This window comes from Leptodactylus fuscus, chromosome 5 (assembly GCF_031893055.1).
Source record: "Leptodactylus fuscus isolate aLepFus1 chromosome 5, aLepFus1.hap2, whole genome shotgun sequence".
Classification (NCBI taxonomy): domain Eukaryota; kingdom Metazoa; phylum Chordata; class Amphibia; order Anura; family Leptodactylidae; genus Leptodactylus; species Leptodactylus fuscus.
The window spans coordinates 161,976,320-162,041,468 of record NC_134269.1 but is presented as its reverse complement, the minus strand read 5'-3'; the positions used below and the strand labels follow the sequence as shown (position 1 = coordinate 162,041,468).

The 65,149-nt window shown below is 43.0% G+C and overlaps 1 protein-coding gene across 1 annotated transcript; it reads left to right on the top strand.

The window, feature by feature from the left end:
- Window positions 1-21,070: 21,070 nt before the first annotated feature.
- Window positions 21,071-64,321, top strand: GPRIN1 (G protein regulated inducer of neurite outgrowth 1). Its single transcript, XM_075274673.1, has 2 exons — window positions 21,071-21,270; window positions 61,425-64,321. The coding sequence occupies exon 2, from the start codon at window positions 61,476-61,478 to the stop codon at window positions 63,897-63,899; it is 2,424 nt and encodes an 807-aa protein (XP_075130774.1). The 5' UTR covers window positions 21,071-21,270; window positions 61,425-61,475; the 3' UTR covers window positions 63,900-64,321.
- The last annotated feature ends 828 nt before the right edge of the window (window positions 64,322-65,149 follow it).

Here is a 65,149-nt window from a genome sequence, read left to right as displayed (position 1 = left end):
CAGACCCAGGGATGTACAAAGCACAGAAAATGAAACAAAAAAATGCAGGGTGTGGTGCTAAAAGTAGAAGTTTTGCCAATTTTTGAGCATTTGGGCGTGTTTTAATACAACGTCAAGGAAGAAAGACATCAGCAATGATCTTTTAAAACAGGGGGGTAGTTTAATATAACATTTAAGGTGCCTGAATAGCCTTTTTAAAGGCTATTCACGCATATGTGGGGCTCTAACAGCATGATTTTGAAAACTAAACTACCCCCCGTTTTAAAATAATACCCTAAAAAAGAATGTTATCTACTTACGGATCGTGCACGCTGGGCGGGCATTCAGGGTGTGTCTTCTTCTTCCTCCACGCCTCTTCTTCCTCCGATGTCCTCCGGTCCCGTCTTCCTCCGGCGCTCGCGAGTAGACACTGATATTAAAAAATGGCCTGGGCGCATGCGCAGTAGCATGCGGCTTCTACTACAGCTACTGCGCATGCGCCCAGGCCATTTTTTTTTTATCAGTGTCAGTTCGTGAGCGCCGGAGGAGGACAGACCGGAGGACATCGGAGGAAGAAGAGGCGTGAATGAAGAAGACGGCGCACCCTGAATGCCCGCCCAGCGTTCACGATGCGTAAGTAGATCATATTCTTTTTTAGGGTTTTATTTTAAAACGGGGGGGGGGGGGTGTAGTTTAATATAACTTTTACAGTGGCTGAATAGCCTTTTTAAAGGCTATTCACGCATATGTGGGACTCTATCACCATGATTTTGCTGATAGAGCCTCTTTAACTAAGCAATTGTTATTGATGATCAATCTGGGAAGCATTATACGCTATTTCTCTTCCCAACAATTAGAACTCTATTATTCTACAGTGAGAAAGACTATTCACTATTTAGTAGAAAACACTCAAGACAGTTCACAATCTTTCCAAGAGTCGATGTCCCAGCCAATTCACCCCAAAATCAAACCATGCAATACTAAGGCTGCGTTCACACAGAGTTTTTTTGGTCAGGTATTTGGTCAGGAAACTGACTCAAATTCCTCCTCCAAAAAATGCCTCACCATAACAGTCCTTTTAGGAGGAGGAATTTGAGTCAGTTTCCTGACCAAATTCCTGACCAAAAAACTCTGTGAACGCAGCCTAAGGGTGCATTCACACTACTGATACGCTGCCTGATTCTGAACGTTAAAACACGTTCAGAATCAGCACGTATAAAGAAGATGAAATGAATGGGCTGCTTTTTTCACTATGAGGGCTCCTATTGAAGTGAATGGGAAGTGCTCGCTTGTACGGTTCAGAATGAGCAGAGCTAGCCGTACACGCGAGCACTTCCCATTCACTTCAATGGGAGCGCTCGTAGTGAAAAAAGCAGCCCATTCATTTCAATGGGGAGTGCTCGTATGCCGGCTCCCATTGAAATGAATGGGATCTGCTTTATACGCGCTGATTCTGAACGTGTTTTAACGTTCAGAATCAGGCAGCGTATCAGTAGTGTGAATGCACCCAAAGGGTCCATTCACACGGAGTAAACACACGCTCATTTGGCAAAATACACGTGTAAAGAATACACATGTAAAAATAAGACTCCCATTGACTTCAATGACATTTTACACGTGTATTTTGATGTGTTTTTTGATGCGTTTTTTGACGTGTATTTTGACGTGTTTTTTTACACGTGTATTTTGCCAAAATAAGCGCGCGTTTACTCCGTGTGAATGGACCCTTAAGAGAGATCGCACAAAAACAAAGAGCTACATGTGAGCATAGTAAATGTTAAACTTCATAACAGTATTGTTATGTGAAAGACTGAACAAGAAAGAAAGGCCAGATTAAAGAGGCTATGCCCTTAAGAGGGAGCCCACATTGCAGGGCTGACAGGAGGAGACGGGGTGGTATTGAAAGGGTTAACAGCGACCGTTAGCTAATATGAGACGGGAGAGCAGGACTATGAGAGAGGGGGGAGAAAAGGGGGGATATATAAGCTGTGAGAGGGAATGGTTCACACCAGTCAGGAGAGGAGAACGGACAGTTAGAAGCCCCACCCACCCGCCCTTTATTTGGTTTATTGGGGAGGCTATTGTCACAGTAGCCAGGCAGGGGGGTCCTCGAAGCTGGAAAGTTATAAAATGGTTGTGGTTGGGAGGGCCTTGCGGTAGAGGTTGGACTCCTCAAGGCCATTTGGTAGTTTGGGATGGGTTTGTTTGTTGATATATAGAGGGGATAGCGAGCACCAGGAAATTTAAGAAGTTGGTGCCACTGAGCTGGTGGTTTACGGATGGGGGTAATCAGGGCCGCCGATAGGCCAGTACTACTGGTACTGGCGTCAGGGGCCCGGCAAAATTGAAAAATGGAGGGGGCCCGGTTTTGGCCCGCCACCGTGTGCCGGCCCCCTTGCGCCCGTAGCAGTCATTCATGGCCGGCGTCAGCGCAGGGCATAGTCGGGCAAGTGCCGGGGTCCACAGAGCCTCTGGGGGCCCCCCGGCACTTTCCCGCCCCAGCACTTGCCAGTCCCGATTTCAGCTCATCGGCGTCCGTCTGACGCCGATGAGCTTAATACATACGCAATTAAACCAGGAGCTGTGACAGCTCAGCTCCTGCTTTAAACGCTGCTTCCCGGCTTCAGCGTGTGTAGGCACGATGACGTCATCACATCGCGCCTATAATTATGTCAGTGGAGTGAGCAGAGAGAGGAGCGTCGGGGGAGCGATGGAAGAGGTAAATGTAAGTGTTTGTTTTGTGTTTAACATTAAGATGGAACATAATGAAGGGGCCCATGAAACTGGGGGGCAAATGAAGGGGAGGGGGGGAAACGGCATGACACTGTGGAAGATGAAGGGGGTGGGGAGAGAATGGCATGACACTGGGGCAGATGAAGGGGGTGGGGAGAGAACGGCATGACACTGGGGCAGATGAAGGGGGGGAGAATAGCATGACACTGGGGCAGATGAAGGGGGGGAGAATGGCATGACACTGGGGCAGATGAAGGGGGGGGAGAATGGCATGACACTGGGGCAGATGAAGGGGGGGAGAATGGCATGACACTGGGGCAGATGAAGGGGATGGGGAGAGAACGGCATGACAATGGGGCAGAGACGGGGGGACATGAAACTGTGTGCAGTTGAAAGAGGGAGAACAGCATGAAACTGGGGACAGAGATGGAGGGGGGAACATGAAACTGGGGGCAGAGGGAGGGTGTATATGAAACTGGGGGAGAGATGGAGGGGAGGCATATAATTTACGGGTGACTGTAGGAGGATTATACTGTGTGGGAGCACATGAAAAATGAATGAGAATGGGTGGAGTCAACAGAAAAGTAGGCGGGGCTAAATTTTCTGCACATTTTCTCCCTCTTTCTCCTCTTCAAAAGTTGGGAGGTAATACATAATTGGTATGTCACAAAATAAAGTAGTTTGAAAATGGCGGGGGGGGGGGGAGCAGAGACTTGGGCTGTATGGGGCCCCAAAATACCTGATGGCGGCCCTGGGGGTAATACTCCTGGTGCAAAATTGGGATGCATATATATATGTATAAATATACATAAGTATATGAAATGGTTTTAATGGGTTTTGGGGCTTCGAGGACCTCCTTTGTCAAAGCATTATTATAGGTAGAATACAGGTAAGAAGGGAATACTTGTTGGATCTATGGAATTTACATGGTTAATGTGGTTGGCACTTTATACTAAATATGACTATTTATGTTATGTTTGTTATTTAATAAAAACGGCAGCTGTGGCCACTTCAATCCAACACTGTCTCTTGGTCTTTATTATTAATATGAAATGACTTGGCAAATGCCCTTGTCATAGCTTGTATAGAAGGGTGGTCAGAAGCAAGCCTGTTCTTGGTGTGATGCCATCTATCTGACAGCTAAAGCTTGGCCGAAACTGGGTCATGAAATAGGAAAACGACACCAAGAACACTAGCAAATCTACAACAGAATGACCGAAATAGAAAAATATTACGGTATCGCCATGGCCCAGTCAACATCCAGATCTCAACCCAACTCAAATGCTACAAAGGGACTTTAAGGAAGTTGTGCTTGAATGACTAGCGGAATCACTTGAAGATTGTTGTTCATCTGAGGTTGTATTTACCTCATTTAGACCATCTTATTACCAAATGTTTTATGTTATGCCCGATACATAAAACCATATCATTGAAGGAGGGGACTAGAGGTTCTAAGGACCCAAGTACCACTGTACAAAGGCCAACTGTATGACATAACAGCAGGTATGCTTCCCTAATCTATACCTGCCCAGCATTTGCAAAAGAACACTCTTTTGGCATTTTTCAGGTCTATAGGGGACCACCAAATATTTTGCGAACATAGCCTAATATGTATAATCATATCACATTATAGATAAGTATCCAAATACAATTACATTAATAGATTTACTATTACAGTACCTCAACAAATGGCAGACTGATAGTTCTACTTCTTGGAGACTTGCTCCTTTAAAGTATATCTTCCTGTTTACAGACCTGGGAATAAAAATGATTTTGCACATCTTGAAGTTGTAGACCCTTATTCATACACTTCGCATACCCACAGGACATATTATTCTAAACTAAGTAACACCAATCATTCTGTGTTTAAGAAAAAGAGAATATATTAGTCATTGTCAATTAGCACGTAGACTACATGTGATATCATCCCTTGTTAACACACTGATGTGGCACGTCATGTACAGTAAATGTGGTTGTATCCAGTTGTTCCTATCTAAAGATAATAATGTACTGTATATATATTTATACACACTCCTTTTAAATATAATGCCCCTTGCACATGACCTTGTGCTAGGTCAGTGTGATATCTGGGTTTTCCTTGGATAGCACGCTGACCCATTCATTTCTGTGGACCCATATACATGACCGTGAATTACAGTGCAGCTGTGTTTCTGCGGCTGTTATTCATTGAATGACATCTGTGTGCATCCCGTACACCGGCTGTGCCACTCATTCATGGCCAGTGACTAAGACACAGTCGTGTGTAACCTGCCTTACTGATACATTGGTTCTGTTCACTCACACCAAGTGACAGGCAACGTGCTGGAGCCCTGCTATATCAGGCCCAGGTTTTTGACATATATTTGGTCCAGGGCAGGTCTGGAATAGGCCTGAGCCTCAGGTGTGGGTCCTGGGATCATTACTGTGCCATAAAAGCCTAAAGAACCTGCATTTCAGGGCAGATCCAGGAAGTGACAGGAGGCGTCTGGATCTGTCCTGTTACTCTGAGACTGTATCATGCTTATTGGTTTGTTCGTGTGGCTGCTAGTAAGCCACACGTATAGTTAGTTTATGATTACTGTTTAGTTAAGAGCTCGGACAAGCAGGATTTAGTTTCACATCATTTTGCCTGAAGTTAAGGCTGTATTTTATTTTGCTCATTTTGTGCCTGAAGTGAACGTTTATTTATTTCCTTGTGTTTTTAAAAATAAACCCGTTTGCTGCATATTTTGTGTCCCTGTTTGACTGGTTGGATCTGCACCATAATGCTGAGCGGTGAGGAACGCCTCCCCAGTACTCGTCTATGGACAATAACTATCAGGAATAGGAAAGTTTCTCACCGCTCTCACGGTACAGTGCAATAGACACTACTGTGAGAAAGGAACATCCTTCTGACACTGAAGAGCTACAGTAGCGGCACCAATAGCTCTTCAGCGGAGGCACAGAACGGGAAAGCTGATAGTGTGCTGAATTCAGCGCACTGTGGGCCTTCTAGTGGTGTATCACACCGCATGTGCCCAGAGGACATGAAAGGTCCTCTTTAAAGCGTAACTAAACTTTCAGACAACTTCTGATTTTCTGGCAGCGTTTGTGCCATTAATGCATTTTACTTCATATTATACGTCATACTTCTATTTGATATGACAGATACGCAGTTCTCCCTATATTATTACCAGAGATATAACTGCTTGAAGAGCCATGTTTTCAATATTTATTATGCAGCTGAACTGTATTTTCAATCTCCCCTTTCATAGGACACAAGAAGCAAGTTTCTACATTTTATAATGACCGAAATATAACTAAGGCTAGTACACAGGTTAAGGGATAATATACAGATCTGTGGGGGATCCAATAGCCCCTCCAATCACAAGAATGGGGTGTTTTGCTCCCCAGCCTGAATATTCGAAAATACATTCCCCAGCTCCATTCATTTAATTTGTACTGCTCATGATAGCTGAGTACTGGAGTTCTGCAATCTGTGGTGGTCCCATTCTTCTGATCAGTGGGAATCCCAGCAGTTGGACCCCCACCAACTTGCTACTTATCCCCTATTCCCTTAGACTGAATCTCCATGGTGCGAAAATGCTACATATTGCAGAAAAAATCTGCAGCGGAAAAGCTGTGATTGTAAAAATGCTTGCATGTTGCATGCTGATGTTTTACGTATAGGTATAATAAGAACATAAAGTCAGCAGAGGAAGAATCAATGGAAAATGCTGTGCAAAAAATGACACTTCTTTTTTTTTTGCTTCGTTTCACCATGTAGGGCCTTACCCTTAAGGACAAACAAGAAAAGCACGCTGAATACAATTTGGCGATCACAGTGTCAAACACTGCAGTGAGATCCAGACGTATTAACAAAGAGGAGTTGCCATTACACTTAGCTGTCTAGAGATGATTTGAGACTTTTGTCCGGGCAGTTGCTGTAGAGTATAAAGTGTGGAAACCAGATTGTAAGCGGTCAAGAAGCGAATTAGCGGAGACGTAGCTTATTACATGAAGCAGGAGGACCAGATGTTTCAGCAGTTCAGAGATGAAAGTAAGATCAGAGAGCGGCAGTAGTTAGCGGCACAGGAAGGGTCAAGCAATGGTTTTTTCAGTAATGGGATTATAAAAGCATGTTTAAAGGAGAAAGTATGGGTATAGAAAGACAGAGAGCGAGGTTAAATATGTTAGTTATGTGAATAGTGACAGAGGAGGAAAGAGACGAGAAGAGATACTGGCAAATACTGTCTCTATGTAATAACATAAACTAAGCTGTAAATGAATATTTGGTGTTCTACAGGGTCTAGACATGCTCTGTGCAGCGAGAGGGAATAGATGTGGTGTGACATCATCTATTGTACATGGATGCAGTGGTGTTATTTACGGAAGAGTTAAAATGAGGTGACTGCTGCGAGAGGAAAAAAACGTACAGAATTGTCAGACTTGACCTTTTATTATGCTCAGAGCCAGAACGAAAACTGCAGGATCCAACCAATTAGTGACCGAAGTATAGACTTTCTATGCTGGTCATTAATTGTCCTTATTCCAACGTAATTGTCTTTCTACGTCACTTGTGGCAGACTAATGTGGGTTCTCCTGCGCGCTAAGGCAGAAATGTCATGACAAAACCGCTGCATTTTGCATTACATTCAGACTAATTTCATCCACATATTGCAGAAAAAAATACAAAAATGCATAAGTTCTTGTAAATCGCAGTAGGTCAATTATACCTAAGGATACGGTGGTGTTTTTCATATAGGTATAATAGAGGCAGACAGTCTGCAGAGGAAAACTCTGTGGAAAAAAAATGTGATGTTTTCACTGCAGTTTTATCTGCAGTGTTTTTTGGCTGCGGCTCACTACACAGTTCCTTAGCCTTAAAAATCACAATAAGGGTGCATGCACACTAAGTATATGCTGAGCTGATTCTGAACGTAAAACACGTTCAGAATCAGCGCATACAAAGCAGATCCCATTCATTTCAATGGGAGTCGGCATACGAGCACTCCCCATTGAAATGAATGGGCTGCTTTTTTCCCTATTGGTTTCAATGTGATACGCGTGTATCACATTGAAACCAATAGGGAAAAAAGCCTCCATTCATTTCAATGGGGAGCGCTCGTATGCCGGCTCCCATTGAAATGAATGGGATCTGCTTTGTACGCGCTGATTCTGAACGTGTTTTAATGTTCAGAATCAGTCAGCGTATACTCATTGTGAATGCACCCTAATGCATTAATTTTCCTGAGCAAATCAATTGTAATATTATTTTACTCATATGCTGAACGGTGTAAAAAAAAAAGTCCCAGGTTACCATGGTAGGTAGGTAGGTTACCGTGCTCAGCTGAGAAGTTTCTGCAATGCTGGTCTTGTGCACTTACCAGCTGAGGAGCCATATTTAGGGTCAGTGCACACGGAGTTTTTTGGCCCTGATATTGATGCGGAATCCACCTCAAAATCAGCCTCCAAAAAAAGCCGCCCAATAGAGTTCTACTACTGTCAATCAAATAAATACCTTTGACAGAAAAAACTATACAAATTTGGTATCAATTTAACCCTATGGACCCGGTGAATACATTTATCAGGTTATTTAAGCTGTACAGTGAATAGCACAAAAATCATAACATAAAAAGGCAATGGCAAAATTACTGGGAATTTTTCTATTCCTTCGCAGAAAGAATAAAAGATAATTAGTGATGAGCGAGTAGTATTCGATCAAATACCTCACCGGCATAGGAATGCGTGTAATCGGCGAACACCAAGGGGTTAAACACATCAAATATTCGAAGCGTTTAACCCCTTGGTGTTCGGCTGATTACACACATTCCTATGCCGGCGAGGTATTCGATCGAATACTACTCATAGATCACTAATAATCATGAAGTATATCAACCGCAAAATAGCACTGGTACACATTACCTCTCGTCCTGCAAAGAAAAAAGCCAGTTACATTACAATACAATTACATTAATTGGAAAACAAAAAATCCCTCAAGAGACTCATGTCTATGAGAGGGATGTTAGGAGTAGGGCAGAAACCTCGGGAGTGGCATGCAAGGGTTGCTGGCCTTCTTCTGACACGGTCCGAGACCCATCTACTTCCAGGGCGGGGGTAATGTTGGGCCTGTTGGAGACTATTTCTTCACCACTTCCACTCCCGCTCGCCACCAGTTACTCGGTCTGTACTAGAAGTTAGCTTTCCTCTCCTGTATCCCATGTGTCCCTGGTTGATTTCTTGGTTCCATTCCTGACTCTGCTACGACCTCAGCTTGCCTACAGACTCCTGCTTCCTGATCAGTGTTTGGTACTGCTCTGTTCTCCTGTTGCTGACCTGGCTTGCTTGACCTATCTCCTGGATTACCCCTCTGTACTTTGCTAAACTCACATTGACGACTTGGATTGGACGACTACTTTATTGGTGTTCTGCTGCTACCTTCTGGCCACCACCATCTTCTGCTTTCTGCCTCTTCAGACATTCATCCCATCTCTGGAAGTGTTCCAGTAAGTGAATTCAGTTTCTGGATCTGCTGAGACTAGTGGTGTGCTGTGCGTCTGGTGCTCTCTGACCTAGAATCACGCTGCCCAACAGTAGCTTCCAAGGCCATTCCCACTATCAGGGGTTCTGCGGGCCTTCAGCTATAGGAGCATTGCTTTTGTGACCCTAATAGGATGGGTGATGTCATAGCAGTGAAAGGATCAACTCTCACTGCATAGATTAGCACAGGCAGGAGATGGCAGGGGTCTGAATGGCAGGAGCAATGCGGAAGGCCCACCTCCAGTGCACCAACTGCCTCATTTGCTTAAGACTTCAAAGTTGATTTTGTCCAAATTTATGACCGGTCTAGTCTTTTAAAAATGAATTGTTCTTTTTGTCACTTTTTTTTTTTTTTTTATAACAATATGCACCTATTGCGGTAGACCCAGACTCATTGTATATCATGTAAATCACACAATGTCTCTCTTTGATACCTTTTAAACTATGCACATGTTTTAACAGTGACATTGGCAGCCGGTATTATTTCCCATAATGTAACAATATCCACGTTCTCTTTTTTATTAACTGATCTCTTACTATAATTTATGAATCAAGCTGAGAACATTTCTTTGTATTTAACATTTCATAAAGAGTCGCTTATTTAGTTCTACTTGGATTTATTATGGAAGAGAATATATACATAAGGAGAAACCTAATGAGATTATGTTTAGGCTTTGTGATATCCTATTTTACATACTGTATATACAGAATATCATCTATTTATTATCAGAAGTATCTGAATTAATGATAGGATAGAGAAAAGGGTCACTGAGGTCATGTCATGAACACGGTCAGTGTTTGACTGAGAGTCTGTCTTCCCAATTACATCATGGAAGTTAGACTTTATTATTATTATTATTATTATTTATTTATTTATTTATTTATATAGCACCATTAATTCCATGGTGCTTTACATTTGGGGGTTACACACAATACACAGAATATACAGGTGGATATAATACTAACAATGACCGGCTGGCACAGTGGGGTAGAGGGCCCTGCCCGCGAGGGCTTACAATCTATTGCACATTCTCAGTCAGCGCCCTCTATTCGTGTACACACTTGAGGCACTGACATCCTAATTACATCATGGAAGTCAGATTTGAATATTATTCCCATGTTCCTTTGCAGTGGAGCGCTCATGGCTTAATAAAACTCCACACACCTAAATGGTGGTCTCTCCCTATACTCAGTACATCTATGACAGTTTTCTGGTGCAGAGGAATAATATTGTAGTACGCATTTGACGCAAGACCCTTTCTTGCACCAGGCCGCTACATAAATCTGTAATGCCCTGAGCCAGTCTGGATCTTTATTACAAATAGCGTATGAAAAGCCGTTCTTAATAAATCTGCCCCAATGTCTATAGCGTTTAACTCTGAAATATGTTTAAAACAAGGCTAAGCCAAGGGGGAGAGACATGTCTGAGGTGCTGCTAAGCAGAAGTGGAAGGTGTGATTCATTACTTCTATTAGATGCCAGGACTCCTACTCCAGAAATGCAGATCTACTTTCTATTTATGACGAATCCAATACCCTCAGTGCAGGGCCTTATGTACTTGTATGAAGGTTTAGGTGCTACTGTTGTAGTGACTATAGAGCATTATAGATAATGCTGTGTGATAGACCCAACATTTTGAGTTTTTTCCAACAATATATTGCCTATTTTATGGGCAGACTATTAAGGAAAAACTATCAGGTTGCACCACTTGGGTGGTGTGGAGGAGGGGAGGGGTCTAACAGGACTTTTGATTGGAACATCCAAGAAAACCAGGAACACTTTGGAACTACACAATGGAGCACATCATTGTCATGAGGCTAGCATTAAAGACGTGGGCCGTTTAATACACATAGGTGATAGGGTAAAGACACCACAACACATTTCCTGTGATATGCTGCCATTGTAAAAGCAACGATAGTGAATAGATCTATTCACAAGTCCATTACTTTCATGAATCAATTTAAACGTCCATGAAAAAAACAGACATGCTCTTTTGTTGTCCATTTTGAAGGATACAGAAAGAGACATGTGAGTATACCCATAGATTTCCATCACGTGGGCATTTTCACCGCCATGTGTATAAAGCCAAATCCATAAGATTAATGAAAAACTGAACTGTTGTGTGTATAATGCCTAATAGTCTAAAATATTTAGAACAGAGCAGTGGTTTAACTAAAGTCTTGTGGGCCCCTCATCCCTACAGCGAATTCCTAATAGTGGTGGTTATGAGTGCTAAGGCTTAGTGTGGTTAGGGTAATCTGTGGGTCTCCTTGGTTTATGGGCTAGATGGAAGCTGCAGTCTCAATACTGATGCCAGTGCTGATGCCAGCCCCCTAAGGCTCCTGGGCCCTGATGCGACTGCATCCTCTGCACCCCATCTAGTTACGCCCCTGGTACAGAGTCAGTGTTATAGAGCTTGTCATATATGATCTATGAGCCATAGCTTCCTCTTTAATTCATTGCTGTACCTGTTATTTTTTGCACAAGTACTAAATCTATCTTCCAATGAACTATCAAGATGCCAAGGTGTATTATTTTCACAAGTGCTAATCTTAAAAGACCTGTCACCTTGTCTCTGTAGAATGTTGTTCCCACAAATACAATGTGATCAAGTTTATTGTGTACAAATATAAAATGTTTATTGATATCTAAAGACACTACAAAATATTTTCATGGCAAACACTTGAATTCCCACTAAAATACAAATAATATGTAAAAAAAAAACAAAAAAAAAACTCGTGCAAACTTTCTTAACACTATTCTGCCAACCTGACCACCAGAAAAGACTGCCATTATCACGCTTGGGTCTCCTTTCTTTCTGCAGACTTTCAGTGTCGCATAAAACTCTGGTTTACAGTGTCTCCTACATTATACAGACATGTACTCCGTCTCCTACATTATACAGACGTTTACAGAGTCTTTTACATTGTACAGACATGTACGGAGTCTCCTACATTGTACAGACATGTACGGAGTCTAATATAATGTACAGACATTTATGGAGTCTCCTACATTGTACAGACATGTATGGAGTCTAATATATTGTACAGACATGTACGGCGTCTATTGTATTGTACAGACATGTACTCAGTCTCCGAAATTATACAGACGTTTACAGAGTCTTTTACATTGTACAGACATGTACGGAGTCTCCTACATTGTACAGACATGTACGGAGTCTAATATAATGTACAGACATTTATGGAGTCTCCTACATTGTACAGACATGTATGGAGTCTAATATATTGTACAGACATGTACGGCGTCTATTGTATTGTACAGACATGTACTCAGTCTCCGAAATTATACAGACGTTTACAGAGTCTTTTACATTGTACAGATATGTACGGAGTCTCTTACATTGTACAGACATGTACAGAGTTTAATATATTGTACAGACATGTACAGAGTCTAATATATTGTACAGACATGTACAGAGTCTAATATATTGTACAGACATGTACGGAGTCTCCTACATTGTACAGACATGTACGGAGTCTCCTACATTGTACAGACATGTATGGAGTCTCCTACATTGTACAGACATGTATGGAGTCTAATATATTGTACAGACATGTACGGCGTCTATTATATTGTACAGACATGTACTCAGTCTCCGAAAGTATACAGACGTTTACAGAGTCTTTTACATTGTACAGATATGTACGGAGTCTCTTACATTGTACAGACATGTACGGAGTCTCCTACATTGTACAGACATGTACAGAGTCTAATATATTGTACAGACATGTACAGAGTCTAATATACTGTACAGACATATACAGAGTCTCCTACATTGTACAGACATGTACAGAGTCTCCTACATTGTACAGACATGTACGGCATCTAATATATTGTACAGACATGTATGGAGTCTCCTACATTGTACAGACATGTACGGAGTCTAATATATTGTACAGACATGTACGGAGTCTCCTACATTATACAGACATGTACTGAGTCTCCTACATTGTACAGTCATGTACGGAGTCTCCTACATTGTACAGACATGTACGGAGTCTCCTACATTGTACAGACATGTACGGAGTCTCCTACATTGTACAGACATGTACGGAGTCTCCTACATTGTACAGACATGTACGGAGTCTCCTACATTGTACAGACATGTACGGAGTCTCCTACATTGTACAAACATGTATGGAGTCTCCTACATTGTACAGACGTGTACAAAGTCTCTTTGCCACATATCTCAGTAAGTATGGATGCACAAACAACATTTCATAGTATTTTTCACAGCATTTTGGTCGTGGCCAGATGATTTTCAGTCTTTAGTAAATCAGTTAAAATTCTGTGTAGAGAACAATTTTGGTTTCGGTATTTGTAGCGTTGCAGCGTTTAAACAGCTTTTTCTAACAAATTTGACATAATGGAACCTGTCACCATGAAAATGCTGTGTAATCTGCAGACAGCATGTTATAGAGCGGGAGGAGCTGAGAGCTGAGCAGATTGAGATATAGTTTAGTAGGAAAAGATCCATTATCCATTTTTTTTGTATTCTTTCTATGCTTAGAGTTAGAGATGGTGAACCTCTCAGAAGTTGTTTTGTGTCGGGTTCAGGTGGCTGGAATCCAAAATTAGTTTTGATTCAAACACATTAGATATGAGTCACATCTTACATTGGCTTATAACATAGTGTATGACACTGTCAGGGCTCCTAGAAACCCATCTGTCCCATTTCTGGCTCTCTAAGGCAAACACAGCCAAAGTTATGTCAAAGTGAAATTCTCTGAAGAGACCCCAGAGTATAATAGGTGATGGCCCAGGGGAGGTGTAAAAAATAAAAAAAAATTATACTCACCTTACCTTACCCATTTCGCCCAAAAATGAATCTCTATTTGTTCAATTTTGTCAAAATCAGTTTGCCCATCTGTACTTAAAATGAGCAATTGAGTCCAGTGGGCGGTTTTATCAGTGATTCACAGCTATCTGTCCTATTGTTAGGACCACCCACTGGACTCCATCACTCTTTTTATGCAGAGAAAGGACAAAAATAAATAAATGACAATACTGAATCGAAGACCACAAAGCGATATAAATCTCCTGTACATGATGCCTGTAGTTTAGTTGAATTTTCATGGTTCCCTTTAAACATGTATTGTGCATTATGAAATGCAACACAGATTTTTTTGGGGGGAGAGAAAAATCATTTCTAGCGTTGCATTTGGACTCTTTAACACTTTGCGCTCTTTATTTTAAAATGCTAATTGCTGGAGGGATAACTTTTTTTTTGCCTTTTCCCAATAGACTTCTCTATAGTACTTGAAAAATGCCACAAAATGCCTAAAGTTTTATAATACAAAATTATTGTTAACGCATTTCCGCATGTTAATAAACATTCTGCATTTTTTAAAACATGGCATTTCTAGAATTTTTTTGTGCAGTGTGTGGATGAGATTAAATTAAATCTTATTCACTTTGCTAGAACTGTAAAAACGCTAATTTTTTTTCCACTGCGTTTCTATAACAAGGTGGAACAATAACAAGTGGTTTTTTTTGGCATTCTTAATTTTTTCTTTTTTTGCAGTAAGATATTATGAAGGACATTATAAATGTGTCATTTTATTAATAAGAGGGGCTTTTTTTTTTTTTTTTTTTACTTTTCATAGCTTTATTTTCCATTTTGACAATTTTTTTTCCCAAATGCAACATGCTTGTTTGAGTTTGCCATTTTTTTCAAATGTTTTCATAAAAACACAAAGCAATACAGGCATCTATTATGGTTATTTTGTTTTCAATTAAAAAAAAAAAAAAAACATCATGGAAAAGCTATATGTGATGAAAGCTTAAAGGGGTTCTCCCATCTCAGTCTTTCAGCCAGGATGCATTCAGTGTCTGCATCACACTTCCTGAATTTCTCCTCCCTCCCTCCCTCCCCCTACTGAACGGGACACACAACACTTAAGCAGGTCAGATAATATGCAGATGCTTGTACAGAATGGACTCTGTGTTATCTGTGTGTTTACACAGAGAGGTAACAGATTCAGCTTTATCAGCTAAGTGCAATTAGCTGAACGGATTGTCCTGGCAGCATTGAGTAAGTGACATCACTTGTCCTATCTCCCAGGCTTGTGATTATAGCAATGCAGTGTAAACAATGGGAGGAATAAGTTCATATAGCAGGCAAACAAAGCAGCATTTCTAAAGCAATATATTTAGGAAAAGTTTTCAATTTACATAAGCTACCAGTATAGATAGGATCCTTGAGATGGGACTACCCCTTTAAAGCTAAAGCCACACATGACGAAAAACAGCTAAAAAATGCAGCCAAAATGCTGTGAAAAACAATCCCAAAAACATTTGCATTATTTGAAAATACATCATTTTCTGCTGTGTTTTTTTTTTCAGATTAAATGAAATCTCATTCTCTTTTCAGTGACTGAGAAACACAGTGTTTTTCCTTTGTGTTTCTGTAATGACCAATGTGTTGACATAAGACATGGCCTTAGCCTAAAGCTACCGATACACATTAGCTCATAGTCTGCTACAGTGACAGGTTTCCAACTTTTGGCTGATTCATTCATACATAAACTTATGAAAGTTCATTCCATACAACCCGCCATCAACTAAAGTTAGTCACAACCCAAGTGTGTTTATGGGATTTTTTCGGCCGTCTACCTCCCAGAATCTGTTGTGTGTAGGCTAGACTGACAGACCCGTGGGCGATATTTGTATTGTGAGCATGTGTTTGCACTAACACCCACAAAGTATACATCATTTCCTGTTTTCAGCACTTCATAAGCTTCTTGTCGAAAACAATGGGAGATTCTGGCCAGTTTTTAAAGAGGATTTGCAGACAGAAGACCATCTCAAATCCCCTTCCAAATTCTGAATGTACTCCATATCCCTATGTACACACTATGGTCCTTGCTAGAGATGAGCGAACACTAAAATGTTCGAGGTTCGAAATTCGATTCGAACAGCCGCTCACTGTTCGAGTGTTCGAATGGGTTTCGAACCCCATTATAGTCTATGGGGAACATAAACTCGTTAAGGGGGAAACCCAAATTCGTGTCTGGAGGGTCACCAAGTCCACTATGACACCCCAGGAAATGATACCAACACCCTGGAATGACACTGGGACAGCAGGGGAAGCATGTCTGGGGGCATAAAAGTCACTTTATTTCATGGAAATCCCTGTCAGTTTGCGATTTTCGCAAGCTAACTTTTCCCCATAGAAATGCATTGGCCAGTGCTGATTGGCCAGAGTACGGAACTCGACCAATCAGCGCTGGCTCTGCTGGAGGAGGCGGAGTCTAAGATAGCTCCACACCAGTCTCCATTCAGGTCCGACCTTAGACTCCGCCTCCTCCGGCAGAGCCAGCGCTGATTGGCCGAAGGCTGGCCAATGCATTCCTATGCGAATGCAGACTTAGCAGTGCTGAGTCAGTTTTGCTCAACTACACATCTGATGCACACTCGGCACTGCTACATCAGATGTAGCAATCTGATGTAGCAGAGCCGAGGGTGCACTAGAACCCCTGTGCAAACTCAGTTCACGCTAATAGAATGCATTGGCCAGCGCTGATTGGCCAATGCATTCTATTAGCCCGATGAAGTAGAGCTGAATGTGTGTGCTAAGCACACACATTCAGCACTGCTTCATCAAGCCAATACAATGCATTAGCCAGTGCTGATTGGCCAGAGTACGGAATTCGGCCAATCAGCGCTGGCCAATGCATTCTATTAGCCCGATGAAGTAGAGCTGAATGTGTGTGCTAAGCACACACATTCAGCACTGCTTCATCAAGCCAATACAATGCATTAGCCAGTGCTGATTGGCCAGAGTACGGAATTCGGCCAATCAGCGCTGGCTCTGCTGGAGGAGGCGGAGTCTAAGGTCGCTCCACACCAGTCTCCATTCAGGTCCGACCTTAGACTCCGCCTCCTCCGGCAGAGCCAGCGCTGATTGGCCGAAGGCTGGCCAATGCATTCCTATGCGAATGCAGACTTAGCAGTGCTGAGTCAGTTTTGCTCAACTACACATCTGATGCACACTCGGCACTGCTACATCAGATGTAGCAATCTGATGTAGCAGAGCCGAGGGTGCACTAGAACCCCTGTGCAAACTCAGTTCACGCTAATAGAATGCATTGGCCAGCGCTGATTGGCCAATGCATTCTATTAGCCCGATGAAGTAGAGCTGAATGTGTGTGCTAAGCACACACATTCAGCACTGCTTCATCAAGCCAATACAATGCATTAGCCAGTGCTGATTGGCCAGAGTACGGAATTCGGCCAATCAGCGCTGGCCAATGCATTCTATTAGCCCGATGAAGTAGAGCTGAATGTGTGTGCTAAGCACACACATTCAGCACTGCTTCATCAAGCCAATACAATGCATTAGCCAGTGCTGATTGGCCAGAGTACGGAATTCGGCCAATCAGCGCTGGCTCTGCTGGAGGAGGCGGAGTCTAAGGTCGCTCCACACCAGTCTCCATTCAGGTCCGACCTTAGACTCCGCCTCCTCCGGCAGAGCCAGCGCTGATTGGCCGAAGGCTGGCCAATGCATTCCTATGCGAATGCAGACTTAGCAGTGCTGAGTCAGTTTTGCTCAACTACACATCTGATGCACACTCGGCACTGCTACATCAGATGTAGCAATCTGATGTAGCAGAGCCGAGGGTGCACTAGAACCCCTGTGCAAACTCAGTTCACGCTAATAGAATGCATTGGCCAGCGCTGATTGGCCAATGCATTCTATTAGCCCGATGAAGTAGAGCTGAATGTGTGTGCTAAGCACACACATTCAGCACTGCTTCATCAAGCCAATACAATGCATTAGCCAGTGCTGATTGGCCAGAGTACGGAATTCGGCCAATCAGCGCTGGCCAATGCATTCTATTAGCCCGATGAAGTAGAGCTGAATGTGTGTGCTAAGCACACACATTCAGCACTGCTTCATCAAGCCAATACAATGCATTAGCCAGTGCTGATTGGCCAGAGTACGGAATTCGGCCAATCAGCGCTGGCCAATGCATTCTATTAGCCCGATGAAGTAGAGCTGAATGTGTGTGCTAAGCACACACATTCAGCTCTACTTCATCGGGCTAATAGAATGCATTGGCCAGCGCTGATTGGCCAGAGTACGGAACTCGACCAATCAGCGCTGGCTCTGCTGGAGGAGGCGGAGTCTAAGGTCGGACCTGAATGGAGACTGGTGTGGAGCGATCTTAGACTCCGCCTCCTCCAGCAGAGCCAGCGCTGATTGGCCGAATTCCGTACTCTGGCCAATCAGCACTGGCTAATGCATTGTATTGGCGTGATGAAGCAGTGCTGAATGTGTGTGCTTAGCACACACATTCAGCTCTACTTCATCGGGCTAATAGAATGCATTGGCCAGCGCTGATTGGCCGAATTCCGTACTCTGGCCAATCAGTGCTGGCCAATGCATTCTATTAGCTTGATGAAGCAGAGTGTGCACAAGGGTTCAAGCGCACCCTCGGCTCTGATGTAGGAGAGCCGAGGGTGCACTTGAACCCTTGTGCACCCTCAGCTCTGCTACATCAGAGCCGAGGGTGCGCTTGAACCCTTGTGCACACTCTGCTTCATCAAGCTAATAGAATGCATTGGCCAGCGCTGATTGGCCAATGTATTCTATTAGCCTGATGAAGTAGAGCTGAATGTGTGTGCTAAGCACACACATTCAGCTCTACTTCATCGGGCTAATAGAATGCATTGGCCAGCGCTGATTGGCCAGAGTACGGAACTCGACCAATCAGCGCTGGCTCTGCTGGAGGAGGCGGAGTCTAAGATCGCTCCACACCAGTCTCCATTCAGGTCCGACCTTAGACTCCGCCTCCTCCAGCAGAGCCAGCGCTGATTGGCCGAATTCCGTACTCTGGCCAATCAGCACTGGCTAATGCATTGTATTGGCTTGATGAAGCAGTGCTGAATGTGTGTGCTTAGCACACACATTCAGCTCTACTTCATCGGGCTAATAGAATGCATTGGCCAATCAGCGCTGGCCAATGCATTCTATTAGCGTGAACTGAGTTTGCACAGGGGTTCTAGTGCACCCTCGGCTCTGCTACATCAGATTGCTACATCTGATGTAGCAGTGCCGAGTGTGCATCAGATGTGTAGTTGAGCAAAACTGACTCAGCACTGCTAAGTATGCATTCGCATAGGAATGCATTGGCCAGCCTTCGGCCAATCAGCGCTGGCTCTGCCGGAGGAGGCGGAGTCTAAGGTCGGACCTGAATGGAGACTGGTGTGGAGCGACCTTAGACTCCACCTCCTCCAGCAGAGCCAGCGCTGATTGGCCGAATTCCGTACTCTGGCCAATCAGCACTGGCTAATGCATTGTATTGGCTTGATGAAGCAGTGCTGAATGTGTGTGCTTAGCACACACATTCAGCTCTACTTCATCGGGCTAATAGAATGCATTGGCCAATCAGCGCTGGCCAATGCATTCTATTAGCGTGAACTGAGTTTGCACAGGGGTTCTAGTGCACCCTCGGCTCTGCTACATCAGATTGCTACATCTGATGTAGCAGTGCCGAGTGTGCATCAGATGTGTAGTTGAGCAAAACTGACTCAGCACTGCTAAGTCTCTGCATTCGCATAGGAATGCATTGGCCAGCCTTCGGCCAATCAGCGCTGGCTCTGCCGGAGGAGGCGGAGTCTAAGGTCGGACCTGAATGGAGACTGGTGTGGAGCGATCTTAGACTCCGCCTCCTCCAGCAGAGCCAGCGCTGATTGGTCGAGTTCCGTACTCTGGCCAATCAGCGCTGGCCAATGCATTCTATTAGCCCGATGAAGTAGAGCTGAATGTGTGTGCTTAGCACACACATTCAGCTCTACTTCATCAGGCTAATAGAATACATTGGCCAATCAGCGCTGGCCAATGCATTCTATTAGCTTGATGAAGCAGAGTGTGCACAAGGGTTCAAGCGCACCCTCGGCTCTGATGTAGCAGAGCTGAGGGTGCACAAGGGTTCAAGTGCACCCTCGGCTCTCCTACATCAGAGCCGAGGGTGCGCTTGAACCCTTGTGCAGCCTCGGCTCTGCTACATCAGAGCCGAGGGTGCGCTTGAACCCTTGTGCACACTCTGCTTCATCAAGCTAATAGAATGCATTGGCCAGCACTGATTGGCCAGAGTACGGAATTCGGCCAATCAGCGCTGGCCAATGCATCCCTATGGGAAAAAGTTTATCTCACAAAAATCACAATTAAACACCCGATAGAGCCCCAAAAAGTTATTTTTAATAACATTCCCCCCTAAATAAAGGTTATCCCTAGCTATCCCTGCCTGTACAGCTATCCCTGTCTCATAGTCACAAAGTTCACATTCTCATATGACCCGGATTTGAAATCCACTATTCGTCTAAAATGGAGGTCACCTGATTTCGGCAGCCAATGACTTTTTCCAATTTTTTTCAATGCCCCCAGTGTCGTAGTTCCTGTCCCACCTCCCCTGCGCTGTTATTGGTGCAAAAAAGGCGCCAGGGAAGGTGGGAGGGGAATCGAATTTTGGCGCACTTTACCACGTGGTGTTCGATTCGATTCGAACATGGCGAACACCCTGATATCCGATCGAACATGTGTTCGATAGAACACTGTTCGCTCATCTCTAGTCCTTGCAATAACAGTGATCATGATGGATTGTCGCCCTATAGGATGGGTCCAATCCTTTTGCCCATTATATAAGGTAGTCACCACAGTTATGTTTGTTCAGATGATTTTTTTTAGGGAATACAATCTGCTCCACTGCTGGCCTTTCTGAACACACTAGAAAACACGTATTCATTTGACACCATTCGCACTCTCTGGGTTGTGTAATAGTCCAACTGTTTTCCCTTCTCTTGCTGATTCCTTGTATGATGCGGGGTAATTTGATGGGAGAAAAACATTTGCTGCTTCTGTTCTTCTCTGTGTTTCTCTCTCTCCCTCCTCCCACACGCATGCTCCCACTGGCAGGCATGACTGCAACACTCAGCTACGAGTAGCACTAGGAGAAGTGCGAGCAGGCAAAGGGATTCTCAGGCAGGAGAGCTTCATCTGTGTGACTCATCCAGGTAATTGCATTATTTCCAGCACTCCGCAGCTTTCTGCTTTTTTCCCCATTCATCTCTCCTTTTGCTTCTCAAACACTTTACCTGTGATTTGAGTCCGGCTCAGTAAACTCTGTGCACAAGGTATTTTATTATCTTCATCATCACCATCATCATCATCATCATTGGTGCGTTTCATCATCCTGTCACTGGTTTCCAGCCAGGTGTCTGTGGACAGGTTGTTCTTAGAGGAAGGATGGGTATTTCTGCTGGTGAGAAGGTTTGCAGTGCCATCTGCGAGGGGGCAGCACGTGTTTAAGTAGTAAATGTCTCCAACTGAATGTGGCACATGCAGATTACCATTGTCGCTACATTTTATTACTCTGGACATTCTGAATATACACTACAGAGCGTACAAAAAAACAATCTTCTTATTTCGTGTTGCTATTCCCAGCTCCCACATGCCCTATATTTTCAAGGAATTCTTTACAGGAGGCATTTTGATTGCTTTGTGTGGCTTCGTCATGTGTTGCATTTGCCAAGAAATAGAGTGATCTGCTTCATGTCTATTGCAATGTCTTGACCAATGTTAAAGGAAGATCAATATCCCCTGACTAGACTGAACACCTTGACCATGAGTACCTGCTACAAATGTAACCTCAGTCTTGGTTTATGGGTCATGAAATAACCCTTTCTTTAGTGTTAAGGTTTCTATTTGTAACAACTAAGTACTACTAAATAGGCAAGATGGATGTTTTGCATATATAAGGGTAGATATTTAGTATATCCGAGGACGAAGTGATCAGTTTCCAGCCTACAATGGACTCCTGTGAGCTTGGTTATTGTAGTAAAGCATGTTCTAAGGGGTGACAGCTCCTTCCTATTAGTCACCTGCCTGGCTTGCTGAGTGCCCAGCATATCCCTTTAAGGTAGGGTATTGTATAAAGGCAAATAATTAACAGCAACTATTCCATTCATCCCTTGGTGTAGTCAGTGCTTCACAGTATGGCTACATCTATGGCTTTAGCATTTGTGTGCTGCTATAACATTTTAACAGAGGGGATTCCATTTCTTAGTGTTACATGCAGCTAGATGTGTGTTTCCAAGGAGATGAATGGCCTGCCATCCCACTTCCATTCTCTCCGACTCTAGTATTTTGGCTTTGTGTGCTTTTTCCTATGTATTCCTCTATGGTCCTTTACTTTCAAGCCTATTGTCTATACTGGCATACAGAGCAAATAACCTCAGGAAGTATGACGCTTCTCTCATTTCATCATAAATATATGGATTTAATACACAAGACAGTTGCCTGGGGCGGTTTAGTTGTTATGGTGTGGGCACTCGTGGGATTCTCTCTTCTCCAGGTTGGAGAAGGAAAGGATGTAAAATATTGCACAATATTTATTAATGTTAAGAATTATTATGACAGACGTCTCCTTCTAGTAATGTAATAATTGGATATTTTAAGGAATGATGTTGTTTACGTGATCTACAATGAGAAAGAATCTCGCACGCGGGCTGGAGACGGCATAATATACATTAATATCCCCATAGTATTATAAAATTTATGTAAAAGACAATTGTGTACAGAAATTTAGACCTGAAGCTAGACACAAGATGCATTGTCTTAGATACAATACATGAAATGGAAAGGGAGGACTGTATCACTATGGTGATGTCTGAGCACTGTACTTAGCATCTTTATGGAATTGTACAGTCTTAAATACACATTTATTCCTAGTCGCTTTATTTCTGTATATTTGGTGCAATTTGTATAGCTTGTATTAGTTTACAGAGTGTATATGGTTTGGCTATGTACTAGTGATAATGTGGTGAAAAGACCACCTGTATGAGAAGACCACTTCACCCAAACCACATTTCCTCGGACAGATTTCAGTTCCATTGTATACTATATATACTGGTCACATTCTACAAGACCATTTTTTTTGCAATTTTGGGTTGTCATCTCAAAGACATGTCAATGGCTTTCCTAAAGGGAGTCTACCACCACCTAAAACACTTCTAAACCACTTATATATTACCATAGGGGCGGTTTGTGACCTTTCTAGTGTTTAAGTGCAATCTTGCTGCAGAGAAATGTATCTTTTATTCCATATACAAATGAGCTGGTCGGTGCACTAGGGGCGGGGGCCACACTTGTGCACACCACAGAACCCATTTTCTTTTGTGGTTCCCTGTAAATCGCTGGTCATGTGAGAGACAGCATCGGTAGCAACCACAAAGAAAAAGGAAGTTCCAGCAGCTGTGCCCCCCCTCCCCCCTCTGAACTGCTCATTTGCATACAGAATAAAAGTTGAATTTCTTAGTACAAAGATTTCTGCATGTGAGAAGTGTTCACTATGTTACTAACTGGCCCTACAGCAGCATATACGTGGGTTAGAAACAATTTTGGCGGTGTAAACTAGCTTTAAAGGATAAGTATACAACATTCTAATAGTGACCTTTGTTTGTAGTATATATTGCATCAAAAGTCAGTCCTTAAGAGTTCTTAGTAGCTACCCCTGCAGGCAGGAGCTACAAGTCCACAAGGTAGCCTATATGGACACAATCATAATGTATACATAAAATGCAACGCACAAGGGGCAACACGGTGACTCAGTGGTTAGCCTTGCCGCGCTGGAGTCCTGGGTTTGAATCCCGCCAGGAACAACATCTGCAAGGAGTTTTTATGTTCTCCCTGTGTTTTCGTGGATTTCCTCCCATTCTACAAAGACATACTGATAGGAAAAAAAAAAAAAGTACATTGTGATCCCTATATGATGGGGCTTACAATCTACATTAAAAAAAAAATGCACAAGTCGTTGTTCTATGGACAAATCCACAATACAGATGAATTGTGATTCTTAGGTCTCATTCATTGGCAGGGTATTTCATACTACGTATTATAAACAGTGAATGCCTCATACATCCCCTTTAATGAAAAATCAAAGGCATTTATATGTCATTTTTTCTGTATCCTACACCTATAGATAAATGTACCTGGATAACTGGCGTTGAGATAGACTTTACATATATATATATATATATATATATATATATATATATATATATATATATATAGTACAATATGGAGACCTGAGATAGATGTCAGATCATCTCGGCAGGTATCATAGTTTACCCTATTACAGTAATAATACCACATAATAGAAAACAAAATGATAGATTATACTGTATAACCGTACAATTCAGCGAACTATTTCATCCATTTATTTATATATATGACAAGAATACAGATACTATATATCTTAAGGCTCAGATGTAACAGACACACATTCTATCAAAATTATATCGAACCAGCCCATGTTCCAAGATTAAAACGTGCAGTCAATTGTTGGAGATTTTCCCAGGCCTTACGTTGGATTTGGCCTATTGTCCCCTTCGTTTCTTAGATCACCCTTTACTAATGCTCTGCTCACAGTATATTTGATAGCTTTCTGATTCTGTCATTCTATTCATGAACCATATAGGATGAACTGCGGTATAATGAACTGTTTCTGCACATGGGATTGTGGTGAGAAGGATTATAAAGCACTTATCTACAAGAGTTCATGTACATTGTTGCAGATCCGTGTTATACAGATCCATACAGGACTGTCATGCTTCCATACTTTAATGCTGAGGCACATAGCTTCCTATAACAGATTTATATGAAATCCATGAGAAATACAAATTTTTCCATTACATGCTTTGTTAGGGGAGACTGATGCATTATACAGATGCATGCAGCATCTACAGATCCATAATGTGGAACTGAAGGGATGTTGCTTACCATCATATAGGCCATTGGTGAAGCTTTACCTTACAGGATTGTTCTTGTAATTGTAAATACATATGATTATTTTACATAGAAGTCTGCAAATGAAAGCTCCGTTAAGGAAATAATCTTTGGAGAAGGAAGGACAAATGAACGTAACCTTAGGATAAGTCATCAATAGTATACTGCTGGACAATCCTGTAAGGAACTTCTTCTCATAAACTCAGTGTGCGTGGTCCTCATTCCTAACCCTTTCCCATCTGTGCCGTACTATTACGTCGCAATGAGCATATAAATGACGCTCTGCACCGTAATAGCACAGTGCTGTAATGCCATGGCCACAGGAGCTGTGGACCAGCCACCTGAGTCAGAAGGTACTGCAACTCTGAAAGCCAGGATCAGTAGAGATCACTGAATCCAGGGGATACGGGGGCAAAATCACTCTCCCATGTCTCATCTTGGACCCCTAGCAATATGATCACAGGTTCAGAGGGGTTACCATGGCAGGCAGGAGGCTGGGCCACGGCTTTCTGATTGCCTATGCATAGTTCCTATAGGAACTAATATGCAATATTCTGCAGTACTATGTATTGCAGTACATTGAACAGAGTATCTGAGATGCCAGCTTCAAGCCCCCTTGTGGGTCATATAAAAAGTGAAACAATAGACAAATACATAGTAAAAACACACACAAATAAAGAAATAATAAATTTTTTTAGAAAAAACACATTTTATATTAAAAAAACATACCAGTATAATGTTAGGTATTCCCACATGCGTATAAGTCCCCACAAACCCAAAAATAGCATTATTTATCCAATACGGTGAACGCCATAAAAAATATACAACAATGTGTGAATTAACATATTTTGGTCAATTTGTGTTCCCAATAAATAATATTCATATATTAATAATTAATATTAATGTTAGGGTTGAGCGAACGGGTCAATTCCGATCACGATCTTTTTAGGCGGGATCGAGGTCGGAGGTTATTTCCCACAATGCTTTGCTACTAGCCAAGCATTGTGGGAAAAGCTAACAATGTTAGCTACTAGAGATGAGCGAGTACTATTCGAAACTGCCGTTTTGAATAGCACGCTCCCATAGGAATGAATGGATGCAGCCGGCATAGAGCCTGTGCCGGCGTCCAGCTGCTTAACCCCCTGCATGCCAGCTGCATCCATTCATTCCTACGGCATAGCAAGGAGGAAACAGAAGAGTAGATAGTATCTACTGTAAGCCGATGGCCGGCCAGGTAATGGAGGGGGTGTACATCTCACCCAGACTACTAAGGTGGGTGACATGAGAGAAAACCACAATGTTTCTCAGCAGATAATTCTGTCTGCTGAGTGTTATTTCAAAGTTCTGGTTACTGGACTGGATTTTTAGGAATGGCAGGTAGGTTGGTAGTGGGACCTGTCATTCCACCCCCCTCCAGTCCACACTTTGGGGATGTTCCGGCAGCGACTCAGCTGCAGAGAGCCTCCTTGTCAAGGAGGCTTAAGAAGTCAGCTCCAGCAGCAGACTTTGGGCAGAGCTTGGCTGGAGAGCCAAAGAGAGAGGTCATATTTTTTTGGTGCTGTGTCCTGAATGACTCAACTGGCTTTTGGTTTTTGTGATTCTAGGTGAGGTAACCTATTCTATGTTTAGTTAGAGCCTAGCCGGGCAGGTATTTATTTTTGTATTGTTTCCTTTTGTTACTGCACTATATTTTTGAGTGAAAATAAAACTCTACCTTTGTTTTGGACTAAAGAAACTGGACTTGTGTGTCTATGCCACCCCACCTGGCAACCCCAGACCCTGACACTACTATTCTGTTTCCTCTCTGCTGTGCCGTATACTGGACTCTGCTACGTCTGCATTACTGTACATTGACTTGTCTATCTACTCTTCTACATCAGGGACGAAGCAGAAGAGTAGCTAGACAAGTCAATGTACAGTAATGCAGATGTAGCAGAGTCCAGTATACGGCACAGCAGAGAGGAAACAGAATAGTATAGTTCACTAGAAACAGAATAGTCCACTTGCCTGCACAGATCCGCTGCCATTGTCGCTCCCCGTTATTCTCAGTCTGTGCGTGCCCCTAGCTCCCAGGTTAGTGTTACAGACCTAGGAAGAAGGTGGGGCTTGTGGCTCAGGAGAGTGAGGGCAGGTACTGGGAGGGGAGACGTGAGTGATGCACTCATATCTCCCCGCCATGTACCCACCCACACTCTCCTAAGCCATAACAAGCCCCGCCTACTCCCAACATCAGTAACACTAGCCTGGGTGGCGGGGGCACATACGGTGCTTTGCAGACATGCGAAGTAGAAAGAAGAGGAGCGAGAGCAGCGTGGAGCGGCAGGGACAGCGCTTCTGTGCAGGTAAGTGGACAGCAGGGGGAACTTAAGTAGTCAGGGGATTTTTTAATCACTACACAGCATGGAGTCTAAAAATTAAAGCGTTTTACACTCTATGCTGTGTAGTGAATAGGATCGTTTTAAAATCCATCTTTGATTATTAAAAAAATCCCATTGACTTGCATTAGGATCGGAATTGGGATCAGGATTGGGTTCGAATGGAAAATGATTGGAAATCGGATTTTAAAAACGATCCTGAAATCTCAAGATTGGCTCAACCCTAATTAATATATTTATTTATGTAGTAAAAAGTCAGACATACCAAACAATGGTACCAATAGAAACTACACCTTATCCCGCAAATGCAGAGCTCTGATTTATCTCCATCAACGGTACAGTAAAATAGTTATAGGCGTCAGAATACGGTGACACAAGGAAAATCGTTCATTTTCAAAAAGTGACGTTTTATTTGTAAAGCGGTAAAAAGTAATATAAACTTATATAAATCTGGTATCACCGTAATTGTAATGACCCGCCAAATGCTATAAAAACAAAATGCTAAAAATTATTATAGAATTGTGCATTATTTCATATAGATTCCCAAAAATGTAAGTAAAAGCTAATCAAAACATTGTATGTACCCCAAAATGGTGCCAAATGAAAGTACAACTAGTCACACAAAGACTATGCCCTCACATAGCTATGTTGACATAAAAATAAAGTTAATATGCTATGAATATTGCAAGACGGAGAGTGAAAATATGAAAAAAGTCGCCGAGCATTAATATACAGACTACACTGTCTACCAATAAGTATTTGGACACCCATGCAAACGAAGATATCTGCGGTCATGATGTACGTCACGCTTTGCGCTGTTAAATAGGAAACAGCATTGGCATTAGTCACATGCAAGATGCCACGAAGTGCAGAGTTGTCCGATTTTGAGAAAGGGGTAATTGTGGGGTACCGCAGAAATGGTCGATCCTTAAGGGACATAGCAAGTGAACTGAATTACCCAAAATCGACAGTGGCCTATCTGATTACGAAATGAAAGATGAACGGTGATTGTCGGAACGTGCCCAGAGTCGGCGGACCCCCAAAACTGGGAGATAGAGACTGACAAGTGCTGGTCAGAGAAACCGCACCCAACTGATGGCTCGGCGGCAGGAGCGTGGCAATGCTACTATTTCGCTCCTCTGCCCCCCCCCTCCCTTTTAGTCCACATTCGGACTATAAGACGCACCTCCATTTTCCTCCCAAATTTTTTTGGGGGGGGGGCGGAGTGCGTCTTATAATCCGTAAAATATGGTATTTTTCTTGGATAGTTCTAGGTGAATCCTGGGTCTGAAAATCAGGTCTAGAGTAATTTGTGAGTGGTCACCAAACATGCCATGGCAGCTCATAGACCACAGAACCACAGCACCTCCTCATCTCCTTAATTTTCATTAGCCTGAAATACTCCTTTGAATCAGGTTCATCAAAGCGACTTGTCTATTGGCTGCTTTAATCTTCCAATAATTAGACATTAGTTTATTAGATTGTATCCAAGTACAACGCACAAGAGACTTTACAGTGGTAGTTGCAGCCGGCTATGGAAGGAGATTTTCTACGAAGATCTGACCAGTCCTAAAGGTTTCCACTTGTCCAGATATCATTTATCTATTTTCTGTTGAATAGCTAAAATCATAATTTAAGGATGGGGTATCTATGGCATGACGACTACAGTCCATACAGGTGCTGCTTGGCATCAAAGCATTCTATAGCACCTACTACAGTTTTCTTACTTTATTGCTATTATTGCAGCATCCCTATGCAGCTTCACATTAACCACAATGGGAACAGGACCAACCTTAGTTTGCCTCCCTTTGCTTTAGAGCTCCATAGCAGCCATATGATATCCCTGTATGATACATAAGCTGTTGCCTATGGCAGCAAATACCCTAGAGTTCACATCCAAAACAAATATAGCAGCCATAACATGTTTAACTAGCGGGAATGATTTATTTTAGGACCATAGAAATTCTGGTTATTGTAAACAATAGCAGTCAATGGTCATAAAATTAATAAGTGCAATGCTGGAAACACACATTGTGAACAACACTGCAAAATCTCCATCATGGAAATTCAGCAGTGTGTTCCCCTGAAACCTATGTGATGTGTATCTCTGTATTACATCTGCATTGCTGCAGGAAGCAACCTTCCAACTAATGCGAATGTTAAATCCACGGGTGAAATTCACGGTAAATATTGAGAATTCTTCTTTAAGTCATCCACCATACTGATATTGTAGACAGCACCAGGTTTCCCGCTGGTGAGTTCACAGCAGCTAGCCCATTGCAATCCCTGCCCATGTAGCCCTGGCCTTGAAGTAGAGATACACCTATAAGCCACAGTATGGATCAAATGTTACCACTATAGAACTCAAAAAACACAAAGACTGCAAATTGGTGCAGTTTTTAAATTGACTAGTTATATCCTTTTTGCAGGGAAAACTACTGCAGTGCTTGCTTGTAGTATAGTGTAGATATTAACAAAAATTGTGCCGCTTTGTGCAAGATCACATTATCTGGCTACATAGCGGGCATGACATCTACTGTTACATCTATGACCAGTTATATGGCCAGGTTCCCTTTCCAGAAGACAAACTTATTTTCCTTTCTACTATCCGGATATTACTTGTCATCTAATTTATATAGTTAATACATTTAGTCAACCGCATAGACCTGGGCAAATGTGTATCTGCTCTTTATGAATGAGACAGAGCCGAATATAATTACATAGCCCTCTGAAAGAGATACACATAAAATCCTATAAGCATTGACTCTGCTAGCACTTAATAGCTAATTAATTGATGTATAGAAAAGTTACCAAGCAGTACCCATCCACTATCCATTTTCTATTTCATAATGCACTAGAGACAGCAATGCAATGTAATGCCTGTCTAGGGAAGATCCTTCTATATAATCAGGTTTATGTACTACGAGCAGCTCATGTCCGTTTAATGGCAAGAGTCTCATCAAAAGGGGTGCAGAAATTTAATCTGACATCTGCATCTACTCCACAGGGATAATCCTAAACACTTCTGACCTGCTCCACACTCGGGTTTGCCTTTGCATCACAGCCATGTTCTATTTTATTTTTTATGTAATCCCTTAAATCTCAAACTAAATCCCATCCAATACTTGTCCTCGTCACCAGATTATTATATTCTAATTAAGAAATTAACGATGACTACTTGTTCATTAGTAGACGGGAACATTTTAAAACATTGGCACACATATGCTTTAGGAAGCATACAACTAGACTAGTAGTGCCAAATGTATTACAGAGGCTCATGCTGGATGATACATTTGGGGTATCTTTACACATTTTTGTTTAACTTTATGCCACCTCTCAGTTGGCGGACTTTAGACCACTATTTTTGCACAATTTGGCAGACCTCGTGTGCTGAGTCGCTCTTCTTTCATTCTAAATCATGCCCCTTGTTTAGCAAAAAGGGTCTCAAATATTAACAAAGGTGGGATATGTGCCATGGTCTTGGCCCAGTTTAGTTAGTAAATACCGTATATACTCGAGTACAAGCCGAATTTTTAAGCACAGTTTTTGTGTTGAAAAAGCCCTTCTCGCTTATACTCGAGTCAAGCAAAAAAAAAATAAATAAAAAATTTTGGGTGGGGGATGGTCTATGACCAGCTGCAATAGTAATGTATAAAATCTCCCATAATATAGTGAGAAAAAAAAGTTTTAAAAAAATATAATAAAAAAATGAAGTTCTAAATCCCTCCTTTCCCTAGAATACATATAAAAGTAGAAAATGTGAAACACAAACACATTAGGTCTCCCTGTGTCTGACAGTGCCCAGTCTACTGAATATAGGGGATCTGCAGTGCTTCTGTTCCGTCAGGAAGGGGTTAATAGGAGCACTGCAGATACCCTTTATTTAGCCAGGTGTAATTCCTAGTGGGGAAAAAAAAAAACAGTCATCAAGCTCAGGGAAGGGGCAGACAGGCAACCAAAACACCCCCTCCCCTTCCCCATCACCCAGCATCTACTGCACCCAAGAATTCCGACCATTTTAATTTTTGAAATTTTCCAGTAGCTGCTGCATTTCCCCCCTAGGCTTATACTCGAGTCAATAAGTTTTCCCAGTTTTTTTGTGGTAAAATTAGGGGCCTCGGCTTATATTCGGGTCGGTTTCTACTCGAGTGTATACAGTATGTCCCATTGTTTGTACTGATTTTATACTTAACAGGGTAAGGTTTCAGTAAGGGGTCTTGTCCCCAAGGCAAAACTTAATAAAAATCTGGCTTCTACACCTCTGAACAATAGGTGGGTTCTCTTGGTGCTCAAAGTTAATGGTTTCAGAATGTTCCAATTCTCTTAGTCACTGAAGTTTAGTAGGATAGCTCTTTCATAATCTTTTATGTAATTGCTCCCTGTTATTTTTTTTTCTTTACCAATCCCTAATATTCGTATTTAAGCAGGAAAACAAACAGGGAAAAATAAATATTGAAGCCCCCTACAATTGCACCCTAGTCAACTGCCTACTCCGATGGAGACTCCGTCACAATGTCCACTAAGAATGAGCGGAGGAAAAAGTTCTGCATAGAGGACTTTTTCTTCTGCTGGTTTCAGTTCAAAAACAACGTACACCAGATGGATCCCATTATAGTCTGTAACGGTGTGTAACCGTTATTTTAGCGGTCTGCCTTGGGAGAGCCAACAGACCTGAGGAGTAGAGATGCAAAGCTACTGTGAACATAGTCTTACTTTTTGCCCCACCACTGCATTGAATGGTTATTATTAACCACTTAATTGCAAGAACCCTTCTGAATTGATCACTTTTTTATTGCAGATTTTGAAATAAATATTACTGACACTGATGTTACTGACTCAGTACCTTATGTGCATTTTAACTCTTTAGCGATCTAACGCCTTTTATCCCTCTCTGCATTACAGCTGCATTACAGCTATCAGAACATTTTACATTTTATCTCAGAGTAGTTTTACGAGACCATGTATGCTTATGAGTAAGAGGTACTAACCTCGAAACACGTAAGCTGTGTATCATCATGCGCTCCAAATTTGTATTTTACAATTTCACCATTAAAAGTAAATTTTTAACAATGAATTGTTTGGTTCCGGACTCCATCATGTTACATTACTTTAGTATGTTTAAATGGTACCTGAGTTTTCCTGAAAAGTCTCGAATGTCTGCAGAGTTATTATGGGCAGTCTATTCTCTGGCTTTATAAGCCTTCATTTATGTTGTACTATCAGGTTTTCTTCTTCTAACATCCCCATTATTTCTTGCAACACATTTCACATTTCTCTCTGAGGCTGTGCGCATTTAGAATAAAGAGCAATCTGTCCCCTCCATTACAACTAATACTGGTTTGTTTCCAGGTAATTCTGCCAGGACTAACTGTAGAATAGCAAACAAATAGTGGTGAAAAGCCCAAGGTAGCATAATATAAGAGATCCAGGAACACTGAACTGTAATACATGTGCCTACAGATACCCTGACACAGGCAAAGAGCAATCAATGAGCACGCTCGCAAAAGTAGCTTTCTGTGAATAAATTACTTCAGCAAGCATTAGAGAAAAAAGAGGGACTCAAAGTTTTACCAAGCTATAGATGTATCTCTAAACTTTTGTAAGATTGGCTCCACTATAGACTGATTGACCATTATTATTATTATTATCACTTTATTTTATGTAAATATCCATCTTCTCAGAGAAGAAGAGAGACGTATGGTTAGCTCAGACCACATAGGATATCGCTTACATCACATTAGGATCACATCCGCTCTGCAGATTGCAGGCTTACACAATTATTGGTTTCATTGCATGTAAAGTGCATCTAAAGCTGACAGTATTGTTTATAAATTTTGTTCAGTATTTTCTTAGCCATATTTTTTTCCCTTTTCTAAAGATCACAATTGAAAATAGTTGTCATCTCACAAGTAGAGATGAGAAAACTAGTTTGGAATTAACCAAATTCGCCTGAATTTTCTAAAAGTTTCAGGCTCGACTCAAACCTGAAACATTTTAGGTTTTTCACCCACCTCACTATTAGGTTTAGGCCCCACGGGCCGTAAACGCAAAGCTAAAGAAGAGAGAGTTCTTCCCACAGAGCTTTGAAGAGAAAGTTCACGGAGTTTTCTTCCGCGTACTTTCCCTTACCATTATATCTACAGGAAAGCCGCCGACATTTCCATAGATATAATTGACATGCTGCAATTTTCAAAACCGCAATGGTTTTGAAAATGGCAGCGTGTCCGCACTGCGATTTTTTCCGCAAAGCGTGGATGGGAATCGCATGAATCCCATCCACTTTGCAAGTACTGTATAACGGCGTGATTCTTCCCATGGCGTTTCCGCCATGGGCAAATCACGGCGTTTCCGGCCCGGGGGGTCCCGACCTTAGGGTGCATTCACATAGAGGAAAATGCTTAGGAATTTGGTGTGGAATTTCAGCGCTGAAAAAAAAGCCTCCCATTGACTTCAATGGGTTACTTTTTCTGCCAGCAGTAGAAGAAACCCATTGAAGTCAATGGGAGGCTTTTTTTTCAGCGCTGAAATTCCACACCAAATTCCTCCGTGTGAATGGACCCTAATGTAGACCTAGAGTTTCTAATAGACTTAGATTGTAAGTTTGACCTGCTGTTAACACAGAAAAATTCTGTGTACGCTTGAAGATCAGAAAGAAGGCCTAGAGCATAGTGTTTTGCAATCCCTACAAATCCCAATTCCCATTCGCACTTTGCAGAAAAATACCTGCAGCAGAAATACTGCAATTTCCAAAACCGTTGCATCTTTGGAAATCAGAGGATGTCCATTATACCTATAGAAAGTCACCAGATTTTTCTGTGAAAAGCGCTGGGGGAAACACCAAGATGTGGTTCCGTAGCTACAGCCTACTACATGGGGCTATAGCCCAAAACTATCAACAAGATATATAGTATTATTACACTATACAAAGGATTATGTTTCAATAAAGAAAGGATAAGCTTTGTACTTGTATTCTTTCTCCTTCTGTACCTGTTGTCATGCTCTAGTGTAGCCACCATATTGGCTCTAGTTCACACCTTGCAGTTTCTCTCCCTGCTGCTGTGTATTATCTTCTGTTGTAGCATCTGGTCCAGCCCATAAGGCATAAAGAGTACACCTGTGAGCGCTCTTCAGCCAATGCCTGAATGCTGCTGGCCTCTACCCTCACAGCAGACTCCTATACCGAGACCATTCCAAGAGGTAGTGACTTGGTAGTCTCACTGAGGAGAAGACCACATCCCTGTTTGGGGATAAAGGGTGAAGACAAGGGGGACTACATAGATAATACCCATGGGAATGGCCCAACACCCAAATCGGTTAGGTGGCACAGCGGGCCCACGATCCACTGCCCATGAAAGTTTGGTTGAAGAGATTGTTTAGCATAATTTTCTTTTTTAATTAGTCCTGGAAGGTGAAAAAATAATAATAAAAAAACATACCTATCCCCAGTGCCTCCCAGCACAGTCCAATCTTGCTGCTCGGTGATCTTTTGCTGGAAGTCCGCGCCGGCTGTGACATCCTGGGCCGCTGATTGACATTACTGTTCACGTGACCGCTGAGGACAATGAACGGTCTCAGCAGCCTACGGAAAGGACCCTACTAATTAAAAAAAATTATACCGGACAACTCCTTTAAAGTCATGGACCCAACTGAAATTTCAAAACATCCTGTGAAAATTCTGTATTAAGCTATTGGAGAGCTGAAAAAATGCCAGAATTATGGTGATGGAATTCATCAATATGATTATGGACAATTACTATGATTACTATTATTACTAATTACTGATTATTGTCTCCGGGACAACAAGTTTTGATGCATGCCATGAATGTGATCACAGATCATCTGAATAACATGGCTAGAGTCCTCATGTTGCAGCATCTCATCCTATTCAACAACCTGCACCCTGGTCACACTACAGCAATTCTAATATTCAGCTGGCCTTGTCTTCTCATTATGATGGAATTTGTAAGAGCTGTTGTGGAGTCCTGATTCAGGGCACTATTCACTTTGACCTGCATGGACACCTGTATTCTTCTGATAGCGCTAAGGTGGCTTTCGTAACGTCTCAGCTGCCTAAAAAAACTTTGGACTGTGTTAATCCCTCGTGGGAACAAAAAGATCTGATAACCAGAAATATTCAAGCTTTTCTCTCTATCTTCCATGCTGTTTTTCAAGAGCTTCCGCACATCTCCTCTGCCTCCTCAGCTCTGCTCCATCTGTGTCAGGGAAATATGTTTGCAGGCCAGTACGCCATACAGTTCTACACTCAGGCAATCAACTGGAATAATAAGGCCCAGGTTCAATCTGTTTGTAAGTGGGCTCCACTCACCCACATAATTTAATTTCCCCATAACTAGCCCCCTGGCACCTCAACCACCAAACAAAACAACAAAGAAAGCTCACTCAACTGCATTCCCATGGACCTGCAGGCTCCGGCTGTAATGAGGTCTGCGGTTTGGTGCACATTACACTTCCCTGCCATAGACTTCACCTGCTGCACTGTTGGCCCTAAGGTTAGAGGGTCCCTAGGACCAGGTAACACTGGGAAGGCCAGTGTGGTTGCTTGAAGAGCTTGCTGGAAGACACTTGCCTACCATCCTTGATGCTCTGATCTTCCTGACTACCCATGAACACCAGTGTTTTGGAGAACACCTTAAATTAAAAGACCTCTTGTGAAAGAAGAATTCCTTTGTCTTCAGATCTGCCAACTGGTGCCCTAACTGGTGAGATGTTCAGTTCTGAAGAGACTAGTTTGTCTCTAACTCTTGAAGAAGCAGTCTAAAGAGGATCCTGGCCTTCTACCAACCTGTGCTTCCATTGACCCAGAGTAATTCTGTTATTTATGAACCTGCCGGTGCCTAATTTGCCAGTTCTTGATCTGCCTTCCTCTGCCCAGGTCACTTCTGCTAAGAAGGAGAAATGATCAAGTTTGTTCAATTGCTAAGAGATCTGGCAATGAGTCTGAGTTTGAGGATGACTCAGACTCTGAATGGGAGGACATGTATTATGATAGCTCCGAGAGGGAAGACCTTTAGTGCAGGCATATGGAAGGGGGTTACTGTAATGGTCTATGCCCATTGATGTGCTCCCTCTACTAACAAACACAGCCACCGCCTTGGCTCTAGTTCAAATTAAGCGGTTTCTTACTCTCCCTGCTGTGTACCTCCCTGTTGTAGCACCTGGTCCAGCCCATAAGGCATAATGAACACATCTGTGAGCACTCCTCAGGCTTTCGCCCTACCCTATGCTACCCTAACCCATGCTCAGTGCCTGAGCAGTATTGAATTTAGTCATACTGATTCTACTATGCTGTTGGATTATTGTTTATTGATCTAGGCCAGTTTTTTGACAAAGCTTCTGATCCTGCTCTGCTACTTACTCATGCGTGACCTCTGCCTTTCCTGGTTTACTGAACCTGAGCTGCCCACCCTTACCCTTTGCCTTGTTCATTATCTTGTTTATCTTCTGCCTGCCATTGACCGTCAGCCTGTACCCGATTATTCTTTGCCTGTACCCTCTGATACCTCACACCGAAACCAGGATTCAAGAGCAGATTAGCCATGTACCTGTATATCAACAGGAAAATTGCTGGCTGGCCAACAGGGATATGGGTTACTGGGCTGGCAAGCTACCTGCCCTGAGTCCAGGCCCTTACCCTGACAATTGCTGCCCGGCAGCCCCTGCTCTGTACGTCCAGAGTGGAGGTCACCAGGTGGAAATGAAAGTATCTGTTGGACAAATCTCACAAGATTTATTGTGCGAGGTTCGCCCAGCAGTTTTGTTCACATCACACAAGTCTTAAACGAAGAGACCCCTGAGAGTGGCGCAACACTAAACTGGTTAGGTGGCACAGCAGATTCTTGATCCGCTGCCCATTACATTTGGTACTGCAGTAAAATGTAACCCTCTGATTTCTCCATAGTAGCAATAACCAGTAGTTCCTGGGGACCTATTTATCATAAGCGCTTGTCAAAATATAGACGACCACTGAAAGCCCATTACACAGGGGACAGGAAAAGGAAGACTAGCAGTAGGGCATCAGCGATTTACTTACTAATCACACAAACCCAGCATGTGACCTCTAGAAAGCTTTTACTATCATATAAATTTTCCAATTACTGATTTGACATCTGATATTTGGATTTGAAGTAATTAGAATTTAATCTATAATATCTAACGGAACTGACCTTCAAAGCTCAATTTGTATTGTAGAATACAGATTTGTATATTATTATACACTATGTAGGAAGTTATTTATCAATAGTGTTATAGGATGCATGAATCTCATACAGCTCATGTAAATGTCTCATTTTGCAAATTGCGGGTGGCATGTTGTGTTTTTTTTTTTCATTATTTCACCTTATGCCGGGCATACATGATGTGCACCAGTATTTGGTTCAACAAGTAACATATTGTTAATAAATTTTCCGTATTTCTAACTTTGTTTTACTTTGCAAAAGCACTGTGGCGTTTTACAGGACCTGCAAAGTGGATGGGATTCTGGCTAAAAAATAAATATCCACAGCAAAAATGCTGCGATTTCAAATACAGTTGTGCTTTTGTAGCATGTAAATTACACCTATGGAGATGCTGGCGGTTTCCCGATAGATATAATACGGACAGAGGAAAATTCTGCAGACTTTCTGTGAAAAGCGCTACAGAAAAAATGCAATGTGTTTCCTATGTGGTCTTTTCTGCAGTGCCTTGGGCTGCAGCTCGATATGCAGGGCCTTAAAGGGGTATTCCCACCTCACATACTCATCAGTCTTTACTGCTGTAAAATCTTCTTTCTTCCTGGTTTCTTGCATCATTTGGTGGGCGGGGTTTCACATGCAACCTGCCATGTAGCTCCGCCCCCAAATCCGTGTGTAGCTCCGCCCACCCATATTGGACTATGAAGTACAGGCAGCAGCAACTCCATTCTGTGTTACATACAGGCACTGTCTGTCTCTGCCATAATGAACACAACTGAATTAGCTAGCCTGATAACTGGGAGAACAGAAGAAATGAAAGCAGCTCCTCTCCCCTATCTGCTAACAGGAAGCTATGTCATGTGGTGCAGACACAGGAATAGCTAGAAACACAGGCTCGCTCCCTGCACTTAGCCCCTCCTCCTCCCCCCCTCAGAGCAGCAGATACATCACTTGACTCATGAGCAGCTAAGTCAGGGCTGTGGCCACAAAGAATTGAATAAAGTAAGATAGTGGACAAACAAAGCAGTTTTGCTGAAGCAATGTATTTAGGAAAAGTCTTACATCCACATTAACAAGCAGTATAGATAGGATCCTTGTGATGGGACAAGACCTTTAACCTAAAAAGGATTTGTAACATGCTTAGTGCATGTCTTGCTCTCCATTTATTGCTCAATTTGCTTTAAAAAAAACTACTGATTTGTTCACATCATTTGCTTGCACTGTGTATAATTTATATGACTAAAGTAAATCCACAAGTAATTTTAAATACATCCATCCATTATGGAAGTGGACAGTACTTGCTGAACAGTGGCATAACTAGTAATGGTGGGGCCCGCCCAAAGGAGAACATTTGACCAACCCCCAGCCCCCTGAACCCCCCCAGTCTCCCCTCCCACACAAAACACATTTCTGCACACACTGTTATGCCCCATAATGGCCCCTACACATGCACTAATATGCCCCATAGTGGCCCCTGCACACACAGTACTATGCCTCATAGTGGGCCCTGCACACACAGTATTATGCCCCATAGTGGCCCCTGCACACAGTATTATGCGCCACAGTGGCCCCTGCACACAAAGTATTATGCCCCATACTTGCCCCTGAACACACTATTATGCCCCAAAGTGGCCCCTGCACACACAGTATGATGCCCCATAGTGGCGCCTGCACACACAGAATGATTCCCCATAGTGGCCCCTGCACACACAGTATTAAGCCCCATAGTGGCCCTGGCACACAGTATTGTGCCCCATTGTGGACCACCCATGAACAATTACTATACTCTGGGATCTTTTCAGACCCCAGGGTATAATGATCAGAGACCCAAGGAAGGATACAAACATAAAAAACAACATTACTTAACTTTCCTGGGCTCCAGCGCACTCCTGACAGATCTCGTCAATGTTGGAGCAGACGTCACCTGACCCAGCTTGACGTCGCCAAGCATAATGACGCTGGCCTGGACCATGTGACGTCACTAAACAGGCTTGAAGCCTGCCTGAGCGAAGGAGAGGTAAGTAACAGTGTGTATGTTCCCTCACCTTGCCTGGGCCTCCGACCGTTATACTAGGGGGCCTGAAGAGACCCTAGAGTATAATGATAGCAGTGTTTGTGGGGTTTGCGGGCCCGCAGCCTCACTTATCGATCCCTGTTCCTGCTCACAGCCGCATCCGCAGAAAGGGAAGCACAGGCAGCCATGAGCAGGAGCAGAGATCGGTAAGTAAATAGGTTACCTGCTGGGGCATGTTTTTCCATAAGCTGTGTATGGGATTCACTTTTTTTTTTTTTTACTTTTGGAAGGAGACTGGGAGATATCAATGCCTCTGATCAGAGTGGACTCTGATCATGGGCATTAGTACCAGGTCTCAACTGTACATTACAGATTTGACCCAGTAGCGATGGTAGCTACTCAGCAGCAGAGTGGCTGCCATCTTTAAAGACCTAACCTCCCAATACTCCATACCGAGACAGCACAGAAGAGCCAAGTAACTCACGTGCTGTGCAAACTGTAACAGCAGGTGTAGGTACTGCAGCATGGCCCCATTGATTCTAGTTGTTCAACCTTGTTTTCTTTTTTTATCTAGTCAAAGCTGTCATATTGATTTTTCTCACCATATCTGTCTCTGTAGATGCTGCCTATGTCTTCAATATTGTAACTTGTCTCTAAGCTAGTACTAATAGGAAAGGCTCATAGTGCCACACATTGAAGGGAATTCATCAACACCAGTTTTCGCAAGTCCCTCTTTTGCAACAAAGATGTAACACATCCCCCATTTTGCACCTCACTCACCACTTTAGGTGAATATTGGTGGAGCAGGTTGAAAATCAGGATGGGCCACGGACATATTGACCAGATGTATTCATTATAACTCATGCCAGTTTTCTGACATACGTTATACAGGAAATCTATGCCAGTTTCTGCTGGCATAGATTTCTATCTTAACACACAGACATATTACTTATTTATGAAGAGGTCGGAGCCCGGCAGCCCCATTGACTATAATGGGAAGCATCAGTTATCCATTCTTTTAAACTGAGACTGCCCGACCAAAAGGTCCATCTTGCAGCATTTTTTTTATCTGGCAAAAGAATCCAAATGGATACTCTAATGCAGATGTGAACCCAGCCTTAATAAATCTGCTCCATTTTGCCTTCTTAAAGGGATCCTATCATTTAAATTCAATTTTTTTCTGCCTATCGTGTAGGAATAGCCTTAAGAAAGGCTATTCTTCTACTACCTTTAGATGTCTTGTTCGGGCCGCCATTTGGTATATAATCCGGTTTTTGTCGGTATGCAAATGAGTTCTCTCGCAGCACTGGGGGCGTCCCCAATGCTCTGAAAGAACTCTCTAGCGCCGCCTCAATCTTCTTCAGGAACGGCCTCTCTTCGCGTCCTCTTCCAGGGGATGGCTTCAAATTTGTAGGCCTCGGACCTAGGGCAAAGCCGACTGCGCATGCCTGCCACCCACGAGAAAATGGCCGCTTACACAATATTGTAAGTGACCATTTTCTCGTGGGCGGCAGGCATGCGCAGTCAGCTTTGCCCTAGGCCCGAGGACTACAAGTTTGAAGCCAACCCCTGGAAGAAGACACGAAGAAGACCTGTTCCTGAAGAAGAGGGAGGCGGTGCTGGAGAGTTCTCCCGCAGCATTGGGGAAGCCCCAGCGCTGTTTGAGCGCCAGGGCCCGCCCCCAGTGCTGCGAGATAACTCATTTGCATACTGACGAAAACCAGATTATATACCGAACGGTGGCCCAGACAAGACATCTAAAGGTAGGAGACGAATAGCCTTTCTTAATGCTATTCCTACGTGGCAGGCAGAAAAAATTGAGTTTAAATGATAGGATCCCTTTAATACCACAGTGCTAAACACTAAACACCTCCTCAATATAATAACGCCACACTGTTCCACCTCAATATAATAGTAGCACCCTGTTCCCTGAATATAACAACGCCACATTTAGTGCCCGTAAAAAGTCATTTTTTACATAGTGTGCCCATGAATTACTGTAATTAATCAATTGCACATATAGCGCCAAAAATCACAATATCACACATAGTGCCTCTCAAAAATCAAGGTGTTGGGTACTGTCTCTTTTGAAAAGTCACAGCACTACATGTTTCTCCACAAATAAATCAAAGCATCGCACAAGGATCCTCAAAAAAATTCATTGCTCTATCCAGTATATTTAATAAAATGAAAAACTAAAACTTTATCTTTTTTTCCCTGGCATCATCCAACGATGTATGACACATATGGCCACTTCTAGCCAAATATGTCTCCTGTAGTACTGTACATGTATGGCTCCTGCATCTTGACTCATCACACATGAATGTTGCTCTGAAAATACATCTTGGGGTGGCAATTCTTCTGGGATGATAAGGATGTCACAGGATTAAAAATATAAGTAGGTAAAGTCCCAATAGTGGTGACATCACAAGGTTGGTGACTTTTTAATGGCCATTGTCAACAGCCCACTGCCTGATATATACTTTTTAAGGTTCCAGAACAGGTGGTCACTTTACAAGTGGGCACATTATGGTGAAGTATTGTCAGCCTTATAAACTAAACTGCTGCTAGCAGATACATACTGTAGTTGTGTTGGGAACACCCAGAGTCAAACACTGCACTAGAGAGTTGTGTTGGGTGCACTGAGAGCAACGGTGGCCCAGACAAGAGATGTAATGCTTCTCCTTCATAGTAAGTGACTGATATAGCGGTATCTCACAGAGCTTAATGACATTGATTTGGTGATTTCATTTCCAATTAATTCATCAGGAGATGTTGAGGGACATGATCTGTTGGGTCTTGTGTAGGGTAACTGGTGTTTATGCTGATGCCACATAGCATGGTGTGTAAAACTCCAGAACAGAGAGGGTATGGCAGTCAGTAACTCAGTACTGACTCAGTAACATCACCATGGATGGGTTGTGGCAGGGACATGTCATAGACCTCATATGGTAGATCTCCAATGGAATTATGTCACTTGGGTGATGATTTTCAATCAATGTAAACTAGGCATTCAGGTCTGAGGTATCTGACAAGACAAGGTTTGCCAAAAATGGTGTCATGATTCTTCCCCTTTGGAAGGGTTCTCTTGTAACAAATATTGACCGAACGAACTTCTCTACAGAATGGGGGGGGTTGATTTATTGATTTGAACCTGAGCACTAAATCAAGCTGCTTCCAGGGTGCTGCATCCAGGAAAGGGAACTTTTTTGCGTCCCCTTTAAGACTTCATAGTGGGATGAAGCCCCACATTGTAAACCTGCATCCAAATCTGTACTCTTGGAGGGTGAGCGGCTCAAAACAAACTGGAAATGAATATTTGATCTATGAGGTGCTTTCAGCCAACAATCTGATATACAAAAGTGGGATACAATTTCTGCTTCAGTCACTGTAGAATACGGTTTGTCAAGGATAAAAACAGTGGATGTGCATTAAATCATAGTTTTGGCACTCCTCCATCCTCTCTCCATTTCCTACATTATAGCCCAAGCTGAGATAGTGCCAGAGTTTACTGTAGGATGGGAAACAAGAAGTTCTCAGCCAGCAAACAACTCCAGTTGTGAAAAACAGCTATTCTAGCGAATGCAATAGCTTTCTAGCAGAAACCAGGATAGTACACATATTAGTACATTATATTCATTAGAATTCAATGTGTATGTGAAAGAGCGGTATTACATTGCCATCTGTATCCAGATGGTGACTAAATAAGAGATATACATGAATTTCACACTGCTGATACTGTATATATAGTAGCGGTTCAGATTTATTTTAAATTTTTTGTATTTGTAGCCATATGTGGAAAAAAAGCTATATAATGGAGTAACAAGTATGTTCCATGTGAGAACATAACATATTCAATCCTGCCTATATAAAATGGATCCAATCAGCTGCTAATAATCTCAGTATGCCACCAAGCTTAAAGTGAAGCTAACATTGACATTAGCAAATGGGAAACTTACCATCTTTGTAATATATGTTTAATATCTTTTGCTGCAAGCAGTTATTGACCTATGTCTCTGTGTCTACTATGTGTTGCCTTTGATTGCCATTGGTTGTAGTTATAGGGAATAAGCTGTCACAACTGCAATCTACACCTTGAGAAGACCATAGTCAACTCAGGATCCTTTCACACTGCCTTGTTTATCATAGGATCAGAACAACGAACTGAACAATTAAGGGAATGAAAAGTGTAGTTGGAGCGCATTTTGTCTGCCGCTGTTATTAATGACTGAAGTGTTATGGGTGTCTCTTCTTAAAAACTGGAAACATTCTACTGTCCTACTTCCTTATTTTTTTCAGCAAAAGATAAATTCCAGAGTGCAGGATTTTACGTTCTGTTGAAGAAATAAACAGGGACATTCAGCCACATAACAAGACACCAGTAGCAAGGCAATTCCGATACCGATCTTTTTAGGTGGGATCGAGGTCGGAGGTTATTTCCCACAATGCTTTGCTACTGGCCAAGCATTGTGGGAAAAGCTAACAATGTTAGCTAGGTCCCATAGGAATGAATGGATGCAGCTGGAACACAGCCTGTGCCGGCATCCGGCCGTTTAACCCCCTGAGCGCTGGCTGCGTACATAAATTCTAATGGGAGACTAGCTAACATCTCTAGTAGGTAACACTTACCTGCACAGATCGCTGGTCTGGTCTCCACTGTTCTCGCTCCTCTTCTCGCCTCGCTGCCCCTGCCTCCCAGGTTAGTGTTACAGACCTAGGAAGAAGGTGGGGCTTGTAGCTTAGGAGAGTGTGGGCAGGTACTGGGAGGGGAGACGTGAGAGATGCACTCACATCTCCCTGCCCTGTACCCGTCCACACTCTCCTAAGCCACAAGCCCCTCCTTCCTAGGTCTGTAAGGGCTAGTTCACATGTTCGGGGGTCCGCACGGGTTTTCACACAGAGAGAGACGCGGCAAGCCGCGTCTCTCTCTGGTCAAAACCCGCCTGCCAGGACCATCACGGTCGCGGCTTTCCCCTCCTATGTCGGCTCAAACGAATGAGCCGACACAGGAGGGTGCTGTCACTAGGCGGAAGCCGCAGCCCAGCGCGCTGTGGCTTCCGCCTGAAGAAAGGACATGTCGCTTCTTTTCTCCGCTAGCAGCAGCCCGCCGCTAGCGGAAAAAAGAAGCCCGGTCATCTGCATAGACCACCATTGTAAAGGGGCCGATATTGAAGTGAAATCCGCTGTCAAAATCCGCCCCTTTGTTCACGTGTGAACTGACCCTAACACTAACCTGGAAGGCGTGGGCAGCGAGGCAAGAAGAGGAGCAAGAACAGGGGGACCGGACCAGCGGCAACACTTATGTGCAGGTAAGTGGACACCAGGGGGGACTAATCACTACACAGCGTGGAGTCTAACAATAAAAGCGTTCAATTTTTAGACTCCATGCTGTGTAGTGAATAGGATCGTTTTTAAAATCCAATCTTCAATTATTAAAAAAAATCCCATTGACTTACATTGGGATCGGGTTAGAATGGAAAATGATTGGAAATCGGATTTTAAAAACGATCCTGAAATCTCAAGATCGGCTCAACCCTAGACACCACTACTATAAATGCCACATTCAAGGGGTAACTTGAAGCTCCTGAGCTCCAGTACAAAATTGTAATAAGGCCCCCACTTACCATGTGCTATCTATAAATATGGTGTCATCTTATATTGTAGTGAGTCCTTTAGACCCCTTTAGGGTATGTTCATACGAAGGAAAAGGTCGCGGAAACCTTTTCCGCCTTGTGAACTTTCCGCACAGCTAGCCGTGATGGGATGCTGATGCAGCATACCGCTCCTCATTAGGCCTGAATGAATGGGCCTAAACAGGAGCATGTCTCGAGCCGCGGAATCCGCGGCAACATAGGGCATCTTGCTTCTTTTTTCCGCTACCAGCTAGCGGGGAAAAAAAAAAAGCAAGCGCCTCCCATTGAAGTCAATGGGAGCTATTTTTGCAGGCGGAGTCTGGGTCAAAATCCGACTTCAAAAAACTCCATTTGAACTAGCCCTTTGACCACAGGGTCTGAACCAAGGCACTCCATATAGCTAAGTCCTTGGCCACATTGTGTTACAGATTTAGCACTGGCACTAAAGTAGGGGTCAGAACTCTATTGGGAGGCTTTTTTGGAGACTGATTTTGAAGCAGATTCAGCGTCAAAATCAGCACGAAAAAAACTCTGTGTGCACTGACCCTAAGGAACCTTGGTGATCTAGGGAAGTTAAGGAGATAATAACAATATACATGTGGTCTATGGCAATTTAAGAGTTAATTTAAAAGTTAAAAGGCTGGGGAGTTATTCACCCCGTCAGAGTCAGATGTCCTCTCTTTAACAGAATTCCAAAAAATTATCCAACTTCCTGATTGATCAAAGAAATGAGTACAGGGAAGAAACAGATAGGGGTGTGCAAATATGATCAGGCAGAGCAATCCATAAGCACTCGGCCCAGTTATGGGCAGTATGAGAGTTAAGTTAGACACAGCATTTGGAGCATTTTCGTCAATCCAAGAGGTATTGATTGGACTTTGGATCTACTAGTTATTAAGGAGCCAACTTTCCCCCTGAGTAAGGGCAGCTTCCTAGTTGCGCTGCTGTACAGTTGAAACAATGCCAACTTGCTGGACAAGAAACATTGGTGTCTGGAATTGCAGCTCTGCTCCTTTTTGCTTGAATAGGAGTAGAGCTTCTTCCACTTGTATACATAGTATATGACTACCGTACTGGAGGCTGAAACAGCTGATCAGCACAGGGTCCAGGTGTTGCTATTGATGAGCTAGTCATAAGTATCCATTTTTTTTCTATCTCTTGGACAACACTTTAAGTTACCATTTTATGAACTTGCTTGAACTTTAAGGTGTCTTGATATGATCTCACTTATCCACCTACAGTGAGTACCCAATGTATTAGGCTTCCATATGTTAATGTAAATTCTATTTGGATTTCCATGTGTTACATCATATATTAGCATGTTAATGAGCCAAGACAGTCACACAAGTCATAATAAGATCCATAAACAGCAGCTATCCAGGTTGTTAATAAATTTTAGGTGGAATAAGATTATCAATGAATAGAAACACAAATGTGGTTACATATTTGAATAAGACATATCAGAAAGTCACTTTAGCCTTATTCACATTCTGTATTAGACAAATAAATTAACTCTTTTTCTTTCTGGGTTGCTCAGCAGATACGGAACCTCATCTAATTGTTAAGTCACACTATCAATATCTCAAGTAGATGTTGTAACATTTTGCACACCATATTATGTATGTAACAGTGGCCTGAAGATTGAGTTTCAGTGTACTCATAATGTTAGGATAGCAGATGTAGAACTGAGCCAATAGTGAGAACCAGCACTAGATACACTGATCAAAATGGTTGATACGGTGCTGCGTGTCCAACACCCCCAGGCCACACCAACTCCAACTCACAATGGTGTTCACCAGAGCCCCAGGGATGGACTTGACGGCACTGCTGGGCAAAGCGATATGGGCCAGGAAATGCCAAACACACAGCGCACCACAGATCACAGTAGAGCCAGAAACTGAGATCTCTTACCAGCAGGTGTCTTGGGTAGCGGTGCAGGCCCAAGGATTCAGCAGGCTGTGGGGGGTGGGGGAGGGTCTGTATATGGCATCAGGGAGTATAAGTGTAGTCGTACAGTCTGCATCATCAACTAGAGGGCAACACAGTACAGTGGGAAAACTAAGGGAACGTCAGGCTGACCAAATCAGTAACACGAACGGTAGAGCAGCAGAAAAACAGTGTTCAGGAAGTAGAGGTATGGAAGCAAGCTGGGGTCATAAACAGGAGCAGGCACAGTACAGAAATCAGGAGGCAAAGGCAAGGTCAGAGGTCAAAGGCAATAAAGACAGGAGAAACTCTTACTACCAGGAGAAAGAGTACAACTGAATAGCCAGTGCCAAAACTCTCCTTAAATAGGCTCCTGCCCGCTGCTAGGCCAAAAACCAGAAGTCCCCCGTCCTGCTCAGGAGGAGACCGGCAACCCCCACACAACGCTGCGGATGTTCTGGCCTCCCTCTGGAGACCAGGAAGCAGGGGACTCTGGAGCACAGCGAAGAGAGGGCCGGCAGCCTCAGCACAGCACTGTGGAGGTTCCGGCCCTGCTTCTAACACATAAAAGCCTTGATAAATACAAGAGTCTTTCGAGAACCACAAGAAACTTCAGATAGTTGTTTAAAGGGTTAGATTACAGATACCATCTGTATAACAGCTATTAGTTGATTGGCATCATACCCACGGTACAGTTTGTGCATTGTGCTGTACATTCCAGAACTAGCCACAAATGAGTCCAGAATGGCGGCAGAATTGGCACATTAATAATATAGCAGGTTTTTGGCTTAAATCTAAACCTGCTGCTTTGTCGACTCAGATGGATTCCTCTTGTGGTTGGAAATGCGTAAATAAAGATTACAGTGAAACTAATCTCCATTCTCTGTCAGTAGTGATACCCTTGGAATGGTCTGCATTGAGCCAGAACCCAGAAGCCAATTAACATTTGTTCAGCAGGTGTCATTTCGGTGGCTATATCCAGTAGGGCTGCCAACATATCCCTCTAGTAAAGGACAATCTCACTATTTTTTATTTTTATTTTTTAAATAAACACAGTACCATCTGTACCAATGGTTCTTAATAGCCAAGGTGGGGGTGCTAACAAGTAGTGACTGCTCTAAGTGCCATTTTGCGGCACTTAGTGGGGCTTTCCCACCTTTTCCCTCTCATTAATGTAGAGGTACCCATGGAATTTTTCTATATATCATCATGGCCTGAAGACTAAGCCCTCCTATGCTACATTTAGATGCAAATTATTATTGTATGTATATATTATGAGCCAATAGCATCAACTGATGTATGCGCAGGGTGCTCAGAACACACAGAGACATTGACAACAAACCTAATGCCCAAATATAAAACTGCTCTGTGTTTATGTAATGTCCATAAGTGGACTTTGCAATATTACAGATGTGGCAAGTGTCACCCGAACTTTCATACTCATTCTACTTACATAGTGTTGCCTGATCTGTCAGCAGCAGTTGTCAGCCACATTGCGGATTACTGTTTGGGAACCCAGCCTAATGTCTGAATGGACTAGGAATTAGGCATGAGTAGATAGACCACTACCAATTCCCCAGAGGGTAAGGGAGCCAACTGCCCATCAAAAACTGCAAGCAAATTACTTAGCTAGCAAATTACATAGCTTACTGATAGATTGTTAGGGTGCTATTAAACATCTGTGTTTTTTATTTGTGGTAACACATGCATTTATTTTCTACTGAGTTCATAATCAGGGAGGGGACTTTATAATGAGCCACTAGTGATCAGGGGCCCCATATTTAGTCTTATACAGGAGTCCTCTGCTGCTGTTTATGCCCACTCTGGGGATTAGGGACTCTCTCCCCTGCCTGGACCATTACAAGGCGCTTAGCTGAAGGCAATTTGGTGTCTCTGTGCTCACTACATGTCCTGCCATTGACAACCGGCCACTGTCCCCTTTGTTTGCATTAGTGTTGCAAGCAAAAAAACTAGGCTGCTGTGGACTAGAATCATATTAGCATTAGCAACAAATATAGATTCTGTTTGGGGTCTGACGATGGTTTGAGTATGGAGTCCTTATGGTGGGTGCTTCAATCCTGCCTCTGTGGAGTGGCATTGACTCATCTTTTGGTGTTATTATTTAGGGAGCCGTTGCATATGACATTAAGTTACCCCTAGTAGTGATACAAGGGACATTAACAGCTCTGCGATAAGTGCAGAACATGTTATAGCCACATGTGTTGCCCCTCAGGCCTGGTTCACATCAGTGTTCAGGTTTCCGTTCAAGGAGTCCATTTGGTGACCCCCCAGATGCAAACCTATGCGCATTAAAAAGCAGTTACCTAAGAAATCAGACGGACCCCATAGACTATAATGAGGTCCGTGTGGTTTCCACTAGAGATGAGCGAACACTAAAATGTCCGAGGTTCGAAATCCGATTCGAACAGCTGCACACTGTTCGACTGTTCGAACGGATTTCGAACCCCATTATAGTCTATGGGGGGAAATTTCAGGGGTAGTCAACATTCGATAAAATCATACTTACCAAGTCCACGAGTGACGGTCGGGCTGGATTCTGCTTGAAGTTTTCTCCCGGCGCAGGGTCCCCGCGTCCTCTTCCGGGTGGAATTCACTCTGTGCATGCGCAGTCGGCTCTGCCCAGGCCCGACGGATGCCTAGGCAGAGTGAATTCCACCCGGAAGAAGACACGGGGGCGCAGCGCGGAGAAGACTTCGGAAAGGTAAGAGAAGAACCAGCGTTGATTGGCATAATTTATAGCATTCTGCCAATCAACGCTGGTTCTGCATCGAACCTTAAACTTCGAACAGCTAGTAGTGTTTGATCGAGTACGAGTATTTCGAATACCGTAGTATACGATCGAACACCTACTCGAACGAACACTACTCGCTCATCTCTAGTGTCCACACAAAAAATGCAGAGAGAAAAGTACTGCAAGCACCACTTTTCGCTCTGCATGTTTTGTGCGGAAACCACATGACCTCATTATAGTCTATGGGGTCCGTGTGTTTTCCCAGGTAGCCACTTTTCTATGCGTATAGATTTCTATTCGGGGAGCTCCCCAAGCAGATTCCCTGAATGGAATCTCGAACGCAGATGTGAATCGGGCCTCGTGGTAGAGCTGCCAACTGGCATTTTTCAGCAGTATAATAATAATGATCACCTACATACAGCAAGCTGTTCCCAGGAATCTCTCCGCCACATTGCAATACTCCCTTGGCCTGCCCAGTCACCACACCCAGGGCAGCCTAACACATTAAAACATGGATATTCAGATTTTAACATATTCACATGTTGAATTTCCTGAAATTTATTTTGAGTCTGATTCAATAAAAATTAGATTTGATTCATTTTGAATAAATTTGGTCCAAATTGAAAGTGTCCTGATTTATACAACAAGTGGTGTGTGATACCTTGAGGTCTCATAGGACAATATCTTTAATTTTTCAAGTTCTTTAAAGCCATGACAGCATTATGAATCATCCACTGAGTCATCAGCAATTCAGACCTCATGGTTGGTGGTGCTACATGGAGGGCTGTCTGCAAGGCATTATGGGGAATCCCATTAGGCTGCCAACCAATTTCATCTATTTCTTCTCCATCTGCCATTTTAAATGATTTGTTCAAGTTGAATTACAAAAGTTTTGAATTTGCAGAAATCTGAAATTTTTAGCAAATTCATAATGAATTTGATTAATTCCAAATTGATTCCCTGAACTCTAGTAAATAGACTATCTGAACCTATACCATTGTGTATGTTTATTATTTAGTTACTTCACTAGTTTTGTTTTTACTTCATATTTTTACACCTCCTTAATATCATTTATGCCAATTTACTTGTGGAAATGATCACAGAAAACACTGAAGATTCCTGCCCAGATGCATGGCATGGGGGAGAAGCCACTGTATCTATAAAGAGGCACGTGCTTTCTTATAAGTTAAGCGGCTCTTTGACCAGTGCCAGGGTTATGAAGACTGGTGTTAGATATGCTAGTCTTCACAAAAAAAAAAAAAGAAAAATTATTAAAATTTTCTTTTAGTTTCTGATGATAGCATTCTTAGTTCTATTTTCTCTACATAAGTTTGGGGGCAGCTATCTTGAGCTGCAGTTCAGAGATAGAAACTGTTGTCTGGAGATGAGTCAGATTTATTAAAACTGTCCAAAAGCAAAACAGTTTTAGGGTGGGTTCACATCTGCGCCTGGTCTCCGGTTTAGCCAATCCTGCCGGTTTCCGTCTTCTGTTACACAAAACTAGACAGAAGACGGAAACCCGGCAGTCAGCTTTCAAACCCATTCACTTGAATAGAGTACATACAGTGTATACAGTAGTATATAGTGGTATACAGATAAAACATATAGTGTATACAGCAGTATATAGTAGTATATAGAGTACATGCAGTGTATGCAGCAGGTATATAGTGGTATATAGAGTAGCTACAGTGTATATAGTAGTATATACACCAGTAAGTCACAGCAGGGTAGATTCTGTGGCTGTCCTTAAGTGTCCGTTCCTAAAGATGTCCGACTTTTCAAGCGGACAGAAAAAACCTACATGTCGGGTTTTACTGTCCGCTTGAAAAGTCGGACATATTTTGGAACGGACTCTTAAGGACAGACATGGACTGTAAAAGAACAAACCCGATCTCCATTTAAATGAATGCAAAATGTTACAGACACAGCTAGTGTCCGCTCCTAATGTCCGTGCAAGATTTTGTATTCAATGTCTAATTGTGGTTTCATGTGTTGCATATTTTCGTCTAATTATGCTCAGACTGTTTCAGGTATATAATGGGGGTTTATGTTCAGTTTGCTATCGCTATGACTAAGAGGTAACACTACCTCGAAACGCGTCAGCGGCAGCCATGTTTGGTGTAGGTCTCGTCTGATGTTTTTTTGTCTTCGCGGACTGGTATGAATTATACAATTTATTTTTTATATATTCTCTAAGCACTTTGGTGTTAACGCAATGTTTTTTAGAAATTAATAATTAAAATACATGTTTTAAATTCAACAAAAACAAATTTTGGTGCTGGATCTCTTTTTCTCTTGTGAATACTATTCTATTGCCCGACCCGGAGGGCAGATTCGTGCACCTGAATGAATATATATAAAATCAATGATTGCGGTGGCTGTGGTGAAACTTTGTTTTGTATACAGTATATAGTTGCTGTTTAGGAGCTGTATGGTTGTAGGTAGTAATGGTTCTTTTGGACTGGCCGATATTCAGGCTAATATCAGCTACAAGCACTACTAGGAAGGCTCATTGCCCAGCTAATAACCGTGTCTAATAGAGGGGATGATCACTGTATATTGCCCATGAGTTTTCATTTTCAGTGTAAATTAATTAGCAAATATATGGGGATGACCATGTACTGTATAGATCAGGGGTCTCAAACTCGCGGCCCGCGGGCCTATTGCGGCCCCCCGAACAATTTTGTGCGGCCCGCACAAGCCTAGGGACGCCGGATCCAAGTTGAATCCGGACGTTTCACCATTTTGCCCACAGGCAGTTTTATATACTGCCGGAAAGCTGACAGTGCGCTGAGTTCAGCACACTGTCGGCTTTCCCGATGTGGGCCCAGTGTGAAGAGCTTATGGTCCGGTACCGTAGCTCTTCTATGGTCAGAAGAGCGTCTCTGACACTCAGTCAGAGACGTCCTTCTTCACAGAACAGCCAATCGCCCCCCTCCCTCTGCTCGCAGTACTCGTCCATAGACGAGCATTATCAGGGAGGGAGGGGGCGTTCCTCCCGGCTCTCACAGCACAGCGCGATTGGCTGTGCTGTGAAGAAGGACATCTCTGACTGAGTGTCAGAGACGCTCTTCTGACCATAGAAGAGCTACGGTACCGGACCGTAAGCTCTTCACACTGGGCCCAGATCGGGAAAGTCGACAGTGCGCTGAACTCAGCGCACTGTCAGCTTTCCGGCAGTATATAGAACTGCCTGTGGGCAAAATGGTGGAAGGTCCTCTTTAAACATTGAGGTGGAATGAAGGGGCTCATGACACTGGGGGCAGACGAAGGGAGGGGGGAGAACGGCATGACACTGGGGCAGAAATGGAGGGACATGAATCTGGGGGCAGAGATGGGGGGACATGAAACTGGGGGCAGAAATGGAGGGACATGAATCTGGGGGCAGAGATGGGGGGACATGAATCTGGGGCAGAGATGGGGGGACATGAATCTGGGGGCAGAGATGGGGGGACATGAATCTGGGGCAGAGATGGGGGGACATGAATCTGAGGGCAGAGATGGGGGGACATGAATCTGGGGGCAGATGAAGGGTGTATATGTAACTGGGGGAAAGATGGAGGGGGGACATATAGTTTACGGGTGACTGTAGGAGGATTATACAGTGTGGGGGCACATGAAAAATGAATGGGCGGAGTCAACATAAAAGTGGGTGGAGCTAAATTTGCCGCGGTGCGGCCCGCCGACTGGCTGGGATCTTGCTCTGCGGCCCACATGCTGAGTTGAGTTTGAGACCCCTGGTATAGATGTACCAAGTCTCCTACCGCTCCATTTGCCCCAAGCAGACATTTCTAAAGGGGTTGTCTTAACCAGACAAGCACTCTAACCCGATATGTAAGGTGGGAAGGAGGATGGAATATGAAGAGGGACATGATGGTAATACATGATCACAGACCTCAGCACTTAACAGTTTAGTGAACATCAGAGCTCGGCTCCACTCTGTGAAATTGTTCCTATAGAAACAGCCTTGAGACTGGAATTACTTTTGTGGAGGAGGATTTTTTTCTCATGTTAATTTTCATTCTGTTTTATTTTCTCTTGGCCACTGAACAACAAATTAGATTCTGCTTGTTAGAATGGAAACTTAGAATGATTCTCTGTAAATAGCGGTCGCCGCTCCATTGTCTATAGTAACGTGTTTGTTATTCATAAGCATCGGAACAGGGCTGTACCTTTCCCATGTCAAACCGCTGAGCTGCTTTTCAATCATTGTGCAGTCTAATAAAAAATCCCTTCCATACAATAGCTATGGTTCTAGGTAGGAGATCAGGCCATAATGTGGCCCAGAATCAAATCCATTCTATTCACATGGCCCACATTTACATGCAGTGTATTACGGAATCTGTTTCATTTACCTCAAGCAAGATAAGATTGGAAAATGGCCACACCAATATATACTCTATCTATCTATCTATCTATCTATCTATCTATCTATCTATCTATCTATCAATAAATCTATCTATCCAGACATTGCTATCATTCCGTATCCCCCACCCCCCGTATCCCTAGGCTGATCACAACATGTCAGCAGTTTCCCTGCAGCACCTCCAAAGGGGGAAATTAAGCATTACATGGAGCCCATTCAAATCAGTGGGTTGTCTGTGTGGCCCCTTGTTCACATCTGCATTTGGTAATCCGTCCAGGGAGTCCGCATGGGGACCCCCCAAATGGATTACCAAACGCACCAGCAAGCGGTGTGCAGTGATAGCACACAGACCACATGGACTATAGTGGGGTCCTTGTACTCTCCGCGTGCTGCCTGCACAAATCACACAGACATGAACGTAGATCACGAACAATGGGCGGACAACGCACGGAGAGTACACAGACCCCATTATAGTCTATGGGGTCTATGTGCTTTCACTGCACTGTGTGTGCATGGCAATGAGTTTGGTATTTCGTTTGGGGGGTCCCCATGCGGACTCCCCGAACGGATTACCAAACGCAGATGTGAATGAGTGGTTATACAGCTCCAACACACACCACTCTGATACAGTCTTGAAGTCCTAGTACCGCTCAGAGGCAGTAGTACATTTCACGTCTTTATTGTTTCTTCACAACAATACATTTCAGAAAGATGGAGAGAGAAAAGGAATAACAAGTCATTAGACAGAGGACACAAATATATTGAAAACCAATACATGTGAAAATACCCATGTGAGTTCACTGGGTGTGAAAGAGTTAATTTAAAAATCCAATACATTACACTCAATGTTATATACTAAGATTTATCAAGCACAACGATGGAGATCAGTTCTACTGCAATGTGACTGTGAAAAGGGAAAAGTCATATGTTTTGGTTCAGGTACATGTCTGAATATACTGGGGAGAATTTATTTAAAAAACTGGTAGAGAAGGGTGATGTTGGGGTGCACATTTGGCACAAAGCCCTATCTTGTGCCTTGTGTCACTTCCCCTGTTCTGTGCCTTACTTAACACTTTCCATAAGAGGTGGAGAGAGTGTGGCAGGCAGGGATGGGGAAGCCTCGGTGGGATATTTATATTATAATTCACATCAGTTTTCTGGCATTTTATACAGAAAATCTATTCAAGTTTGTGACTGGGGTGCATTTCCATTCTGATGCACGGGTATGAGCCCAGTTAATGAAGAGACAGAAGTCTCTTACTAAACCAGGTGTGCTTTGTGTCTTTCAGGCCTTTTTATAGGATTGTTGCATGAAACACCAGTCCTAATATGCCTATTCCACTATCTGTTCCTTTTGGGATAGAAATACTAATTTGGCAATTAAATCCACATCATGATTAAATAGACTTTATAACTGAGTCATGCATGATGTTAAGGAAGCTGCCCTCTAGTGGGCGGCGTACAGAGTGCACTGTTCTCCTAATTACATCCTGGAGAATAGATTTGCATATTTTTTACCCTATTCCACTATGTTCAGTTTGCAATGTACATCTTATATATTACACCTCGTTCACATCTGCGTTGGGATTGCGTTCGGCATACCTCCCAACCGTCCCGATTTCCGCGGGACAGTCACGATTTGGGTGACATGTCCCGCGGTCCCGGTTGGAGGGACGTATGTCCCGATTTCAACTCAGATCTGCATCCAGAGGACGCAGATCTGAGTTGAACACATATGCAGCTGAAGCAAGGAGCTGACACATGTCAGCTCCTCGCTTGCCGCTGCGCGCCTCTCTTGCTGACACATGCGGCTGAAGCGAGGAGCTGACCTGTGTGAGCTCCTCGCTTCGCCGCTGCCGCCGGCTACTGGCTTGCAGACGCGATGTGACACATGTGATGTGTCATGTGACACATCGCGTCTGCAAGCCAGTAGCCGGCGGCAGCGGCGAAGTGAGGAGCTCACACAGGTCAGCTCCTCGCTTCAGCCGCATATGTGTCAGCAAGAGAGGCGGGCAGAGAGCGGCGAGGGAGCGGAGGAGAAGGTAAGTGTAATGTGGAGGTGGAACATGAAACTGTGGGCAGAGAGGCCGGCATGAGACTGGGGACAGAGATGGAGGGGACGGCATGACACTGGGGGCAGAGATGGGGGGACATGAATCTGGGGTAGAGATGTGGAGACATGAATCTGGGGGCAGAGATGTGGAGACATGAATCTGGGGGCAGAGATGGGGGACATGAATCTGGGGTAGAGATGTGGAGACATGAATCTGGGGGCAGAGATGGGGACATGAATCTGGGGGCAGAGATGGAGGGACATGAATCTGGGGGCAGAGATGGAGGGGACATGAATTTGAGGGCAGAGATGGGGGACATGAATCTGGGGGCAGAGATGGAGGGACATGAATCTGGGGCAGAGATGGGGGACATGAATCTGGGGGCAGAGATGGAGGGGACATGAAACTGGGGGAAGAGATGGAGGGGACATGAATCTGGGGGCAGAGATGGAGGAGGGACATGAATCTGGGATAGAGATGTGGAGACATGAATCTGGGGGCAGAGATGGAGGGACATGAATCTGGGGGCAGAGATGGAGGGGACATGAATCTGAGGGCAGAGATGGGGGGACATGAATCTGGGGGCAGAGATGGAGGGGACATGAATCTGAGGGCAGAGATGGGGGGACATGAATCTGGGGGCAGAGATGGGGGGACATGAATCTGAGGGCAGAGATGGGGGGGACATGAATCTGGGGCAGAGATGGGGGGACATGAATCTGAGGGCAGAGATGGGGGGACATGAATTTGGGGCAGAGATGGGGACATGAATCTGGGGGCAGAGATGGAGGGGACATGAAACTGGGGGCAGAGATGGAGGGGACATGAATCTGGGGGCAGAGATGGAGGGGACATGAATCTGGGGGCAGAGATGGGGGGACATGAATCTGGGGGCAGATGAAGGGTGTATATGAAACTGGGGGAGAGATAGAGGGGGGACATATAATTTACGGGTGACTGTAGGAGGATTATACTGTGTGCGGGCACATGAAAAATTAACGAGTGGGCAGAGCCAACACAAAATTGGGCGGGGCTAAATTTGCCGCATTTTGTCCCTCTTTCGGTTCTTCAAAATGTTCCTTGCGGAGATCTTGTGGCAAGCATACAGACCCCATTATAGTCTATGGGGTCCTTGTGCTTTCACTGGCATAGCGCTTGCCAGTTCATTTGGTATTCCGTTCGGGGGTCCCCATGCGGACTCCCCCGAACGGAATACCAACGCAGATGTGAACGAGGGGTTAGAGACCGCACGAACACTTAAATCCAATATGTGTCGCAGCTTTTAAAGGAATTTAGCTAAAGGAATTCAGTGAAAATTATTTTTCCCCAAATTACATGAAAAGGAGAAGTTATTATCTTCAACAGTCAGACAGCACTTACATCTCTTCTGCTTACAACTCAAGCTGCTCTTCATATCAGGGAATGTCATATGACCTGTTGGATGTCTTATAGCTCTCCTTAAGAATTTACTCAAGTAGCTTCAGCTCTATGGAAAATGAATCTATGGTGTACTGGAATGACATGATTGAGAAAAGGATCACAGGTCAGAAGAGATCCTGAATGGTCCTGGGATGTTTTTTAATAATGTTACCATTGACATTTGACATCATAAAACGGACTTCAAACCATAACATAGGCAGGTTGTCAGGAGTGCCCCCATGTTGTGGGTCAGCAAACCATCACCCTAAGTCACAATGGTGATAGAGCTAATAATGCATTATTATTATTATTATTATTATTATTATTATTAACATTATCAGTATTAGGCTGTGTCCACATCTGAATTAAACACTTTCTTATGCAACTTTCACATCCCAGAATCTGTCTAAAATCGTGTAGCATATTGTGCAACTTTGTCCAGTAAAAACGTTGGGCTCCCTATAATAATAATGCTACACCCCACCATATTTTATGCAGGACTTCTAAACCGACACCACCTAGGAGCATGATTGTACCTGATGTTTTGTGGGTAAAACTGCAGGTGACCTGTAAATTCTATTTAAATATTATGCCAGCAGCATATCTGCACAGTCTTAGGCTGAAGCTCCACAGTGTAAAAATGCAGCGTTCCGTCAAAAAGGCTTTATTTTACAGTCCATGCAAAGTGAATGGGATTCTGGCTAATCCCATCAACTCATTGCAGAAAAAAAAACATCCGCAGCGAAAAAGCTGTGTTTTCAAAAATGTTCATGTTTTTGAAAATTGCAACAAATTAGTTATAGCTACATTTTCCATATAGGTATAATAAGGCAGAAAGGTCACTGAGGAAAACTATGCGAAAATGCAATGAAAATCGTAAAAAACGTGATGTGTTTCTGATGCATTTATCTCTGCAGAATTTTTTTTTTTTCTTGCTGCATTTTGCTACATGGGGTCTTAGCCTTTAACCACTTCAGTACCAGGCCAATTTGTGGTCCAGGACCAGACACATTTTCGGTTTATTTTGTATGTGCGGTTTAGAGGTCTGTAACATTTTTCTCATACGTCTCATACATTATATCCGGGAAAATATAAACAAAATAGGAGGGAAATTGTATCTGGTTTTCACTTTTCTTTTCTTTTTTATTTAATAACACAAAGTGCTACTGAAAAACTTTATATATACTCGAGTATAAGCCGAATTTTTCAGCACAGTTTTTGTGCTGAAAAAGCCCCCCTCGGCTTATACTCGAGTCAGCAAAAGAAAAAAAAAAAATCATTTTTTTTTTATTTTTTATTTTTTTAGGGGGAGAGGTCTATGACCAGCAGCAATATCAATGTGTATAGAACCTCCCATAAAATAGTGGAAAAAAAGAAGCTAAAAAAAAAATAATAATTAAAAGTTCTAAATCACTCCTGTCCCTAGAATAGACACAAAAGTAGAAAATGACTGTGACACACAAACACATTAGGTATCCCAGTGTCTGAAAGTGCCCGGTCTACTGAATATAGGTTATCTCCAGTGCTCCTGTTCCATCGGGAAGGGGTTAATAGTAGCACTGCAGATACCCTATATTCAGCCAGGCTGAATTCCAAGTGGGGGAGAAAAAAAAGCAGTCCTCAAGCTCAGGGAAGGGGCACACAGACAACCAAAACACCCCCTCCTCTTTCCCATCATCCAGCAACTACTGCACCCAAAAACTGCGACCATTTTAATTTTTGAAATTAAATTTTTCCAGTAGCTGCTGCATTTCCCCCCTAGGCTTATACTCGAGTCAATAAGTTTTCCCATTTTTTTGTGGTAAAATTAGGGGGGTCGGCTTATATTCGGGTCGGCTTATACTCGAGTATATACGGTAGTTTTTCCTCTCCATAACGGTAATTTTTATTTTGTATGGTGTTGTCGGGGGTGGGGCTATAACCTTTAATAACAGCATTTTATTGGCGTATTATTTTACTTATTTTTTTAATTATTTTATTTTCAAAAAAAAAATTTCACTTTTTTATGAATTTTTTTATATTTTTTTTTTTCAAATGGTACCCCCATAAGGTCATAAGAGACCTTTGGGGACATCTGATCACTTTTTTCTTTGTTAGGGAGGCTGATTTTTCCTATAACTGGGGCTGGTACATTAGCCCCAGTTGCAGGAGGAATCCAGCCTCCTGCACGCTGTATACACAGTATACAGAGCTGATCTGAGTCCTGTAGGACCCAGCAGCTCTTGAAAGACACTGATCCTAGTGGATCACGTGACCGCCAGGTCAGAGGGTGGCTGCATCAGCGATTCAGAAGGCAGGGACGGGAATAAACTTTCCCTGCCATCTCTCTGGGAGCTCCGACTAAAGTTACAGCTGGCTCCCAGTTTCAGCAATTGCATGTTCTCATGCAATAGCTGTGTTCTCCTGACGAAGCCGGGTGTCGGCGAAACGCGCGTCGGGCGTTTCAACAAGTCCCATCTTCTGATGTACTGAGAGTCTCCTTCTTCTGAGTATCTCCCCCTCTGGCATTGCTGACATTTGGTCATGTCTTTACCAACGGGTATGCATTTACATTATCCTCTTAGCTGCATTTATTGACATGTGGTGGGAGTACAAATGCGGATATATATTTATCATTCTGGTTGGAATATCTTATCAGCACTTCAGAGTATCTATTCTATATTGTGTATATTTTTGATAGAAATTATTATATTGGATATTCTATCCAGTTCTGCGATACTATATTCATATTATAGGATTTCTCTCAGTCATCATTAGTGGGAGGGTTAGGTGTCATACTGCCGTCGATTGTGTGGGGGGTTCTATCCCCTTGTGTGTTTTCCCTATCTTATATGTTGTTTATTGATTATAATTGTTAATAAATTGATTATTTTTTATATTCTGCGAGTCTTGAGTTGGTATGATTTTCATGGTTGTTGTGGTTTCGGGACCGCTCCAATAATTTTGGTTTTGTTTTGGGTTTAATAGCTGTGTTCTGTCAGAACAAGGCAACCACGTCCCGGATGAATATAGTCTATGGGCGGTCCAGAATTGGTTAAGGGGTTTTCCAGGCTAAAGTTATTGGTGACTTATGATTAGAATAGCTTATCAGAATCAGTTCAGTAGGGGTAACTCCTAAGACCCCCATGATTCAGCTGTTGATACACAGAGAATGGAGCAGGAAACAGATAGCTCTATTCTCTGTTTAGTGGCTGGACCACATGACAGCAGCTTATGTTCTATTCAAAAGTACCTAGCTTGGCCAATGCACAGAGAACAGAGCTGTCTGCTTCCTGCTCCATTCTCTGTTCATCAGTTGTTGATTGACAGGAGTGCTGAGTGTCAGACCCCAAATCATCTGAAACTCTTTAGGTCGTCAATAATTTCAACCCTTTAAAGGGATTGTCCCGACTAAAAATATTGATGGCCCATTTTAAGAATTGGTCATTAATACCACATCTATGAGGGTCTTTAGAATTGACTTATAGGTTATAGTAAAAAGGATTGTTTTAAAATAGACAACTGTTTTTTTTATAGAATAAAACATGGTGTTGCTGTTATTATATTGCTTTGAAGATTTGGATTATTGGCATGTTTCGTTGATTTGTCTAATAAGCATTTGTTTCATACATGGTTTCCTTAATGTTATTTTCATGTTTTTCACTTTATTTCAGACTACTCTAAGGAAGCGTTTCGAAATATTATGGAAGAGACCTGGTCCCGACATGGGCAGCCCTAAAGAACCTCAGAGATTGCAACTGACAAGACCAGATGGTGCCAGTGAGAACATCTCCCTGCGTTCTCCTATTTCCTCAAGAATATGGCAGGCTGAAGATCCTACACGCAATTCAGGATTTGATGGAGAGGATCTTTGTATGAGGAACTTCTGTGTCAGTGTACATGGAGACCATGAACTTATGGAAGGAAGTTTTAGCTTTGACACAGATGGAGATGACATATTGGAAGTACGTAGAGACTTTTCTGTGGATGCTGATGGTGCATATTCTTTTCATGAAGTTAGGGAAGATCAAAGTTCATCTAAGCAAGGAGATTGGAACTTTAAGTCTGATGTTCCGCAGAGAGAAGCATGCTCTAAGCAATCCCTGGAAGGGAGCTCAAATATTGCATCGGATGGAAAGGAAAAAGACTTAAGTAACTCAGAGAACATAATGGATAGTCAGGGACAAATATTGAATGTCCCCAGTGGTGCAGTATCCAGAGTTCATAACATACAAGGAGAAACATCAGGCACAGAAAAAGAAAATGTGAATGGAAAACTTGAATCAATACAGCTTGCCAGCCATCTTGAGAATCAGGCAGCAGAATGTAAGGAGGTTACCAATGGAGAAATGAGTACAAAAACATATGCATCCAACTTGTTGCCTTCAAATTCAGGCAGTGACCCAGAAGAAAAACACTATCGATCCATTGCAATAAGTCCTATCATTCCCCCAGACGGAAGTTCATCTTTTACTTTTCAGACTGGTATAACACCATTTGCTAAACATTCTTGTGGAAAGAATGATGATCTACCAAAAACGTATTCATGTGAACTCACTCCTGCTGAAGGTGACACTGACGCAAAATACAGGTCTGTGGCGGTCAGTCCCATTATTCCTCCAGGGGAAACATCATTATTCCCGTTTCATAAGGATCAGACTCCAAAGGAAATAAAAGGTTGTTGTTCTAATGAAACTTCAGACACTGGAAAACAACAGAGGCTCGGTGATGGGACTGAAACCAAAGTAGAGTATAAGTCAGTAGCAATCAGTCCAATTATTCCACCCGAAGGGTCTTCTTCTTTTACATTTCATTCAATAAGAACTGTAGGGGAACAGGAAGCCCAGAGTAAAGAATTACTCCCAAAAACATATTCTGTTGAGCTGATACCACCGAATTATGATGTGGGCACTCAGGCGGACAGGGCAGAGTGTGTTTCAGTTGCTGTAAGCCCAATTATACCGCCAGATGGGCCATCGTCATTCAGTTTCCAGCCAGATCTACTGAACAGAATTGGTGGAGAGAAATCAGATAATATCAGCACACAGAGTGGCCCAAAAGTACAGTATGTATCCGTGGCCATCAGTCCCATTGTGCTTCCAGGTGGATCGTCCTCTTTTACTTTCATAGGAGAAAGCAATGCTACAGAGCCAAACAAAGACATAAAATCAACAGATATCCTTCCCAAAACGTACTCCTTTGAGCTGACGCCTCCTGATGATGAACCTAGTACTAGCACCAGAGAATATAAATCTGTGGCAGTCAGCCCTATAATACCCCCTGAGGAAGTCTCTTTTTCTTTCCAAACTGACAGAAGGAAGGAATCAAGCTCTTTAGATGTGTTTTCTAAGACATGTTCAATTGAACTGACACCCCCAAATCAGGACGTCGGGACACAAGCTGATAAAGTGGAATGTGTGTCAGCCGCCGTGAGCCCCATTGTTTTTCCACAGGGATCTTCATCTTTTCCTTTCCAAGAGGAACAAATTGCTTTGCACCATGACCAGACACAAAAGATGGATTCCTGCAGTATAAGTGCCATTCCCAATAGGGACCCAACTATATATCATGATATAGGGGTCCAAGTTGATACTACAGTACAGTGTGCTTCAATAGCTGTCAGTCCCATGGTACCACTGCAAGGATCATGTTCTTTTGTGTTCCATACAGAGGATGGCAACCAAGCCTCTACAACATGTTCACAGGTTCAAGAAAAGCCTCAGATGAAAGATGCAGAGATGCAAGTGTCCTTTCCGGTTGAAACAAGATCTATTGCAACTGACCCAATGACGCCCAAAGGGAAATCGCCACAGGCTTCCTATCCTGAAGTCAAAGTAAAAGAAGCAAAGGCAGATCCCCCGGAACCTGTGCGAGAGGTCAGTTGGGATGAGAAAGGTATGACCTGGGAAGTGTATGGAGCATCAATGGAAGTTGAAGTTTTGGGGATGGCCATACAGAAGCACCTGGAAAAGCAAATTGAGGAGCATGGAAGACAGAAAGTGATGACTCCTCCAAATACAGGTAGAGGTAGTTCTGTTCGAGGTGCTGTTGTAAAAAATGAGAGCAAAAAAAGACAGCCTGGTACGTTCCGCACTTTTTTTCGAAGACGACCCCGTTGCTGTTCTCGTGCTGCACCAGTTGCAGAGTGAAGAAATAAGCCATTTACACCCTTAAAGGAAAGAGAAGAGGAATTATTTACTAGAGAACTGAAAGAAAATGAGAATAGGCAGAAACTTCTAATAGAGAGGAAATATGGATTCTCCAAGTGACAGTTCTTGTCTTAAGAGCTCAGTGGTTGGATTTAAGATGATTTCAATTTTCTTTTAATGGAAAGATAAGCGTGTGTTACTTTTCTAATGTCAAAATCTGTTTTTTGATGATAAGATAGAACAAGGGCAATGTAAAGTGTTATGTAAAGTGTTATATAATGTAACTTTGCATCTTTCTGCACTAATACCCTTAACACGTTACTGTCCCTAAGAGTAGAGCATTTAGCAATGGATGGGCTTGAGTAAGAAATTATAGGTGATGGTGCGTTACACATAGTGCGAAAGTTCAGTAAAGATTATGGTGGTACATTACCTATTATGGTGACATTACCTATTTATATAGGATGATTTTATTTTATTTTATCAGAGTCATAAATTATAGGACTGAGTCACAAATATTGTTCTATAATGTAGAAGACAGAGCTATATATTGACCAGGTAGACCATGTACAGAGATATACTTGGTTCTTGGAAATAGGAATTTATCAAAAAAAATTCTAAATTAAAAACTGGTGGTTTTGCCCATAGCGACCAATCACAGCGCAGCTTTAACTCTTCCAGGACAATCTGAGGTCAGATTTTCTTTCTAGACAGTTTGATAAATGAGGTCTCTTGGACTTACATCACACCTAGGCTGAATAGTGAATACTATTCTACAGATCTGGCATTCGTTAAAGTAGTCACCGCAGCACTCTAGCGTGCCTATACTACTTTGGGCTAGGTGCATACAAGCACTTGGTCTCCGCGTCTCTCTTCGCATTTTTCCACCCTTTTTGAGGCGGAAACCTGGCAGACTCCATTATAGTCTATGGGGTCCACCGGTTTCCAGGGGTATCCACCTTTTTAAGCGGATAAGGTTCCGTTCAGAGGGGCCACTTGGGAAACGGGAATGCAGGTGTCAACCTAGTGTAAGGGATCATTCACACGGAGGAAAATGGTGAGGAATTTGGTGTGGAATTTCATTGCTGAAAAAAAGCCTCCCATTGACTTCAATGGGTTCCTTTTTCTGCTAGCAGAGATCGTCTGAGACATCTACATCCAGACTGCTAGCAGAAAAAGGAGCCCATTGAAGTTAATGGAAGGCTTTTTTTCAGCAAAGAAATTCCACACCAAATTTCTCACCATTTTCC

Excerpts from the sequence above, each read along its gene's own strand:
- GPRIN1 (XM_075274673.1), top strand. The coding sequence starts at position 61,476 with ATGGGCAGCCCTAAAGAACCTCAGAGATTGCAACTGACAAGACCAGAT.